Raw genomic sequence first — 72,089 nt, forward strand, 5'->3', positions numbered from 1 at the left:
ACCTGCAAATTATGAAAGCAATGAAAATTCTTTGAATACATGTATGTAACAATAACACAAAACATTATCGAGGAGATACATATGAGGAGGCGCCAGAGTTTATATTAACATAATAAATATTTCAGATTTTATAGAATAAAAAATCTTGTGCTTCAATGTAACAAATATGCAGCACGCCATGTTGCAAAACAAATAATTAGTGCTAGAATTAATGGGTAATTATTTTTTTTTCTTAGTATTCTTCTTTCAATAGACTTTAGTTCAACAATACTCAGAAGTTCTTTATCATGAGCAATAAAACAAATACAAAGGATACATTAAATTTTATACTGTTTTTATTATTTTATTAACATGAATTATTATCAATGAGACGAAGAGGACGAAATAAACTAAAAATAAATTCGCTTTGGAATTTTCCAATTAAAGTTAATTATGTTAAAATACTTTAAGATATCTTATATCGCAAACTTGACTATCTCTTTACAAACTCCAATACAAATTGCGATAATCTTGAATCATTGTATTATCATTACCAGAACGTGATGAATATTTAATTACAAAAATATAAATTGGTAACACACGATAGTAATCGAATTATTCACATGAATGATGTATAATACAACGTCCGTTATCATTAACACTAAAATATCCGATAATGTGAGTTCCTGAATGAATAATCTCAATGTAATCTAGTAATTGACTTCTACATCTTCGTACGCTCAATTACCTATGGAAATTGTCAAGTACCATAAAAGATCCATCCATTTAATTTAATCTCATAGGGTAGCTTCGAAAAGAGTGACACGTGAAAGGCAGGAGTTTGCAATTTGGACTGGCCTTGCATACCTTCCAACAAGTCATATCGTTCTATATTGCATATTAAAACAGTTTAGTCTTTCTCTTGGATTCTACCGGAAGCCTCTGCACCACCCGCAATGTTTCCGCTCTAAATCGCATTCGTATCTGGCAGCTAAGAGGTTGAAATAATTCAGTACATTCTCTCTGATATGATTTTGAATTGAAAAAATTGTCTCCTTTCATTTACGTAAATAAAGTTTTATTTATTAGTTTAGAGTAGAAAAAAATTCTATTTAATAATTTGGAATAAAATTTATCTTGCAAATAGAACTGTACATAAAAGTATAATTATTTATAATGTAAACAATATATGAGTACTTGTATAATTTTCCTTGCATTATTATTATACAAAATATTTCTATAATGAATATTCTATTTCGATTTTTGCCCTGTATGTAACTGTACCCCAGACAATTTTTTATGAATCACTCCGTATATGATTACATCATATGGAGAACCTTCTCCTGAAAGAAGACACATTCTCCATGAAATTTAATATCAACTTGGAAATAACTGACCTATTTGAATAAGCTTTCTCATAATATAAATTTAGCAACAATGTATTGACTAACTTTACACGTACAGGCACTAAAGATGCATAAAATATGTATTTCCATCGAAACAAAAATTATGTCTAAAAATACTTTATTTATGCTTTCCATTAATGTTGCGTTTATGAAAATATAAAATTCAACATGTATAGAAATACATACTTAACACTTAATAAATACTTTAATAAATACAATAGTTTCTACCAATTTTCTACAAAATTACATTTTACTGTAAAGATAACTGCATTAGTAAATTTAAATTAGTAAATTTCCATACCTTTCTATAAAATTCCATAATCTTATACCTTACTATCACGCCTATCCCACAAAATCCATCAAATAAAGTAAATTTAATAATAAAATCGTACAGTGATAAATATAGCTTGATCCCTAATAAGTTAAACAGCTTTCTGAAGGCGAAGGTGGTGCCCTGGCGCCAATTGTACAGATCAACTGACACAATTCAGCCAGTTAAAAGAGGCCGAAAGGAATCAGCGCACTTGCTTTTTCCTCGGTGGACACACGAAATTGACCGGCCAATCTCCCTTTCACCGGTTGGCATTGAGAACGCGGCATACAGACAGGTCATCGGTAAAATGAAGTCGCGCGAAAGAGTATGTAATCTGGGTCGTTGGCGGGCAATTATTGTGATTCTTAATCGCGAGGTGCACGCCCGCTGGAAGTCGAGCTTTAAATTGCAACGAATGGAATCTTTCGACGAACCTTGAAAACGCAATTTTATTATTCCTGGGAAGAGAAGACACAGCGGGTCATTTCTGCCTTTCTTACCAACACGTAATACGATTACGGGTTATTATAATTCATACGAGGGATGTGGATGGGTTACTCAGAGATTTACGTGGGAATTGTGATTGAGGTCGATCATTGTTCGAGAATAGCGATTACGGGGCAATTTAGAAAAATAGACGTTGATGTATTGAAGTTAATTGTTTCATGCTAATTCTTAATATTGCTGCCTTTCTACAAATGAATTTCATTTTCAATTACACTTTGAAACGAGTTAAGCATATTGTAAAACTTATATAGGGTATGATATAGTATTTATTATAAAGATTCACGTGGTATTTTATGATTTCGATTTATATTATTGCTTTGTATTCATTAATTAAGCGGTTAGATATATATGCTTACGTAAGTACTTATACGTATTGAAGATTCATGGCTTTTATATAAAAGAAAGTTAATCTATATAAATTGTCCGTTTATTCCAAATTGGGAGTTCTTAATTATTTTCAGACGATAGTACGAAATGATATGAGGAATTTAAGAATGTGACTACGTTTAATTTCTATAACGTTCGCTCTGTTGTTGATTGTGGACAATATATTCGAGAAGAAAAGATGTTCTATTTATCACAACATAAAACTATTCATCGCAACGAAATATAAAAGGAAGAGACTCTTTGAACATCTTATTCAAAAAACGAAATTATGACAGTTATCGCAAAAGAGATTGCATCATTAAAAAAAAAGTAAAACATATTACCTACTTAAAACGTTACATAAACTGGCGAGAAGAAATTAACAAGGTGAAATTCGACAATCGCTATATAAAGGAAATTATATAAAAATGATTACTCTCATTAAACTATCATTATACAGTCTACATATTCATTACATCCTTTCCATTTACAGTGAATCCAAAAAGTACTTGCACATTCAATGAATCATCTTTTGTTTAAGGAAGTCTCAGTTCTTAAAATTAAAATTACATTAGTGTACTCAATTACTCAAAGTGTTATTAAAACACTTTTAAGCTTTAACAAACCTGATATATCTATATCCAATTAATCAGTACACATATGCCAAAGCAAAAGCAACGGATATAAGAAAATATTTCTCCAACCTCCTCTATATATTTAAATGCATAACAAATGCATGGAGAAAAAAAGTTATTATTCTCACGCAATTAATGTAAAACGAATTTGCTTTTAAAAATTCACAATAGCTCGCCTTTAGTTCTTACGATAGTCTGCGTTACATTTTAGATTAGCAACGAGGATTCGTACGACTTTCTAGCAACAACGATAAACAAATTAATTTTCACGAGAGGCTTAAACACCAGAAACTTAATTATTGGAAATTATACGTTCGGGAGAAATTACGGAAGCGAGTCGTCAGGTATACAAAATATATCGATCAACCGCAAATCTAACGAGCAGCGTGCCAATAGAAAGTTACAAAACGCCGATCGACCGCTAATTTTACGGCGGAAACCAAGGCGGTCAGTTGCGCATTTCGCAAAAGTCAAGTGAAAACGACGAGTATCAAGCTCGGTATTAAAAGCCGAGCTTTGTCTTGCCGAATCGCGATTTGACCTTGCGTTCGGTCAGTTTCAAGGTGACAACCGACAGAACCGATGCTCTCTTTTTCCCTTTCCCTTATCAATGTCGCGAAAATTTTTACTCCAAGGAATTCCAAAAATACCAGGATCCTTTTGCACCAATATAATGTGAGAACTATATGTAATGAAATAATTTAGTAAATTATGTACAGTTTTACGAAATTTTTATTGGATCTAATTAGGTTCCATTTCTTTATATCAATTCATGAAAATATAAAACATGAACATCGTAGTAAATAAGAAATAATAGTGAATTTGCGTATCATTTGTAAAGTTTTAGAAAACAAACGCGTACGATACAATATAATAAAAAAAGGTATGCTTCTTTCTCTTACATGGGCAATTTTTGTATTATTAGATTATTATTATTTATTTTATTTATTATTATTTATTATTATTATATTTATTATTATTATTTATTATTATATTATTATTATTTATTATTAGATTATTATTATTTATTATCTTCAAATCCTCTATTTCTCAGTAGCCGATAACTAGGTTAAAGACACGTTCTACACATCTTTACTCGACCAAGTTTACCATCGCATCGTTATTACTGGAGAAGCAACACGTGCGCTTTGACACGTGATGTTAGCTATCGAATTGATTATATGAACGTTACTTCATTGGCGTAATTATTCTTACAAGATCGAAAGTATCGTTACAGGCAGTACTATAATTAAGGATTAAACGCGTGCTAGCTAGTTGATTCTGTCTCATTTCATTCCATAAATGTATAACTAGTCTACGATCCACGATCAAGCACAGTCTCTTATTCGCTATTAGCCAAAACGATGTCATAATCATTTAACCGATTATATAAATTACGGAAAATCGTTAAAAATTTATAAAATTAATACATCAATCAAAGTAATCATAAAATGAGGAACCATTAAAACGGTAAAGCAATAGATAGTAAATAGAATGAACTATTACGAGAATAGATGCTATGTTTTAGTGAGATTTTATTTTAGCTCTGTAACAATGTAGTCTGAATGTAATTCAGTAAATCATCAAATGTAGCAGATACCTATCATAAAATTCACATCTTAAATGTCATCTTGCGTAACATAATTGTTAATACCTATTTCGTATAAAAATTGGAAACGTCTACTTTTTGTATCTAATACTTGTTTTCATTTTATTCGCTGTCAAAGGATTAACATTCTGTTATTTTTAGGGTATTGTAAAAATTAAGTATTGCGCTATATAGTCTACGAATTTTGTGTAAATTTTTCATACGATTATCGCTTTAAACTCTATTATTTAACGCTTCTCTTGCGTTTCAACGCCTCAAATAATAGATTTCCAAATTGACATCAAGTCATTACGTTAATGAATGAAAACTCTTAATTTAACAATCGCGATGTTTAAATATATTTTCTAATTTCCAGAGACTTCCATTGGTTAATTGTAAGTCATTATAAAGCGACAACTGACTAGGCAACACTGCTTCTAACGGTAGTGCTTGAATGACATTTGAACTTTGAAATTTTTTCACTTAAAGAAAGCTGAAGGATAAATAATTATTGTCTTCAGTGAATTACATGCTAAGTATATATACGTAAGAGACAATATATTTACCACTACTATTCTATTCCATTCTTAAACAGTTCTAAATTATGTAGTGTGTGCTTAAAATATAATACCCAACTATACTATATCATTAAAAGAACAAATAAATCAATAAGAAATTTAAAAATAAATAATAATTAAATCTACTTTAAGATATTCTTTATATCAAAGTTACTTAAACCGTAAGTAAAAAGTTGTATACAAAAGAACGGCACCTCTTAAATAAAGAGCTGTTAAACTATAATTTCATTCTATGCATTCCTTTTTATGGAAAATCCGTATCAAATACGAAATTTTTAATATATTGTATAAAATAATTAGTAAGCTGCAGATATTTATGCAAATTCATATTTTAATATCATAGTGCATGCGTAACTGGAATTACAGGACTCAGAGAGTTAACGAACCAACATAGACAAAATTTCAAATTTCTCGCGGTGAAATATTTTTCACCCAGTATCGGAAAAATCCAGAATATATAGAAACATGAATAAATTTTGGTACCGGTATTCATGGTAAAAGTGCATTCGTTAAATTATTTCATTCAGTAGCTATAGGTATAATTTCTGTAGCGTGACCTCGATATCTACATCGCCACTTTTACATAATAATTTCACCTTAGAAACCCGCAGCTGAACAACTTCGTGTGTCGAATATTACTTTTGTGTTATTATTAATATCATATCGGAAGAAGGATTACAAACTTTGAAACTGCAATCGCATTATAAGATATTCATACCGGATATCCGTAAAATGTGTCGCAAACTAATACATATATTCATGCGTGAATAGCGACACATAATAAATTGTAGAAAGTTGGTTCACTAGAATTTAAAATAATTGCATTATAAATACTGTATTAAAATATTTATTAATACTAACCATTTATTAATCTAAAGCAAAAATATCGTTGAATGTGAAGTGCTCATAAGTAAAAAACCTCTGCTCAACTTCAAAATATAATATTTAAGTGATAAATATTTAATAAAAGGCTACAAATGATTATATAATACAAATTTCTATGCGTATTAACTATAAGATATATATCGTACTAATACAACAGAAAACTTACAGAATCAAGCAAACATTCTACGTTCTTATATCAACTTCCATTAAAATAAAAAGTTCCCGAATTTCGTGACTATATCGCGACGAAATACGCAGATTCCTAAAATTCCATTCTCGTAGAATTGTGAACTTAATTCATCGACAAACCATCGATAAACACCTTGAGCGTTTGAGACACTAAATTCGAAGTAGATATACCGATATCAGCCGTAATAAGACACATACGGTGACCGATCGTGCAGGAATCAGGCATACAGTGAAAGGTTTGAGACAGACAATAAAAATTGTTGAACGCTAGATCGGTAGTCCAATCGAGAACTTAAGAATGATTTTCAAGAGTGACGAGAAACCAGAACAACCTGCCGGGCAACGTGTCCCGTATACGAGTTACTGCAACGGTAATATAAGAGGACACTGGGACAAATTGGATCCATTCTCTCGCTCGAAAACCCGACGTCTAAACAGTCCTTGCCGCTTCTTATCTATGAACACCGACGCACCAAATAATTACAAGCTCCAATTAATTACTATGGTAGGCAGAAAACTGCGGACAGATAGATCCTTGCAAAAGTGAAATTTGAAGAGTCGCGTTAATTTTACAGAATTATAATTAATATTGAACACAAGAGCGTAACAAGTAAAAGAAAACAGTACATGAAATAAACACTATTTTACATAATATAGTTATGCAATACTAGTTAGAATCTTTAAAAATATTACATTCGGTACATAAAGCGAACAATGTTAAGAAAGCTTTCCCTCCTCCCTGTATATGATCAAATACTCAATTTTGACAAACTGAAGAACAATTCGAAAAAGTATCAGAAACCATAACCTCTACATGCTGTTGCTTTCCTTGACAAACATTATAATTCATAATGAGTAATAAAAAAATCTCAATTAATCAGTCTTCCTAAATGCAGAAAAATATGGAGAGACAGCGGAATGCAGTCCTTATTTAGCCGTATATAAAATACATATACGTGGCGTCAAAGTTGTTGATCGGTCCACGTTGCGATCGATTTTCCAGATTCTCGAGAACCGGGGCTAGTCTGGTGGGGAATATTTAGGGGATATAAGGTGCTGTAACGAGACAAGGCGGCCGTATATACAGGAGTCGAATAGATAGTGAAAGTCCCCCAGAGCTAACAGGAGTATAGAGGGCAAGAGGGGGGTAGGAACGGGGGACCCCAGTAAGGTATATGAGGGCCTCAGTTCGAGCAACCGCTGGTACTCTAGCCTCGCTGCCTACTTACATTCACACACACTAACACACCAACCACCTGGAACACAATGCGCACGGTCGCGACGGTACGTATTTAGTGCGTCACCATCGTCATCGTTTCTCGTTAACGAACCCTTCGAGGGCCAAGATTTTGACAAAGTTTCTTCTAAATCGCGTGCTCTCTACCGGTCATTGTAAATCATCGGCATCATCGTGACTATCGTTCGTCGCTTTATCATCTGCAAAAATTTCAATCTCGCGTGTGATGTGATCGTTTTTCATCGTGACGGAACTGTGCTTGTGATTTGTGCATTACTAGTGCACCGCGGCTGGATCTCGTAAAACCTTGACTCGTTAAAGCAGACAGAATAATTCGGCGACGTCTGGCAAGAGTTTGATAGATGTAGGGGATAGCTTATAGACCAGACACGTTGCTCGGCGGTTTCGTAAGGCGAGCGAAAGATAAATGTTAGTTCCGAGCAATCACTCGATCCAGACCTTTATGTGTGATCGACGTTCCGAACACGGGAGAAATCTGGTCGCCTCATGGTCGTAATTCGCGTAATTCGACGGAGATCGTTATTCGCTCGTAAAAATATCGCGTACCCGTTACAATTACCATTACGCAACTAATAGTCACCAACGACGTACAACCGCGTTACTACATTATAATTCGGAAGTACCTTTCGAGCGTTTTCCGCGCTACTCGAAAAATTATGAGAGCGTACGCGGGCGGTATCGATATTTTTTTGTCGCCTACTCGCTCGAAGAAAGACATTATATAATGAGCTACGCCGAACAGGAATACGAACAGTATGCGTGACGATAGTAAGCGTTTCTCGTTCGTGACCATTCGGGCAGAACTGCAGGAAGTGCGTTACGCAGATGGAAGCGGTAAAACTCGGCGAATGGCGTGTAATTTACGATGATCGATTTACCAATCGTGTACATCTCCACGGGGAGGAATAAATACAGGCAAAACACTCGCATTTATTGCTTGTCGCGCTCGCCTTCCGCCGATACAACAGCGATCAAGACTTTTACCGTGTATAACGAGTCGACGTCAAGAATCCGGTATCCTTCGAATGCGGTTATCTACTCGATGGTGGTGTAATAAAGTCACGTCTGGCGGTTAAGGTTCTGGTAACCCGGAGGGTCATGCATCACTGCATTTAGACCTTTCTGCGAACAATTACGGTTTATGAAGTCTCAGATTAACAGCTCTGTAATACTTTTCAGGATACTGACCGCATGAAGATTAAGTTTACGGTGGTATCGGCGTTGCTCGCTAGACACATCTCGACTATGCAATCATAAATTATGCGAAACACGAATTGCAAGCAAAAAACATTGGAAAATATTTCTATTACAGAATCTTTTTTAATAGACCATAGTTATCGATCGAATATCGTGCTGGTTAGACTGATTCGTTGAAACGAAAAGCGATTGTGTTATGGAGCAATTTACAATACTTGTGTAACAACATTTTTCCGCGAAATATAACCATATTCTAGGACGGAAAGTAATAGCGGAAGTAGTAGATGTTTCGATAATTGCAGTAATGATCTTTATGATCTACTTACGAGATACGAGTGATCGATTGGAAAGGCACGATTAAGAACGACGACGCCAATAATTTACTAACACTGTGTATATCTTTCGCATGTATTCTGTCATAAAACCACGGAATATTAAATAATCGAATAAAAATGAATTATATCGTAACGTTGCATTCTACAATCAATTACATCTTCGCACTACTTTCGATCAAACACAGCTTTTTACTTCTTCCAGGTACTATTACTGGTAGCTGCCATACTAGTTGTATCGGCTCAGCAATACCAGCAACCAGATGCCAACTACGTAGACGAATACTCAGCATACGAGTCTCCAAGACCGACTCATCCGACTCCCCGAAGTTATGCCGCTAATTCGGCGCCAAATCGGCAATCGGCTGGCCCCACAACCCCGAAACCAACCCCGGTGGCCATCCTGAAGCAGATCAACAGGCACAACGAGGACGGCTCGTATACGTACGGGTTCGAAGGCGCGGATGGGTCTTTTAAGATCGAGACGAAACTACCAACCGGAGAAGTGAAGGGTAAATACGGATTCGTCGATGACACCGGCAAAGTACGTGTAGTCGAATATGGAGCGAATCAATACGGTTTCCAACCCGCTGGCGAGGGTATCACGGTCGCACCACCGACTCTGGTCGACGACACTACCAGTAAGGAAGCTCTGCAAGCACAAAACTACCAAGAGGAGTACCAACAACCGGCTGCCAGACCTGCGCCACTTCGAGCAGTCGCGCCTGCGCCAGCACCTCGCCCTGCACCCCTTCAACAGATTCAATACGGACAGCCAGCTTACCAACAGCCCCAAACTCACACCGAAGCCGTCTATTCACCGCAACTGGCGCCCAGACAGCAGCCAAGTCTTCCGAAACCGCCAATTTTCACGCCTGCTGCTCCTCAATCTCCCCTCACTAAACAAACCACTCTCCTTCAACCTGAAGAACCAGCGCCGCCATCTCAATTGTATAATCAGGGACCAGCCCAGTTTGGCCCTGCTCCTGTTCAAGAACACCGTTCCCAGCCACAACCTCGTAGCCAAAGCGGCGGCATCCTTGATCAATTAGCTAGGGATTATGCTTTGCCACAGGGCGTCGCACCACCGTTGCACGACATCAGCTTCGGTTATTACTAGATCCTCTAGTCCCTCCCGTGTTCGTCAGGGTGGTTCCCGTGCGTTTTGATCTGTCCGTATTGTCTGAAGACGCGATGCTTCGATGGCGCACCCTTTTCGCCGTGATCGCGGCGTGGCCCATCGGTGACGATGGGTGGCACTGTGATTCGTACGTCGCGCGTCGATTATTACCGAAGAGAATATCGAGAATTTAAGGCACATTGCAATTGCAGCGAGGAAATTGAATCGAAATCGATAATTTGATTATTGTTTCTATTTTCTTCATTGATATCTTTTTTCTTTTTGTAAAATAAGAGAATAAGGTGAAGGTTCTTGAGTTTTTCTTCGGTAATAAACAAATCGTTGTCATGGCTGCCTACCGAGTCGAACTTTTGTTTCTTTCGATGAAGGTACGAATCCATTCTTGCCATTGGAATCAAATGTGATAAGCATGTTTGATGAAACGTGCAGTGGAAATGTAAAGAATGATCTCTAAGTATTTGTTCAGAATAATTATTAGTAACGAAACCTATATCGAATGGAATCATTTTATCTCTTTTTTAAACTTTATTTCTCCAATCAGGATCTTCTAAGGAGAGATTTCGAAAGGTCAAGGATTCTTTCATTTCCGTATCGCGAATAGACTTTTCACGTAAAACCCTGTCAAAATCATTAACCCTGTGTGTAAGGAAGGTTGTAAAAATGTTGTAAATAAAAATTCCACATTCCACGGTAGGCTTCCGTGCTGGTTTTAGTCTTAGAGAACGCAGCTTGCACACGCGTCATAAGTGTACCGTTACAATTTCATTTCAAGGAGACCCTCACTTTGTCAAGCTGTGTCTTCGAGTTCGCGTCTCACGGGACTGCACAATAAAATTCAGCACGCTTACTATTATATTATATTTTAATTATATTATTATAAGGTAAATTAGATTGGAATAAATCGCGAGGACAACTCAACACTTTTTATAATCGTAACTCTGATATACCGCCCTTCAATGAAAATTCGAAGTATTTTCACCCACGACTCATTATATAATTTACACAAGTTGAAGGTAAATGTTTCGTTTTAATTTTGTTAATGATTGTAATGGAGATAGTAGAGGCGAAAGAAATATTAATAAACGTTTCCAACTTAGATCGAATGAAAACTATACCCTTCAACTTTCTAATTGTTCCTGTTTCTCCATCAGTCAAACTCGCATAACCAGTCGCAACAAACGACCTTTCAGATTATTCCTTCCATGATAAAAATAAGAGAAGGTAACCGGCAAGCTTGAACTGTATCAAGTTTGTACCGGAACTTCGCCAATTGGAATTTTAGTTACGAAATTTATACATCGACCTTCACGTTTCTTCGACATAAAGGACGGTCGGTTCGCTTGAACTATACCTATACATAATAATAGCATAGTACGATATATACATATATTACGACAGGTAGTAAAATAAAAGCGGATCTGGTGATTGTATTTGTAGAGCAGCAATTGCGTGAGAACGAGTGTGAAAGTGATGTATAAGTCAAATTTACCTCGTTCCAGGAATTAATTCTTAAATCGTGGCAGAAAATAATCGTAGAAAATAACAGCACTCACGCAATTTACGCTTTCAGTTTTTTCAACTTATATCACTTTTCTTTTCAGGTATTTCTTTCTGTATTATTTCTATATTTTTCTTTCTTTATTAATACGAAGCAAGAAATGAAGTTTACCAATGTTATAAATAATTTCCAAAATAATTCCCAAAATGTGTTTAATATCACAACCAGGGGAAAATACTAGCGTAATCAAAATTTATATAGATAAAATTTTAATATTTTGACCGTACGTAAGCATGTGATAATTTTAGAAAATTTTTAATTGGTGTAGAACACGTATATACTCTATTATCAAGAACTGGTCGAAACTCAAAGAAACTGCAGTTCAATGTATTTAAATTCCATTCATTTTTTCAAAATGTTGTATTAATTTCTTATTAATGCAAAGATAGATGTAAAATCCAATAATTTTATTGCGCGTCGACAAAAAATAGAAATATACAATATTTTGAACGAAGTAAAGCAAATTTGAATATAGATTATACCTGAAACTTAATTTTTTTCAATTTCTTTGGTTTTTTCAAATTTGAACATAAAATACACTATTTAACGTACTGTAATGAGATTAAGGAAAAAAATTTATATTTCTATCATTCATCAAGATTCCAGTTACCATCGGATCATTGGTAATCATTCTACACGATCAAGCTGGCAGCCTGCAGTTATGGCAACCAGCATTACGTTTCTGCAAGGCGAGTATTCACTCGCGTCGACTCGTTGCTATCTTTCCGCGATTGTAAAATGACGAAATTCGCGCAAACCAAAGAATAGAATTTGTAGTTACTTTTTCACAAGACGCACAAGCTTAAAAGTAATATGAAGTTCTATTTTATCTGTCGGATCTCTACCACCGAAATTCGTACGTTCCCAGACGCGTCCTTTTGTTGCAATTTACTAGTTTTCTACGGTACAACGACATTTCCTTTGATGTCTCAACACCGGTTATTCTTTGAACTACTCAAGAAATACGCGTATACATTAATTCACGGAGTTTAACTCGATGAAAGAGCGACCCATTCAAAAGATTTCGAAGAAAAATATGATCCCATTGTATTTTTTTAGAAGCATGAATATTCATTTCTGTTGCAACAAGTATCATTGTAAGGTACATTTAACGTGTTACGTATTGTCTGACATATTTTTAGAAGCTACATAGTTTCAAATTTTACATTCGTACTTTTTTTTAAAAAAAGAGAAGGAAACTTGTGTTTCCTTTCCAATTTTCTGTAACGATTATACTCAAGAAGATGATAATAATAGGATTAATCGATTGATTTTATTTATTTTAAATTTTAGCAAGTATTGCTATTTATTAGTAGGTTCATATCACAGACATTGAGAAGTTATTTATACGAATTATATAGTATTAATATTATTGAATGTATAATATGCTACTGAAATCATAATATATGTAGAGTATTATTCTTTATGATTTATACTATACTGCATACTAATATCTCATATTCGTAACAGGTATCAATGTCAAGAAAACAGGAATGTATATCTCTAAAATCACAAAAACACGTATCCTGTACACTTTCTTTCCTATACAGTTCGAAGTCGAAGATTGAATGTTCGTGACATATGGAAAAAGCAATTTTATAATTCTGCCTTATATTTATTACGTGACGGTGCATGTATATACAATATATACGTTACATATATGGACTTACCAATCGTGACGACAGTCCATCCTTAAATTCTTCCTTTAATTGTTCTGGCTCCTCTAATCGAATCACCTTGGACAATCCTGTAATAGATACGTAACGTTACAAATAACATGTCGCAGAAACAATGCATAACATCGAATTAAACGCGTCAGAGAGGTTTACAAAAGGAAGAATTAGTATGAACATAGCGTTAAGAGTTACAGGACAAATTACAGACAATGGCGTTGGCAACGTGCCAAACGATCATGTCATGATGCACTTCGAGGTGAGGATTACTCCATGTGCATTGACCTTCTTCTGTGTGCAACGAGGTTACAGCTATCACGTTCGCGACACAGGTGTAACGTTGTATGAAGATTCGTAGCTTGCATCATCGTGTATAATAATACCCACCTACACGTCGAGTCACTGACTTTGGGCCCTGTAGAAAGCTATCATTATCAAAAATATTATGCATGAGCTTCCTTCCGCGTTCCTCGCCACTGTTGAACGTTTAACTGGCTATTGCACTGGAATTTTGACAATGACGAATGAGGATCGCGGAACGACTGGCTGGCGAAGTTACGTGACGGCATTGTGGCTCGTTAACCGAGGGAAACTGTATCGACCGGTGATACGAGAAATACGTAGCTGGGCCGATGTTCGTTATCGTCTAAGCGAGTCACGCAAAATGTGCCCGTGGGTTTCAACATTGCAGCCCATAGTTACAAGAACCCGCCTCCTACTTTGCCGGAATTTATCGTCATCGTTGAAATCGTCGATTGGTTGATGCAAGCTTTCGTGACCCGGCGTTGACTAGAGTTTCACATAAATAAGTGACAACACGCTATAGCGGCTTACATGTTTAACAAACATTCATCTATGACAGCAATAGCGAGTATATGAATGATCAAGTAGAGAGCAGGAACTTCTTTTAGTAATTGTACGTGCCGTGCTTTTGTTAAATGGTTTTGGTTACTTTCTTCGTATCGATCATTTAGTAAACGAAGTACAAGATGAGCTCTATCAATGAGAAGTATCGTTTTATGTGATTTGATGACTGATTATTTAAATTAGTAGGTCGCTATATTGATTATAAATGTTCATTCAGTCTTCTTGTATAATTTTCCATTGTAATTATATCTATATTAAAATAGAATTAACATAAAAGATACCACGTTTCTAATTGTTTCCTTTTAAATCAATTTAATGAGTCATTGATATAATTAGTGCCAAAAGAAAATATACGATTTCGATACGAGAGAAATTTCAGATAAGGATTAACGTACCTACAGTTTTTAGCGTTCAGTAATTAACAAAACTACTGTACTTTTTAAGAATAATTGCATACATCAAAAACAACGTTTGGAATTTTTATATAATGCTGGAAGAAACAAAGATAAGGAAACAAAGATATCGTATGAAATTGTAAATCGACTCTTACAACTGTGAACGCGAAAACAGTCTCGTGAAAAGAACTTTCCCCTTGGAAAGTTCTAAGACGGTCAGCTGAGTAACTGCTAAATCGGTTTATCGTCATGTAAGAAAATATTGCTATGTACATATAGATCATAATCGTATATATGTTCGTGTGTATAATATGACGAGATGATTAAAATAATATGTGTGAAAATGGATAAGAGGCGATATTAATTTTGTTTTTACTAATTTCATAAACTTCGCTAATAATGTCAGAAAATTGACATAAGTCTTATACTCGATTCTTATTCACTTTAAGTATCCACTATTACTTAAAAAAATTTACTTTATAAATGGAAATGAAGAATACATGAGCGTTTATGAATAACAGGATATTAAATTCTTAGTTGTTTGAAGCTGTAATACTTACTAGTATCTGAGTATTAATTAGTCGGAGTAATTACTCAAACATTAAACATTTAACGTATGTTTATCAAATTGTAGACCAAATGAAAATGCAGCTTATAACGAATTAAGTATATTCACTTTCTCAAACATTAAGAAAAACTATTTGATCCGAGAAATTAAACACTGATCATCTACTATAAAGCGATTCATTGGTAAAATTTCCTTTATCTTTTTCACCAATGAAAGCTAAAATAAAGGAGAAATTTCTTCATAAATACTTTATCGCATAATGATATAGATAATAGATTATATGATTAGACATCAAGATTGTTTTAATTATTAGATCTCTATAACTGTATCCTCTGAATGAAATAAAAATAATACCACATTATATAATAAAATGTATTGCTTAAACTTATAATATCAAATAGATTTAAATTCAACAAAAAAGAGGTTTCTCCTTATCTCTGGGCAAATATCTTTGTCCTCACATATTTCATAATTTTTGGATACTGCTTTTCTAACAAAACGTAACTCTTATATTTCACTTAAATTTTAACTGCCTCTTTCTAAAGGCTACAACACAGGTAAATTACAACATGAATTAAAATAAATTTCACATTCCTTTTCAATAACTATATCTGATAAAATAATCAAGTAATACATAGCTACGGTAACTATGCAATTCCAGTTGTACAAACCACTCTATGAAGTACATACAAGTTATAGTAACATTGGTAATGAACCCGACTAGAGACGAGTCTTGTTTGAATGGTAAATTGCAATCCTGTTGCGAAGGACGACGTAAACAAGCCTTCCTTCTGTGCATTCATTCGCCTGATGTTTCCATTGATGATACAGAAAGCGAGCTCGATCGTCGAGTGATCCCGGTAATGAAAGTAGGTAAGTGCATTTTCTTCCAAGAAACCGGCTCTGGATCAGTTATAAATCATAACCGATAAAGCAGATTGCTCCCGTTTATTGATTTCATTCCTCTTTACCACGTTCTACATTAAACATCGCAGTAACATCGTCACGAAGCTCACAAGTGTTTCATTTACTTTCTACATTAATAGAATATTTAATATGATTTCAATAGTTCCTTTCCTATTTTCTGAAAGTAAAAACCTATTTTGATTCATCATGGTTATTATAATTTCTCTGGAATTTAGACATACATACATGCTGGCAATTACGATAATTTTTCTCTATAAATTTTCTGTAGATTTTTATCAACCCTAATAGCCTAAAATAACATTTGAGTTCCTTTAATTATCAATTTTAATTACTACTTCCTTTAATTGTTACACATCACAAAGATCATAAACGCGGCATTAAAGAGTTTATAAGCAGAAAATATCGCTTCCTATGTAACTCCATTTATAATCAGAAACGATATACATACATACTATCGTCCTGCATATCACGGAGACATTGCCTCATCGGCATTAAAATTAAACTGTAATTTTTCACATCAACTCGAATACGATGTAACGTCGATCTTGCACACTCAAAAATAATTTATCGTTAATCTTCAAATAATATTCAAAATATACTCTAATTTTAATAATTCTACCGGTATTTCGTCCATAATATCTGCTTTGAACTTCTAAAATCCATTTAAATTCACTAGAATTAAAATTTAAAATACCGTTCCTCGCACCTGTTCATTTAAAAGCAATTCAATATCAAATAGCTTTCGAAATATGCTCTACTTTTCAAAATCGCGCATAAATTCGCCAAATTGATAGACTAATAATTCTCACATTATTTCGTCCATAATATGAGCGAAAGTACGGGCAGATCTCTGAATGCTTCAAACGGCGCACGTGTTCCGCATGCGGCGCGAGGAATAGGAACATCAATTACAACGACTCTCCCAAATTAAGATGCAGCAATTTAAAGGCGTTTTAGATTTTGCCAATGATCGTACCACGCGATAGATATTCCTCGGCGCTTTCTTTGGATAAATACATTATAGCTATTTATGCGAGGAGAGCATCCGTCGCGATTAAAATAAAATTAATTAACATTTGGAAGCTGTCGAACGCGCAACTTCCCTTTTTCTAACAAATATATGGTTAACAGTTTGCTATACTATCCGAAAATGATTTTATAATTGCACTGAGTATATATATATAATTCGGTCAATTGCGTTAGGATGATAAATGCGTGTAGCATTTCAAGCGATTTGTGACATAAGTTTCGTAATATGCCAGAATTTCTTAGAAATATATATATTATAAAATAAGAAATAATTTGATATTAAAATTATATTATCAATATTGATACATTCTGATTTTAAAAGTATAAGAACTATTAGAAAACACGACATATTCTTAGGATATATGCAAAACAGAAATTTGCTCGAATTATGAGAAATGTTATTAGAACACAATTTATTTCTTTTAATTAATCAGATACTATTACTCATGTTTCAATAATTTCTCATATAGCCGATAATTAAATTGTAACCAAAGTGTACATTTTAAAACTTGCTTGTTAGATTTCTTATCAATCAGGACTTTTATTAATACTTTAATTGTGTGTAATACTTACGCAACGAGATATTTACTTAGATGCGCCTAATCATTAAAAACATGTAATTACTAACACAGGATAAGCATATTATTTGCAAATAATATAAGCTTAACAAGATAACGTTACGCTATTAATCGTCTTGTCACCCAAGTGCTGTAGCTTTTACAAAAAATCGCCGGCTTAGCTAGAACTGAAAAAGCGGCCTACATGAAAGCATACATCCCGGCAAACACAGAAGATCATTATCGATTCGCGTTTATAAAACACTCTTCTCGATCGGCGCGACTTGCTCGCACGACCTATATTTTGCTGAGGCGGACGCGTTTCGCGCCCGCGCGTGTCCACGCACGTTCACATAATGCAACGTTACGTTCACGTACTCCCATACAATTTGGCAATGTCAGGCCCCGTGGCGTTGTGGTTTGGCAATGGCCATGCCGTCGCCCGGCCTCTGGAGAATCTAATTTGCGGCTGTTTCACGCCGTTGTCCAAGAGGACGCGGTTACTAGCCGTGCAAGCCCCCACTATAAGCAAAACCGTTCGTATAGGTTATAAAGGACCGAGCTCCGTACTATACGACTGCACTCTCTCAGTGAAACTCTCGTAGGATCGTTCCTCGACTACTTGTACCCTCCTCGTTTGCGACGCGTGCACCATGAGGATTATATCTTTGGTATGTACATACAACGACTTACATAGTTTCTCTGCTATCTCTTCATCTCTTACTACCGCGAGCTTTGACACGGGGTTGCCTCCGATGTACTGGCTCGATACGTGTCCCAGTGGTGTTTCATTGACAGTGTACATCGACTTGATCAACTGGGCGTGTGACACATTGCTGGTACATACCTTGCGCGTTGATCAAGGTAACTAGTTGGTCTTTTCTTACGGTGAAACAAACGTAGGATATGAATGAAATTGTTTGTATTTAACTTGCGTATGACTAGACTTCTTCCTGATACGTCTTAAAATAATCTCATTTTCTTCTTTGACCTGAGATCTGCATTGAATGTGTTCATTGAAGCTTCGTATCATTAGCTATTTCTCGATAAATGGCTACCAACCAACTCTAAGGAATATTAGGTAGAGTGAACAGTGGCGTGAATGTTGCATAATATAATAAAATTAGCTACTTTCCAATTTATCATTTGAAAGGATGTGTATAGATCGGTTAAAAGGGATGTATTCTTATCCTGAAGAATGCGGTTAACATAACTTGTTCTGAAGATAATATTCAAGAGATACAATTGTTTAGATGGAGTTTTCTTTTAGAGTTTCACGTTACACCAACTTCTGAGTCATTACGGGCGGTTTTGGTTTAATTGGCTTTTGTCAATTTGTTCTGTCAATTAGATTCTGCAAAAAAGGTCTCTTTTAGATAGTTAATGATCGTTTCTATCTAATCCATGTAGAGATCTAGAAGCTGATATCTTTTACATTCGTATAAAAGGTGTATAATCGTAATTTTTTAATTGTTTTGATAGATAGATGATTTTGTTTGCTTCAGAATCTGTTCATGTATTTGATTTTTAACAATTATAATCGTTTTGTGTAGTGTGCAAATATAATGAATTTTCTCGTATATAATTTTTAACAATTTTTGTATTTGTGATTATCATAGTACAACTAACAGTGAAAAATTTCAAGGTCTCTAGAAATAGTAGAAGAAATCACAATCAAGTGTGTGCTACGTGTGTGTATTTTGAAAAATAATTAGTTTAGTCACATTCTGACAACGTAACCTTTGATGCTGTTACGTTGGCCACTGATTTCAATGCCGCCGTCGTGTTTGCTCTAAATTTGTAGTGTTAGTTTCTGTCAAAAGTTACGCAACAGAATGTGCTTCGAATACTTTCGACAGACTTTCGCCCCCATGTAAGGAGTACCGTTGAGTGATCAATGCATTAGAGAACAAGTGATTGCGATATTACGATTACTCTTCTCAAAATTGGCGTGTACTGAAAGGAAGAAGACTAATTGCAATCTGATACGAAACTGATCATTGCCGATGGATATATTACCACGTGAACGTACGATTTTGTTGAGAAATTGCTATGTATTATTTGTAACATCGCTTTTAATTACTTTGTTTTAACCTTTTACTTTATTTTCTTTACATTCCGTTTTATTACATATCTTCTTTAATTTCACAAATTTTGGGAAAATTATTACTCAGTAATTCTGTTTCTTTAAATATAAATATAAACATGTTGACTAAAAGTGATTCGTTTGAATATCGTTAAATCGATTATTTGATATTCCTGAATTATAAATTACGTATTGGGTTTTCTATCATTATCATATTATACTTTCTCGGTTCACAGAATAATTAAGATTCATAGAATTTTTATAGAATGAAAAATGCCTGAACTTTTCTCACAGTGGTTGCAGACAGTCATGTACCGGAGAATAATCTATGTTACAATATACTTTGGCGAAACAATAATAAATTAAAGACCTCGTAGGAACAAGTACATGTTCCTCGTACTTATGTATTTACACGTGATACATGCAGGTTATTTTTTCTTCAAAGGAAACCTCGCTTTTCACACCTATTTCAATTTCACCTAGGTACTTCATGAAATTACCCTCATTATACCTGACTGTTTCTTGCGTTATTATCACTCGTCATTTCACGTAGTTATGAACTCAATTGAAAAGAATTCGCAACTCTAAATAGGTTGAAACATGCTATCCTTCGAAATCAAAAAACTTCATTAATATTTCTATGACACGAAGGAAAGAAAAATGATGATTATATTCGCTTCACCTTTTACAGATGACTTTAATCATTCATTAGTCATTCTTTTTCTATCTAATATGACAGAACGTCGTGTACACAGAGCAAAGATAATATTACAAGATTGTAAAGTTTCTTTCATTCGTGCGTTACTATTTATAGAAAATTAATTGTAATTAAGGAAAGCGCTTTTCTTATATAGGAAGAGAAGAGTTCCTTCTTTCTTCGTTCCTGTGAGAACTTCCATCAACTCTGGTTTCCAATCGTGAACCTCTTCCGTGCGATCGAACAATTAATTGTACGAAAAATCAGTGTAAAACACTTTCCAATTTCACCTTCTTTTCTCCGTAACGTTTCTTCGAACGAGAAGAAATATTATTGCTTGAAATTCATTTCTGGTATTCGGTCTTCATATACGATTACTTTTGCGTTGGGAAAAATGTTAGTATCGTATACTTATTTAAATACTTATAGATGATCTTATTATGCGTAAACTGATTAATTATAGACAAATTTATTTATTGTTTACTGACTAAATTCTATGTATTACAATTATAGGCTATTAGAATATGCTGTTGCATTCTAAATACTTAACATGTAACTTGAACTACTCCTACTAGAATTTCCAGATTTGTGATTAATTTGTTTACAAGGTTATTTTATTACCAAAAACGGAACACTAATTTTTTCACACACTTCCAACTTACGTGAAGTTGTTAGAAACAGTATTAAAGAAAACAAGAGACTAACTGATCCAAGATCAGCTGTCTGCCAGACTGCCGAGTTTTATTATAGCTACTTTCACCAATTTAGCGTCGAACCTGTCATTTTACAAATTTTTTCGTTACTAAACTACTATTTAATCTCATTGTCGTGAATCTAATCAGTATCTTTAAGTACCACTTCACCAACAATAATACAAGCAAATGGAACAAAGCACACAGTTATGAACTAACAATTATTATAAAGTAAACCGTTGCGTACAAGCATCTTGGAGAATCTAAATAAAATCACTTTGTGTTTGTACTTTGAATATCATTAGTTTTACGAACACCTAATTTTATACATAATAATACTAATTTAGAACTAAGAAGTATATGTTTTAGGCGAATTCTACGAACAAAATATTCGTATTTATTTGCTTGCCAAATCTAGTATTTTATGAGTGCCTGCTATATTTAATATACTCCTACTATGCTAATATTTTATGAGAATTCGATTCTTAATTGCAACTAAATAGTATATAGCATGGTACAGATTTCTGTGAAGCGATTTTTAAAATATAGGACGTCAAATCGTTTAAATGTCAGATTCACTTTAGATCACGATATACTATCCATGCTTTTTGTCTTCAATGTAGCTACAGTATCGCTATTGTTTAATAGATTGATTTCTACGGTGAAAACCTATCGATACGCTTTTCACTTTCGTTTTACTCAGTTTGGCCGATCATAAATAACAGTAGACGTGCGCGATCGAAATAAGCTGGCTGTTACAAGTTATAAATATTTCATGCACTCTTTTTACTCAGCTTCTGGGAAATTTAATTCTTTATCATCGTCAAATCGATAGCACCATATATGTATACGTACAATATTATTATGGATCACGCGAAGGAACACATATATTCTAAACTTTTACTCATTTTGTGCTTTAATTCCTACTTTAAGGGATTATATAAACCTCGTTAAAACTTCAAAGATCGCTATCCCGTGTGAACTGATTTTCGAGATTAATCATCTATTGCATCTTTAGCGAACCGAACATATAATCATAACTATAAATCATGGAAGCATGTTACCATAAGAGTGAAACTTCTTGTTTTCTATTCCACGATTATAAAATACTACCAGTGACTTTCTACCAAATAATATAAGAATATGAACTTTCTGCATAATTTTCTTCAATTTCTTTTAAACACGTGTAAAATATTTAAGAAAGATTTTTCATGTAGATCAGTTCAGTAAGTAGGTGGGATAAAATTTTCACTCTAGCCGCAACGAAATTCCTTAAATCGCTACTGCAATAATACGAAGTGTAGTTCTATTATACATCATTAGCAAAACTGATAAACTTAGCGCCAGTTGAATAAGAATAATTACCGAAGCGTTCGAACCATGAAATTTCTAAAGATACATAAAATCCACGTGACAGAGAACATTTTTCACGCTTAAAACCTATGCGCCTCTGCAATTTTATAATTACCGCTTTACGAAAGCCACTCGCAACAGAAATTTACATTCTAGAACATTTTTTATGATACAGCTACACAGTTTTTCCTTGTGAAAGAGGAAGGTAATTAAAAACCACTGAAAAAGCTAGGCTCCCATTTTCAGCAAAACGTCCAATTACATCGCACCGCAATATTCCCATAAATTTGCACAACTTCACGGTAATTAATAATCGATCTCTACACTTTATACACGTCCACCATCGAAAGCATTCTTATTATAGATTCTCATTAACATAAGAAGACATAACGAAACGAAAGTCAGCACGAACGAAACACCACCCTGAGACTACATCATCGTTCGCGAAGGAAACGCGCGTGTCATAACAGCCATCCATCGATTTTGAGCCACTGTTGTCTCTCCCGTCACACCAAGACCTAGATTTGGTTCCGTAGAAACCGATGACGGAGAAACTGGCCATCGATAAATTGCGAAAGCGAGGCTAATACGTACAAATACAGGGGTAAATCTCGGTTGCTTTCCTCGGATATAAACAGTCATCAGCGTTGGCTGCTCGCTCTCTACGACTCACGACACGAATTCTTCCTTCGAACAACTGGCAAAAGCGTCGTCTTGTCCGCTGCAAATCGGTCGTTGTTAAAGGCCGGTTTACGATCGTTTTTCTCGTTGCACAACAGGAAAGAAAATAACCGTTGATCTAATGAAATTCTACAATTAGATTAGTAACATTTGTTACCTATGTTGTTGTCCCTAGTCAAATGTCCTATTTAGCATCTGTTCGTTTTTCAAGATCGTAGCTGATGACAGTACTCGAACATTTATCAGAAAAGAATTCTTATGAATATATTACGTGTGTTATACGAAACTTTTTGAAATTGTATTGGAACTGAAACGTGACGTATGGCAAACGATTGATCTCAAAACACCAAAAGCATGACGTTCATCAATTATCGTGGAAGATTAAAATCTCGCATTCTACATTAATAAAATTTCAAGCAAATCCAGAAATGTATGTAGCAATTAAAAAATATTTATTGCTAGTATATAAATAAAGTTAATTAAAAAGTCAGTATACAATATGAATAGTGGCTTACTACATATAACGAATAGTCGACCATTCAAATATGTTTAGTGATTTTTGCAAAGTATATACTTGTGATAAATATCTTTAAATTGTACGAATATAATCATCATAGTCAGGTCTCATTATAATGCTAGAAAAATTTCAAAATGTATATCACACGTTCTACAAGTGCTGCCTTTCTTTTGAATAGCTGTATATATAATAATTATATAAGCTGTTATGAAATAATGACTAAATATCTTAAATTGAACGAGGAAAGACAGAAATGGTAGAAAGAAAATGATAAAACTTTAGTTTTCTTCAGTTTCGAAATGGTCAAGTAAGGAGGACACTACGATCAACTCTCGTAGACACGATTCAGGCTAATTCGTTGGTGTTTAATGAAATTAGGGAAGAACACCGATGAATAACCTAAAAGTTCAACAAAATAGGACAAATAAATAATGTTGAAAGTTTGGTGGATGTCGGGAAGCTGTAAGACGATGGCAAGCGCCGGTGTATCGGTGTGACGCGAAACGGAGACGGTAACAGTTTCCAGTAAACGGTATTTTAGCACAGACTTTCCCGTTTTTGTACGCCTTCGCAGGAACAGGCTCATTAGACAGCCAGACCGAAGAAAAAGTGAGAGCGAAAATATTTCAGTGCAGGAAGAATCGGCTGTTCGAAAAGTATCACACCGAAGCTCGCAGGAACTTTGGTTCATTATATATGGCACGATGTATTCATAAGAAACGTATGGCGATAACAAATTCCCTTAATTAACAGTCTAACCGTAAACTTTCTCAATCTTGCGTCTAGCCATCAAACTTCGACCAGACTCGTGGTTTAATTAGGCGTTAAATGAAGTACATCTAACTCCCCCGAAACTTTCACGAATTTGGCTGCAAAAATCGCTGAGGGTTATCAGAACGAAAATTATTAATTGTTAGAGGTGTTTTATTAGGCTATGAAATTATGAGTGATTCGAAAATAGTATTACGAAAGCGTGAAAGAGCGATAAATAGCGTTATTATCTTTTTGGATAAGAATTAAATTCGATTAAATTAAGAGAACACAGTAGATAACGTGAGTGTTCTTAACAAGAACGAAATAATGAAAATGTGTGAAATAAAAGTTTATTTAACGTTATTAAGGGCTAACATCGCGTTAACGCAATATTTCATTTACGACATTTTTCCAATAATTTATATTATTGAATTGTATGTTTTAACGTTGTAATTATAAATCTCTTCTTGGAAATTTTATGAAAAATTCGATCGTTTCATCTTTAACGATTTAATAATCACGACCTGATAAGTTACACTATTTATATTTTTTAAATAATCTTCTGTTTATACAACTCTTCATTGCTTAATCCTTAATGGGCTGGATGTACGTTATATTCGTTATAATCTTTTACGATTTCCTGCGGTCTTGATAGGTTTTTAATTCCATCTTCGTAACACGATGTTCACAAATCATATGTTTTTAACAAACGCGTAAAAACGTGTCTGAACTCTGATATTTGCTACTATTTTCAATATCATGAGTCGTAAAACTGATTAAGCTTACACCATTCTCCTTTCAAATCAGGATACAAGCTTTCCTTTGGCATCGAAACTTCTGTAAACTTTTTTACTGTCATAAAGATACGCATCGCCAGTTACCAGTGAATCGACGTCGAAGCCGGAGAACTGACTCACGAGAAATTTTTGACACGTCTTACCGGTGGTGAAATGTGAGAAACGAAATGCAAAATGAAGTGTGGGAAACTGTGAAAGAGTGAAATTGTATCCAAGGCAAGGGTTAAACGTAGTCATGCTTCGTTGATTCGTAACGCGCCTATACAAAGTGCCCGTGCAACGGGCGCTATCTAATTTTCCAGTGCTTCCTTAATCGATGCTAGATAGGAATTTTTCTCCAATTATAGCACATTTCTCCTCACATTCTTGTGTATCAACCGTGTGAAAAAATAACAAAACAGGCAACTCGTACAGTGTTTTACTCCATTTTCACATTTGTTTTATTTTTATCAACGTACATTGCAATCTTACGTTTACTTTTCTTTCTGAGATCTCATGAGAAAGGAATTAACCTGTTCTTCGATCTCTCCCTTAATCCCAATTATACTTGCATTTAGATACTTTACATAATACGTTACATTTAACAAACCTGAGCATATTTGAAATTACGTTAGGTATTTGAAATATTATTTCAAATGACATGTTATTTTCTTTCTCAAATTATCTCAAATTATCTCCAAGATAGAGTCTGGTTTTTGTTCCCGCCCTTCTCTTTGCAGTTCATACTATAGAGAGTATAGACTATTGCTTCTTTTTGTTGCATCAGTTTCACGATTATTTCTTTCGCCAAACTTGAAATAATTTAAAACATGCATCGAGATTATCGATACTTTCAAACAACAGTATCGAAAAGAACGATATGAGATGAATATGAATTTCAAATAGAATTTGCCCAGGTCTGATTTCTAAGTGTACATTTGTTATTCCACTATCTACCCAATAATCTGTGACAAGTTTACGACGCTATAGAAAATCCTAACATCTGCTCAGCGAATCTCAATTCCTACGATATTCTTCTAATGAATCCTATGTAGTGAGTACACTGTAATATTTCTAATTTAACGCATGTATCTCATGATTGTTCAATTTTGCCCACTAAGCCTCCAATTAAATCAGAAATCGTACTTGGGAAACAAATCAAACGAGTACTACGTTCGTTAAAGCTTCCCTATTGTATAATATATAATACATAGTATAACGGCGCCAGTGAAAGGTCCACAATACTAAAACAGCATAATGAGAACGACGATGATTAACAATAACTAATCAACGCGGCTTTTCAATACGCTATTCGCTTTCCAATGGTTAAACGAAGGAAAAAGCGAGTGGCAGAATAATTCTGTGGACGACACAGTTCATAAGACAAGGGCATAGCAGTGTTGCATACCAATGGCTGCGTTCTCAACGCCCATACGAAACGAGTCACGTTCACTCTCACTGTTCCACTCGAGACCATATTTAGAGTCTAAACGTTTTTTCTCTGCGCATTTTACTTTGCCCTGCCTTCGTTCTCTGCCAGGGAACGTTCGCCTCTTTTGCACTTTCGAATATTCGCATCGACGCGAATAATTCGCCGTACGCAGCATTCGACTAACGTTCGCGAAACCTTTCACATCTTCCTTATTTCCGGCGGATACGTTTTGCCGGGAAACAGGATGACTACGCGTGTCATCTTGCATCCTCTTTCGCGTCGAAGACAGCCGTACGAGAGCCGTCGGACGCACGGATCTTGAGAAATCTGCACGGCCTATTCACCTGTCGCTTCTTTCTTAACTTCTTTGGCAGCTATTTGAATACGTCCGAACAACTCGTGTGTGACAACCACGAGTGTCATGCTAATTTTAACGATAACAAGAAGCGTATTTGGCTTGTTGTGATATCGGCTGAAGCGACTCACATTTTTCTAATTTTGGTAGAGATTTTGGGATATGAAAATGATAGATATCATGCGAAGGGAAAAAAGCGAAGAGAAATTTTAACAAGAGAAATGTGATGTTGCCTACTTTGCAGAATTGTTTCAGTAATACTAAATGTAGGAAACTATGTTCTGAAGAGTCATTCGCATTAAATTGGTGAAGACTTGAAAGTTTTCATTCATTGATTTCAAACATTGAAACGTTTCTCAGTGTAGTGTTTCTCTCATCTCGAGAGAAATTAATATTACACGGAAGTATAAATGTTATTCATGCCTCAGAACCAGAACGAAACCTTGAAGCATAGCCTTTGACTCATCTAAGCATCTAACACAGCATCATAGTCATCGCAGTTGCATCAGACCGTTATTCAATTATATCAGCGGGTTATTTATTCCTTTCATTATTAGATAGATTTAATCACTTGAAGTAGGCAACACAGAAAGTAACACTGTAGTGAATTCGTTTTTAAAAACACTTTACGAGATTATTATTCGTTATTTTGCTTAATCGTCTGTTAGCGTACATAAACATAATGACTATTTAACAATGATTCAGTGCGTTCCAAGTACATGAGAAGAAACTGGATCAGCAAGGTCGAATTCTATGCTCACTCGCGCATTAATTTTCCTTTGAGAGGTAAAAGGATATGGAAATCCTATTACCATTAATAAATATTCGTACACGGAAACGTGTATAAACGTTTAAAATAAAAATTGATTCAGGGCATAATCATTAAACATTGTAATGCTGTGCATTTTTTTTACTGGACTATATGTTATTCATAAACGCAATTTCTTGAATTTATTTCGTTTTTTGCATATAACTATTTGCTAAAATGACTCCATACAAGAAACACTGAATACTTCCTTTGTCTTGACAAATTTTGGCAAATTCTAGCGAATTTCGACAAATTTTAGCGAATTCTAACAAACTTTAACAAATTGCAACAAATTGTGTGGAATTCTAAAGAACTTCAGTAAATCCCTGAGAATTCTGATAAAGTCTATTAAAGTTAAAAATTTTGTAAATTCTAGAGGATTCTGTAAAATTCAACTAAATTCTAAAATCTTCGAATCTTTTAACGAAAAACGTTGACTTTGTCTCCTTCTCTGATTCCAACATTTCCCACATTTATTTATATCCACAAACGTCTTATTACCTTCATTGCCTTGTTATTACCTTATTAATAAACCTTATAATTTATCCACTTTCCTCGAACGCTTCTATCATTCGTTACCAATTTCCATTACGATTAACACGATTCTGACATAACCCAGCGACCATTCACCACATCAGTCGGCTAATTAGAACACGCCAGCAGGTAGTAGATTAATCTAAAAACGAATCATCGATCGTGTGCCCAGCTTCCGCTACGGAAATACGGGTGAAGAAAGTGTGCTCGAGACATTTTAACTACTTCCTCCTTAGAAACGCAATATAATCAAAAGCAAGGCTCCGCTGGCTGGATCCAGATCAGATACGCGTTACGTATACTGCTAGTCACTACGTTGCATACTAGATATATTTAGAGACTCAGTATGACGAAGAATGCAATTCTGAAAATGTGACCGGTTAACAGATTTTTTTTTCTAAAAGCAACGGCTTACCTTCACCGTGAAAGCGACCATTCCTTGGTACCGCCGTCTACGTCATTGTCAACCTGTTGTTTCAGAATTGATGCCTAAGATTATCACGATACTATCGATCCAGGAAATGATAATCGCGAAGGTAACATCCTCCACAGATTACAATCACACAATAACGTTATGCCATATTCTACCGTTTCTGTTTGATGTACGATGGAACAATGTCTTTTTCTTCAATTAATTCGCTGAATATTCTTCGAAGATTTCCTTAGTTACGTTCATACTGTTTAGAAGATTCTAAAATTAATTAATTTTATCGAAGTCATATCATTTTCGATATTAATTAAAAATGATACTTTCTCTTTTCAAGACGAAAATGAAAGCGTACCATTTTTTAAAATACTAACAAGTAGTATTCTATACTAATGAATAGTGCTAATAAGAGAAAGTATCGTACAATTGTATAGAAACATTGCAATCACTTCTTACTTTATTTATATCATTCTTCTCTTTATTAATTTCAATAAATCCATTATCCATATAATGAAACGCGAGAAACAATACACTACTGAGCATATTTTTATGGAGTAAAACATAGACCAATCGATGCTGCAGAGATAACTGCAAAAAAAACACAAGACCTATTATTTTCTATTTTGTAATTAATAAAATAATATCCTTTTTCTGTAATATATTTTGTATTTGTATAGAAATATTTATGTTTAAAAACTCTTCATGTCACTATCAGAAATAGAATTAAGTTATACTTCAACCGAAGAGATTTGGCAGTTCATTGTACTTGTATCAGATTATCATCTTATTATCAGATTATGTGTCTCGATCTTAGTTCTTGATTCTCCAAGGAAATACGGACATCTCTTGATTCCTAGGCGCGTACTTTAACAACAATGATACAAGAAGAAAGTGTGTAATATTCCGAACAATATATCTTTCGTCTTATGCTGCAAAGCGGGTGGTACAAAAATAAATTGAAGCGATTGCAGTAAATAAGAACACTGCTTCCAGCTACTACCTTCCTCAAGGAACTAACTTTTACTTTCGAAAGAGTAGTTTAGAACCGATCGATCTAACCAATACCACATTCTTTCTCTTTCTGTACGTCCATTGGTAGAAATCAAGACAACCCTAACTATACCAACACCTCTGACAGCAACATTAAACTTGGAATTTTCATGAAATTGTAAGATGGATTTCATAAAACATGAAACACAAATTTATCTTCTCTTAAAACCAACAAACCTTTTCTCATTTTTTTCAAGAGAACAATATTACGTTTCATTATTCGTTACTTCGAAGGAAAAGTGACGTACAAATTGAGATATAATCATTGAACACTTATAGATCACTGGCTATGCAAATGTAAATACTTTTGAATCATTCAACGATTAGAAATCGGCCGACTTGAGACGATAGACTATGCACGTTGAGTGACGTTTTCTATTGCGAGTGGTAAACAACCGACGAATACATTCTATCTAATGCCTTGTCGACTAGTAGTGAATGAAATCATCGTGCAACTAATTAAATCATTTACTTGATGACGTTAGATAATTCCTAGTAGCTGAGATATATGTAGTTCGACGACTGTCGTTCGACTATCGAAACACAATGTTTCCACGACTTTATCCTTGTCTGTTCAGACTACGATAGAACGAAATCGTAAACGCAGTCAGAAGTTTGAATTAATACTAATTTCGGGTGTGATTATCAGCAAAATGACAGAAATATGAACAGAGACTTGAAACCTCAATCTGTTGCGGTCCTGGAACATTTATGTTCCAATTTTACTCTTATTTTATCAAACAACGTGTAATGTTTTAACAAGATTTGTAATGTTTCAGAAAGGTATACATGAAACTGAAACGACAAATCTTGTATATCAATTTGAATATTTTCACATTTTGTTCACACTTGAGATTCTTTTTCAACGTTAGACAAGACACAAAAGATAATAAACCTATTTTGCAAGTATCATTTTAGGAACATTATAAACATATCTGAATTAATTTATCCGGATTATACGTCGTTTTATGTTTTACGTTTTCTCATGTTTTCTTATGTTTTCTTATGTGACCTCATGTTTTCTTCTCTTTTCTCGTGTTTTCTCAATTCCTTTCCACTTTTTCGTATATGGCAACCTTGGCATTTCCTTCAAACTATTGCGAAACCCAAGAATTTCATTCCTCCAAGCGATCGCAACGATCTTTCCTTCTATTAACATCATTTTGTCTCATATCTTCATATCTTAAGAGACGACAGCTAACCGGCAAACTACAGATATCTACGTTGTAGCTTAGCTATAACGTTCGCTTTCGTAGGAGTATTTTAAAATAAGACAGGTTTACGCGAAGGTAATGCTGTTCTTCCTTTCTCTGGAAAGTCAGAGCTAGGGGGCTCAGACAAGGCGTGGTAGACCAGGACCAATTGCCTCCAACCAGACCGACCGAATGTGTTCGTACCTCTCACTGTATGTGACTGGCATGTTCTAGCGCTGATTATATAGAGGCCTGCCTCCGCGTCACGATTTTCCAGACCAGATACAGAGTCATTAGACTATACACTAGTATTCGCTAGCGTACACCCTGTCAGTGAGCGAGGCCACAAGATACAGCCAGCTTCAATCTTGATAATAACGATGACGTATCGAGCTCTCCTGATTTCATGTGACTTTAATCAAGTCCTGACCGATGATTAACTCGATAATGAAAACGATCGATGAAAAATTAGGTCATCCTTGGCTATTTAGCTTCATATTCCAACAGCCTTTCTCTCTAATTTTCTAGCTTCGATCGTTTCTGTTTCGACGTAAACGTTTCAATATGGAGTTGCTTAGTTCCAGGGTATTGACATTTTTTGAAGTTTCTTGAACTTTTTGTGCGGATAATATATTATTTAGAGATTTGAAGGGAAATTAAAAAGAGAGATTAGAAACACATTAGAATAATTTTCTAATTATCGTACGTTACTTAAATAAATAATTGTAATTTTAATGGATAATTAATCTTGTCTGAATGATGTATTGACCATAAGTTTCTGAATACTTTAGTGAATTTATGATAATCGTACGTGAGTTTTATCAATATGTAGAAATTTATAATTTTTTATGGAATTATAAATTTGATTTATTACGAAGCATGGCTGTTACAATTAATATCTGCATTCATAATTCATAATTCATTCCTAATTAGTCATACAATTAGCAGGCGATTCAATATACATAAATACGATTTGATAAATGATTCCATACTTTCAGATTTCAGCTCCACATATTTCTCTCTTTTTTTCAGTTTGAGTGTTATATTCCGTAGAACTAGTATATTATCATGTTTAACTCAAAAAAATTCACCTCAAAGAACTAAGTGGACTACTTATCAAGAACTTTAAGGTTTAGCTTCACGAGCATGTATCATTTATTAGACCTATATTAGACATATATGTCATCTATATAAGATTTTCTTTTAAAAAAGCGTTCTACGTTTAGTGGAGCGAGAGATCTCAACAGTAAGTGTTTCCTAAGAGTAGGTACTTCTAAATTGATTCTTGGAAAAGTATAGATCCTTTTACAATATAATCGCCGCCTTCCGACAAATTACAGCGAGAAAATTTAATTCGCGTTAGTCTATTTGTGATTTGTGAACTGTAATTAACTATCCTACAAGAGGAAAATGGTCGTGGGAAATTATAGTCTTTGACGAAGGAAAAGTGAAATGCATTGTATCAACTTTTAATAAAACTTGCTTATGTGTTTCATGTATATTTGTTCAAAAATAGCACATAGGACGGAAATTTCAATCAAACCATGGAAAGATAAGCACATAAATCTTTTCTTATAGTAACATACACGTATATCATTGAATGTATTATTAAATTATTGAAAACTTGTAATAATAATTTAGATATTTTATTATAAATGAAATGAAATACGCTTGGTGCCTTAATATAAATTAATACAAATTAATTCAAGAATAATTTTAAGTTATTATTATCATTACTCTTGGATTTCAATAATTTGTAAAACATTTTTTTTATATCTTGCTACAAATGTATTTTTATTTTATAATATACTATGTGCTATTTTCTAGTTGGCTAGCTTGTTAAGAAACAGTCAGCTTAAAGCAGAATTTACTGTTGTAAAAGAAAGCATAGGTCTGAAAAAGATAACGAATAATTTTCTGTCATTTGAATAGAATCGAAACACCATTTATCACGTTGACGTACTATTTCATATCTTAATTTCACCTTAAATTCCTAAATTTATGTTTGTTTCAACATCGTTATTGAGAAATCTTAATTCACACATCACCATCGCTCTTTCAAGCTTATCTTTTGTATTCAACTTTTTCTCTCACACATGACCTTTCATACACGCGACACACACACACATTTACCCCACAATATATGCACCGTCCAAATCAAAGTATTCTTAAATACCATTGCCACAAAATTATCGTGCAACCGCAAATTCTGCGTTACATAAAAGTCTCTTTGCTCCATAACCAGGTCCGTGACCAAGCAGAGCTTCACCAGATCAGTCGAAGGTAACCTTCGATTTTCTCCCTGACGCGATCTTGCGAAAGACACGATTTATCACACGTGTACATCGACTGTGTGGATTTGGTTTGGTGGGGAGCACGTTCGCAGGGTTTATGAACGCAAGGAAAGAATAACCGCATTTTATCACGGGTCGACTGGAAATTAATCGGCGCACGCCCAAGAGAGCATGGTGCATACCGTATCGTTCGAAAGTCCCGTAACGACGTACCTCCCTGTCTCAAGGACGAGCTGTGTGCCAACTGCGTCTCGAATATTCCTTCGGTCGCTGGATCACCGCCGATCACCGAGTCATCGACACCGATGTTATCGTCGTCGTTGTCGTTGTCGTTGTCGTTGTCGTCGTTGTCGTTGTCGTTGTTCTCGTCGTCGTCGTCGTTGTTGTCGTTGTCCTTGTCGTTGTCGTTGTCGTTGTCGTTGTCGTTGTCGTCGTCGTTGTCGTTGTCGTCGTCGTTGTCGTTGTTGTTGTTGTTGTTGTTGTCGTCGTCGACACGCAATTCCATCCTGTTCAAATGTTTCGAGAAATGTCCGATATTTCACTGTCTCTATTCTTGTTAGTTTGTTTAAATCGCCGATATTCGATAGTAAAATTTTACTAGGTCACGTTCGAACGGACAAGGTTCCAGTAATTTCATGCTGCAATAATTTTGTGGTTGTGTGTTCTGAACCTTAACTGCAGGAAAGTGAAAATAGGACGATTTCGTTGATCCGAAGAAAGGATCTGTGTCGTTCGATTTGCTTGAACTTCACTCTGTTTTGTCCTCTATATTTTGTTTTGTGCGATGCTGGAGTTAAAAAAGGAAATGACGTGGACTCGTAGCTAGATGGAATTTGAAAGTTTGAGAGAAGAATGAGACCGAGATCACTTGAAAATTTTGTAGATAATGTGATACTAGAATATCAGATTATGATGAAGAATTGTTTTAAAAATGTTGAAGTATTAAAGATTACATGATGATATTATCTGATATTTGCTTGAAGAAAAAGATATTAAAGAAGAAACGTAAAATGTTGAAATGATGATAACGAAAAACAATGAAGTGTTTGATAAAACTATAATGATTTTACTATAAAATACTATTTGCAAACTTAATTTTATTTAAACTACAAAATTACTCAACGAAGTTACCTAACTCTGCATTAGAATGTACAACATGCGTAAGAGTAACTACAATACGGAATAGTGCAATAAATATCGCTAGATTGTTAAGCAAATTGCCTGGTTGCCTTCGTGCAAGCGTAATTAATAACTTGTAGCGTCACGAAACAAGATGAAATAGCAAACGTTCAAGTTAACAAAGAAACAACTTTCTTTCGAGTGTGTTATCTGAAAAACGTAACCTTCCTGGTATGCATAAATATCAAAGGAGATAATTAAACCGGCATCACTTTCTATGAGCTCCACGAAGGCGTGTAACGCGTTTTTATGCAAGAATTTTCTCTTATGTCGGTTCTACACCGGTTCTACATACCGCAACATGCCAAAACAAGGCATCGCGTAATTTTATACGCTGATACGTTTCTACGTAATGGAAACTTGATACGTAGAACACGTACATATTAGAAATCCGTGCTCTATGTTTAATAAAACATAATCACACATAAAATATACACATCAATAGTTAATGTTGGTTTCTTAATTTAATATGTCGTTCCGATTATGATCGTTCGAAATTTAGCTACATTGTATACAGATGCTTGTTGTATGATTAACGTTCGTAGAAAATAATAAATAACAATAAAAATGCATTCTAGTGGGAAATTACTTTTAAAGAGAAAATTATATACCGCTGTGATAGAAAGGATAAAACAAGAAGAGAGAAAAGACGTTGGATTTGATACGATAATTAAAAACGATAGAAATTCTAGTTACGGGCGTTGTGAAGTCTATGTAACCATTGAAAGTGATAGTTGAAACGACAACACTTCCTGTAGATGATCGTGCAGCAGTTTCAACGTAGAAATTGAGTTCAAGCAAACAGAGTGTAATTATCATAACAAGGAGAGACATGGTGGTAATGTAAACAAGTATAGCGTTTACAAAATGCCGCGTGTAAAAAGTTCGTGGTTTCCTGTCGAAATGATGATTGGTCAGTTTTTCTACTAATATTATTCAATCGATGCTTAGTTTAAAAAGCTATGAAAAAGGGGCACTCGAATGTTATCTTTCGTAATTTTCTGAAGAAAAGAAAGAATTCAAAAAGAAATCAATGTATTTTATATCCAATCGTATTCCAAGATTAAAGCATTAATTTTTATAACTCTTCGACTTGAAGCTTATTCATTAATCAATAGTTGAAATGAAATTCCTTTTCACAAATCATCATTGAAAAATGCATATTAAAAAGGCACCTTCATTTCACGTATTTAAAAAAAATACGATTTTAGAAATACACCTGTGAAACCCTATATCTAAACTTAAAAAATTATTTTTGTTGATGTTATGTATGTTTGAAAGACGAGACAAGATTGTTTAAACGATTTTCTCAAAAGCATGTTTTTTGACATGACTTCTACGATATCTTAAGATCTACTTGATCCATTAACTGCTTTATGTGCATTCTTAGTATATATATCATACTAAGAATTAATTCAATTATTAGAATTAATTCAAATGTGTAACTTCAGACTGACGCCACCTTATCGATCATTACCTTTTTTCTTTCATTCTACTACTGGCTATTGCCAAATTCACTGATAAAAAATCTTTTTTTTTTATTTCTCTTATTTGGATCAGCAGAATAACTGGAACCATGATATCCATGACAGCTAATCGATGTGGAATGAAATATATCTGACAAACTGATCACCTTCTTTGGCGGATACAATTTAATTAATGCGCCACCCGTTGAGAGGCGAAGCCCGCTGCTATAGCATCTAAAAGAGAATGTCGCGAAAATCGCCGTAGGTTAGGCGCATTTCGTGTACAAGCGAACGAGCGTTTAAAAGTGACAGTGGTGTATCGAGCGTTTCCTGTGGGTCGTCGCGAGGCGTGGTGCGGCTGTTTTGTGCGAGCATTTGCTCTCGGTTCGGTTCAAGGAGATCCAGAAGCGATGGTGTAGCGAAACAGAGGCGAGTTACGACGCTCTGAATCTGAATCTCTCACGGTAACCACGCTGCGCTGCTATAATCCTGCCTCGCCCCGTATTCGGGTCAACCGAGTAGTAAAAATTACGTAACACGTATGAGCTGGGGCGGTTCCCACCGAGTGGTTCTACCGGAAGTCGAGACCACGTCTTGTCATAAGGACGTACGGTCAGCTCAACGCGCATGGGAAATCCTCCTCATAATAGGAAAATTCTCTCGATGATGAATCAGTTACGGGTGAAAAGTATTACAAGGAAAGCGAACCACGTATCGGTAGACGACATGGAAATGAGAATGCAGAAACGTGACGGGAAGAGAATCGAGATTATTATTAGTTTCCCTCGAGGGGATTAGCAATTTATCCTGGTCGTTTTGTGTTTCGTCAGCGTTCCAAATTCTTTCAAACAAGTATTTTGTGTCGTAGAAATCGTTTGACGGAACGTTTCAAGGCTTTCTTATTTTATTACGCCTTTAGCATCGCAATGACGCGATTGCAGAGTTTTTATTGTTTGAAACATGTTTCTCGTTTTGGTATTTTAATTGCAATATTACGAATGTCTGTGGGAAAATGTTAAACGCGTATTTTAAAGACTTGTAAAGTAATACGATCACTTTGCTCCAAACCTTTCCTGTTTTTATTCAAGAAAACTAGTTGTTGATTTAGGTATTCATAATCGTCCAGTTACCACACACCTGTTACAGAAATGTCTGAAATTATTAATACCAATATACTGGTCATTGCATTTAAAAACCATTCATCCGATACAAGTTTTAAGTGTTTCAAAATACCTTGTGGTAAAATAAATATGAATACGTGTACCTTTTTCTGGATAGTCGCATTAATTTTATTCATGCTTTTACTGCACTGTGCCCATAGAATGAGCGGTTATTCGCTTATATTTTTAAATCTACTGTCTTTGTAGATATCTTTGCCCACGTTTCCATCTCTCAACCCGCCTCCGACAACGTGTTTTACGAACCGCTATCTGCTTTCTTGAATTACTGTATAGCGAATGCAAGACAACGTTATGCAATAAATCAAAGCTTTCCATATTTTACAAGAACGTGATTTCTCACGAGCAGAAACGCCTGAAATTCTGTCGAATCTGTTTCCTACCGATCGCGTCGACCCAAATCAACTATCGCTGTTTCTATATCATTATGGACACGATGTTTCCGCACAATTGAGTATGTCAAAGAAATTGACCTTAATGTACGCACATAATAAGCTTTTACAGAAGATATAAAGAAATTCATTACATGTCACACGCACGTTCATCGTATAAAAGTTACACAGAAGGTATTATACCTAATTTGGGTATTAGTGAATTATCTTCTAGTGATCTATAATCTTCAAACTATCTTTATTGCATGTAATAAGATTCTTTGATAGTATAATATAATGACGAAGAATTCAGAATCAACCATTTCGAAAATTATTACCTCTATATCATCATGATTTTTCGCATTTCTGCTATCAAATATAAAAAAAAAGGTACATATTTTCAACTTCTTACAAGAAACAAACATCATTAACTCTGTTATATATGATGAAATTTAAGATATAAAATTTATAGTACCAGATATATTAGATAGCTTGTTCGAGTCTCCTTCGAGCTACACTATGATAAAGTTAAAAATCTGTTGAACAACAAACTAGAAACGTTTTCTGAATTTTTGAGAGTCTAGAATATTAAACAAAATTAAGATAAACGAAACGGAATTTTAAGAATACTACGAAGGCTTAAATATCAACGTTGACAACTTATGATAAAATACAGGCAAAGAATCAGTAAAAATAGACACCCGTGAAACAACATTTCCATTTTAAATCGTCCAGCAATGAAGGAAACTAAAAGGGAGTAAAGAGAATTTTCCAGTGAAAACGATCAGCATATGAAATTCCAACGTCCACGAACGATTCCACTACTTTCCATAATAAAGCAACGTTTCTGTATATTCTACCTCATAATACGGTAAATCGCGTGGACGAATGGTAATTCCATATACCATAACATTGCATGGAGCTCGCCATAGTACTTTTCTTCCTGGGCTGCTCGGCACATGGCAAATGGTTCGGTAACGTCGGGCTGGTTCGAGCGAGCGATAAGGAATTTTGCTGCACATACCATTCGCGCGTACTCGAGTTCACCGATCCGCGAAACTCACTCTCTCTTCGCCATCTTCTGCTTCCTATTGACTATAAACCGTACCCCGATGCAGATCCGGTTTCGTGCTTGGAAACTAGAATAACGGCCTGGTCTGCCGACATTCTAATCCAACAATTTTGATTACGACTAGCGTGACGTGATAAAAGTTTTCCTCCTCTACCGCGATCAAATCCTGCATTTGCTTCTAGCGGCCTGTCTGCTGTATAACGTCCCTTTCTACTTGTCGTCTTATACTACTTAGAAACGTCTTTTCGTAACGCGTATCTATTAGAGTAATTGCCGACTGGAACAGAGACGATTATATTAATAGACTGATAGCGTGTTGCTTACAACGAATGAGTATGATATTACGTGCGCTGTTTTAATGGTAATTAGAAAAATTATGATCAAGCGAAGATTTGTATGCGTTCGCAAAATGAAAATACCTAAGTGAGATTCGTGGCAGAAAGAGGTTTGATTTATAAGTGGTTTGCAAACATTTCTGATAAAAAGAGATATTAACGATATCCTGATCTCTAAGACTGTTGTAATAATATTAAATTATAACATATGACATGCCTGTTTGAATATCTCAGTTTCTTTACCAAAATTGTGTTAAGAAGATTAAAATAAATTTAAAATCATGTTTGCCTGCAGTATAGTTTGCATAATAACTGAACGTCGATCTATGCCTTTTTGCTTCGTGCATTTTTTGGGATTTGAAATAGTGTTGAAAATTCTTCAAAACTTTCTTTGCGACATTACGCAAGGAATTCGATTCGTCAATATCTTTTGCACATTAAAAGAATTTCATATATCTCATAGTTATTGTAGTTTAGTTATTATTACTTTAAAGTTATAAATGAGACAGTATACATAACGATTACACTAACTAATGTAATTTGGATTTCCAGGTAATCCCATTATGCTTTCTGCTGCTAATAGAAGCAAAGCGAGTGGAGATCCGGCCTCGTATTGCAGAACCGCAAGTTTATTATGAAGAAGACGACAGTCAGGCGGCTGAAGACGATTATAACCCAGCAGTCTACCAACCACGTACTCGTGCCCTTCCTTCGCCACGTTCGAAGGACGCTCTGCACTCATCCAAGCCACCACCAGTCCAGACCATTCGCAATTACAACAAGGTCAACGACGACGGATCTTTCACTTTCGGCTACGAGGCAGCCGATGGTTCGTTCAAGGAGGAAACTCGTGGAACCGATTGCGTAGTGCGCGGTAAATACGGTTACATCGATCCTGATGGTAATAAAAGAGAGTTCACCTACGTATCCGGCAATCCTTGCGATCCAAATGCACCAAAGGATGACGAAGACGATCTTGCCGACAAGCAAGAAGAAGACGATATCTCTGGACCAGCTAACTATCCATCCGTGAGGCCAATACCAAGACCAGTATCATCGAGGCCAGCATATCAACAACCTACCACGCGAGCACCCACGACGATCTTTCAAACGCAATATCAATTAGACGACGATGCTAGTCAAGAGTTGGGCGATGAAGACCTCGTTAAGCCATCGCAGTTAAGACCAAATGCTTACAGAACGGCTCAACAGCCGACCTACGTTCAAGTCACACCGTCGACAGCTCTTTACGAGCCATCGCCCACGGCCAGTCCTGCTCTCTACAGATTAGCTTCCTCGACGACCCAATATCAGAGCACAGCATCGCCCATTCTCCGTGCCCAGCCTACAGTATCATCGACAGCGTATCAAACCCTCGAAACGACGACTCGCCGCCCAGTCGCCCGTCACCCAAAGCCGCAATCGGTCGCAATCACTCCCCGACCCCACGTTGCACAAGTCGCTGCCCAATATGTGTCCCCTAGTAGCACCGAGCGTCCAGCATTAGCGTACACCCGTCCCTCGGCCGTCACTGTATCGCCTAATCTGCGCAGCACGACCGCATCTAGCACATCTCACCTTGACTTTGCCGCCGAGCTCGAGCGTTACGTGAACACCGTCGGCGTAGCCAGCCCTAAGCCCGTTCAACCATCGTCCCAACCATCGAAAGTAAAATTAGCCGGTCAATCGCCGATCACCGCCTCCGCCGCCGACCCCATCTACCAGTCGGAGCTCGTTTACGATCCCGCTACCGGTCAGTACAATACCCAACTTTATCAAACGCTACCCCAAACCGTGGGTGACTTCACCCTAAGTCACAAACTCCAACCGTTCGTAGCCCAGCCCCAGTCCTACCTTGGACTCCAGCAGCTGCAGCAGCTTCAGCCCCAGCAGCCCCAGCGTCAGTCCCCGCTTTATAAGCAACCGGCAACCCAGTCGGCTCAATCCGCCCCCGCAGCAGCTATCAGCCAACCCCAGGAAGTGCTGTACAGGAAGCAGCAAGCCCAACTGCTGCAACAATCACAGCAGCTCTACGCTCAACAACAAAGACGTCAGCAACAGCAGCAACAACAGCAACAACAACAACAATCCGCTCAGTCGCATAGGCTTCAGCTGCTCGAGTCTCAGACGCAACCACAGTCGTTCTACTACGTCGCCCCTGCGAGGTCCTCCAGCGCTGCCAGTGCACCTCTCTCCGTAGGTCAGCTCGATCACTATCTTCGGGCCTCTCGTTACTGATTCCATCTAGCCTGCGAGTCTTTTTTTTAAATTCTTTATAGGGTACCCATTCTCAACTTTTTATACTATCCGATTACGTGTTCGGACCACCCGCGGCACTTTAATAACGAGATGGTCCTGTCAGTGGGCCTGGCGCGTGCGTATCCGGGATTTAATCGATCGTGCACGATACCCAATGTTTCGTTCAAGGTTATCGAGGGGCAATCACGACTTTTTTTACGACGTAGCAATTGATCGAATAATCTGGTTTGTTTTTATGCGTAGGATATTGTAGGTTGTGTGTAGAAATTATTACTTACGTCGTGTTTTACTTTTTATTACTAGTTGAGTTGTGGCAATTTCTTTTCTTATTACGACCTTGATGATTTATTAACTTTCACTGAAATCTTTTGCTATAATATTTGGTGCATACATTGTATAATTTTAGGATTTTTTAATGTATAGGAATGATTGAGTATATTGAATATTTATTAATATTCATCACTGACAAGAGAATTTATCGTCCTTTTAAATAATTTATATTAATGCTTTGTGGCGTTCAGAATGTAGCGAAATTTGAAAACATTATTTATTTATTTCTAACACAGTAATTGCAATTATATAATGTATGTATACTAAATTTTGCTAAATTCACTATGCTTCTGAAACGAAAGAATTCTGTACAAAAAGTAGCACGTGCATAAAACACGAGTGTCAAAGCTCTTCTCGCGCTAGACGTTAACGGCGAAATAACAGAATTTTTACATAAACGCACAACATTGACGATATCGACCAAGGTACTTCGCTGAACATCGACATTACCCTGAGACTCAATCTGTGATAGAACTAGTATTCAAAATTAACATATAACATTCTAACATTCCGTACACGGAGACCTTACAATTTTACTCTCGTTCTAACTTGCACAAAACAATTTTCCAATTCTGGTTACTCAAAATTTGTTTATTTCATAACGATGCAAATTCTAACAACCCAAGCAGATAATGACTAACATTACATACAACATCGATAGTAAATATCAATTTAACGATAATTTGTTATTCTAATAGCAAAATTTCTGCAAAGATATCAAACCAATTTCGAGATCAACATCGGAAGTACTTTTTCGTAGTCTAGAACGACTATCTTTAGAGAGTGAAAGTCAATGACCTGACGCAATACTCACGCACACTAAACACATTACCATAGTAATTTCTCGCCGCCGCGCCGTGCCGCGTCAATTCGTACGGTAACATGCTACACCGCACAGATTCCAGACGTCGTGACCAGAATTATTCATCGTGTGCACACGATCATTTTGAATAGAATTCCGACCTACGTACTCGCTGATTTCATTATAGAACACCGATCTGTATGATCGAACCGGATAAACATTTGCTGTCGTAATAACGGCGCTAAGTTTAATCACTTAGAGACAGCGTTTCCCAGGGAAATGACTCATAGGAAATACGTAAAAAGTCGACGATGAATTAATTACAAAATCAAACTAAACCGCGATTTATTGATCACGTGTCATTATTTATACCAGAGGAAAAAATTGTTCTTTTTTTCTTTATATTTTCGATATGAATCGAATTGGCATTTGATGTATGTACCTGAGATATTAATTTATAAAAAGTATTACAGTAGGAATATTTTATTTGAACTGAAATTCTCTAATATAGTACGAACTTGTCAAAATATGGGTAGTTTATTTACACAACGAACAAAAATTTGGAATCACTAGGTGTCACGTAGAATTTGAGAATTTAAAACAAACCTAAAATTTTAGTACTTTGAACATGTTTTCAGTTAAGGATTGATCAAAGTAGAGAGAGAATATTTATCGATATGTGTAATACTAATTTCAAATGCATATCAGAATTACAACTGGGAAAGTAGCTCCAAGCTTTTGATCGTACGTAAATGGAATTCGTATAATAAGAGTTCGTGTTGAAATAAGTAGTTTCAGTCAAGCGTTCGGTCAATTAAATAAGTGAAGTTCTATTGTAGTACAAACTAATTTGACTAAAATTGACTACGTTTAAAAACCAGTGTTAACTTAATACTCTTAATTAAGCTACGGATATTTATGCATTTACGAAAGATTTTAGTATGCAAAACTATACAGAATGTATATAATATACCAAATTATACAAAATATATAAAAGTATAATATTTAAAATACAAGACAAATCTTTCTGTACCTACATTTACGTTCTATTCATAAAGATACGAATTTGCATAAACATCCGCAGGCCTATTCGAAGATTACGTATAACGTCAGTGTTCTATCCGCGTTTCTATAAAATTCCAAATTCTCGTCCGACTTTCACCCTGTTCATCATACTATTTCCGTCAGCACCTGCAGTTAGCGGCATTCAATTCCTAAAATATTGGAATTCAATTTGATTACGAGCGAGATCAGCTACATATCAGGAACAAAATCATCGTTTTGCAATGATTATGGCAAATTTTGCAAGCGTGCCCGGACTGAGAGATTAATCCGGTGCCTTCTATGGAGAACTGTAGCATACTTTCATTGGCGTGGCTCGCCGCACAGAGACATTCTACTCGGACTGAACGAACTTTCTATTTGCATTCCCTGTCGTAAGTGTGAGAATCGATTCAAATCTAACGCGTCCTACGACTTGATTCCGTGGAAAGCTATGCGCACGTATGCCCGTGGAAACACGTGGTGCGATCGTAGATCGAGAGGCGTGGATTGGCGTGGATCACGTGAAAACGTTTCACACGCATCGAAAGGTTCAACTCGATGCATATATTGGTAACACTTGGCACTTTTACGAATTACTTTCTCCGGTACGCGACGCCAGGTCGACGATTGTCAAGTTCGTTATATTTATCGTATCTATTTATTAGCGGTAAGCTTGAACAAAGAGTAAGTAAAAACGGAGGAAGAGGATTTTATAGTTGGGCACTCGAGCAGGAAATAGCGGTGTGCGTTACAAAAGAATAGCATATTTCACTTGTCTTACTAAAAGTAACATAGCATCCAAGAAAAAGAGCACATTTCATCTTTTGTTACAAATAGTAGGATATTTAGATTTTCCCAAGAGAAACTAATACATTGTATTGTTAACTAAATGTGTTGGTTTTTGTGGCAAATGGCTTTTTATCGCTACAAGGAAAATATGCTACCTTTTTTTTTTTAAATCACATTAGTTTTCCTAGTGGATGATATAATACGATTCCTTCTTTTCGTAGCAAAATGTAGAAATGTGCTTCTCTTGCCGAAAAAAATATGATGCTTTGAGTCACATTAATATCGAACGTATTCTTTTTCATAAGACAAATGAAATGTGTTAGTCTTCGTAATGTACATCGATAGGCTGTAAGGGTAGGGCAGTTCAGGAAAATGAACACAGATCTAGCATAATTACGTAACATAACGGTGTACTTCTAGCTTTTTCTTGTTGGTGGTACCGTGCAGAAGTGTCAATATGCACTTCCTTACTCACATTGTAAATATTTTTTCTCGTTAGCATTAATATAACTAGCGGCTACTTAGTGATTTATCCGATTCAGTACTACTAGGTCGGTAGGGAACACGCCCCACGTACGTTTATAGTTGTTTTTATATTTGTAAACGTGATCGAAAGAAAAATGTATCGTAACAAAAAAATTATTGTGCCTTTTCATTTCTTTTTTCTTTGAATACCTGTGTAGCGATTAACAGTTAAGTTTCACGTACTAAACAGACATAGGAACGAAAGTAAAAGTACTACAAGAAATCGTAAGTATGATAAACGTTCGATACACGACATCTTCCGCGATTTTTTGCGCCTGTGCATACGATTGCACAATTTTTGATACGCTCTGTAACTTCCATGTAAATCAGTTGGCAGTCGAGATTTTAAATGTATGTTATTCATACAATTCCATTATATTCTAACTTTCCCTTTCCGAAATTTTCAGTAAACTTGCGATTGATAAATACTGATTAATATCATTGCGTAACAGTTAGCGTCGCGTGTACGCTGTTCATCTCTTTTATATGCTTTCTTAATTGAATTCTTAATAATTGCTTTTTACGAAAATTACTATTTAATAATTATCCATCTATCGATATATTTCGACCTATTTCAGCACAAAAGTATCTCAGTACATAATCTGACCATTCAGATTTTGCTCGTTACAATTTCTAATTGAATAATAATAATTAAATACAATTTTTTAACAACTAGCTTAATAACTTATTGAAGAGTATAAAAAACTATAAAAGAAAACTATAGTCTAGAAGAAGTCTAGAAGACTATAAAAATTTGACATTGTCAAAATAAATCCATAGATACCAGAGAGGATTATATTTACTATCATTTAGTAGAGGATTTAGTAATAGAACTAATGATAAAAATTAACTTTTCATATGAATAATCTTTCTTATTCCCTAAGGATTAAATTTTACTTCAGTGAAAATGGACATGAAATCCTTCTAGATAAAACACAGTACAATGTCTTTGCTTGAGTACACTAAATTACACTGATAACTTGTCGAGAAATAAGAAATGAAGTTACACGTGTATTTAGCACTCGTATCTCGCATAGGTAAATGTAATTGCTGTGAGTTTGCTAATGAGTTTGCTACTGACAGCAGGTTATTTTCTATTGGTGTTTTACAGTGGTTAAACGCACGCGTAAGGCTCTTCCGTAAAAAGAAATTAGAAAAATAAGGAAGCCAGCGTCTTTTTGATGTGTAAGCATCATTACATCATCAGAGATGTGTGCTGTCCGATTGCTACGTTTTCACTGATCTACTCATAAATAGCACGTGCACAACCTTTTCGAAATGGGAATTGGATCGATCAAAATCTTGAGAGGTGAAACGAAATGATGCAATACATAGTTATCGATACAATTGCGTGCCTAAATAGTATTATTCAAAGTATAAATTGCCATAAATTCTATTTTAGCGGTAGGCAAGGCAGTTTACGCAATAGATCTGATGTTTACACGTGATCGATAGTCTTTAAAATACATAAAAATGAATTTAATTTCTGTTAGGCAGGTATAAACAAACCTTTTATGTGATTTGCAAGCTTGATAATCAATATAGACACGGTACAAGACAACGAAGACAGACTAGAAGAACCGAACAATAATCAGGAAATAGCAATCCAACGGTAGGGAACGTGTACCTCTTTGTAGATAAATTCGCTTTTGCGGTAAAAGTTGAATGCAACTACTTCAGTGAAAGTGATTGAAAATGAAAGGATCTGGTTAAAGTATTAAATCAAACTGCTCCAAGTTTATATACGGCAAGTAGTTGGTAACAATACTGTTTTCCAAGTTAAATTCTGAAATACAATTGCGAAAGTCGATTGAATGATTTATATACGAGCCAAAATTGTGAAACTTTGCAAGTGATAAATATTTCTTCCAGATTATCGTGAAAGAATCGTGTAGGTAAATTGAATTCAATGGCCTCCTTTTACAGTGACACTTTAAAAAATTAATATAAATTTAAAGAAACATAATTCTCTAGTAGAATTTTAATACGATAGTAATATATGTAATAGGAAAGTTGACATATTTTGATTATGTTATCTAGTGAACGTAACAAATAATTATTTAAATTATATTATATATATATTCTATTGTCGTTATATATTACTATTTCAATTTACCTTTTTATTTGTAATACTCTAATTTTCAAATACAAAAACTTCAAATACATACGTGCGATTAAAACCACACATTAAAGATTTTACAACTACCGCACCCGCAACGTGTTAGGAAAAGTTGCATACTAACTTTATAGAGCACTGTTTTACCGGTGGAAGATTAACGAAACAATTAAATTGTTTCCTACTTTCTGCACTGACGACGCTTTCAGGTTTCAATCACAAACGAGATTCAATTTTCTAAGGTAGAAAATGTAAAAATGATAAATCATACTTCACAAATGAACTTTTCAATACACAGAATCATAAACAAATATACATTAGAACTTAACATCTGTTTCTATTTGATACAAACATATAAAAAGACATATATGAATGACATATGTCTATTTAGCATATTTATTTTTCTTAGATCACAAATATGTGTAATTTTATCGTTAAAATGCAGAAAAAATAATAGTAAGTAAGCATAGTCATTGATCAAATATTCATAAATATCAATATTTAGTAATGATGACGATAAGTTAATTATGAACATTTAAACTCGATTTGAAGAATATAAATGTATCAATGAAATGTAATTTATGTAATGATTCATGTAAATTTTAAACAATATTAAACATATTATCTGCGCGTTATGCTTACTTATGGTTTAAAATGTATAAATTGAACTCACCATTATAATGCCAAACATTTACAAAGTTAATGTAGTGACGCACGCAACGATTTGTGAGAAACACGACGAAGGAACACGACGAAATCTGTGAACCTGGTAACAAAAACACAGATTAGATTGTTTAAAAATAATGAGTACTTTCAAATGTTTGTTGCAACACAAAGAATTTTCTTTCGCTTATCATTTTCCATTTTCACTAAAGTAATTAATAATTTCATAAGGAAATGCATAAAACTATGCGAGTTCACATACTGTTGTATGATTGTTTGATTATTTATCTATAATCTACGCCTCGTAAATTTCATGCAACTCTAACCTAAGAATAGTGAAAGATATAAAATCAAAGAAGTTACATGCACAAAGTATTTACTTACTTTCAATTAGACTCAATGTAATTCACCTACGCACTTTTAATCCTTTTTAATCACTTAAAACACTGAATTATTTATACCGGCATTTACGACGGACGCCATTCAAAGCAAATTCGAATACGACTACTGGAACATACTACGCACAACCAAGTTTACTATTCGAGATATATCGAACGTAGTAGCGCGGGACTTTGTGTATATTCAAATACATATAATTCAAATATAGAAGTAATTAATTGTAAAGTATCAACTAGATTTGCAATGAAAATAGTATTTATTCATGTATAACGAATAAAAATGAGAATAAAGCATCGAGTTAATTAATATTGTCATTAATTTTATATTCATACAAAAGTGATATTTGAAAAAATTTCGCGCATATAATTTAATACTTTGAAATTTAAATAAATTCCGAAAAAATTCAGAACTTAAGATTTGCAGTTAAGATAGACCAAAATTTAGATTAAAATTAAATCAAAAGATGCACTGTGCTTCTTTTTTATTTGTAGTATTTCAAATCGACAAAAATTTAAGAATATTTTCTATACTTGTTTTTTTAAATATTTAAATAAAATATTTAAATAAAAAAATATTTAAATATTTAAATAAAATAATATTTCTATAACGATAATCCAATAATGATAGAATTATATGATAGAATATTTTCACCGTTATTCATTATTACCATACATATTAAACATATCTTGTACACACATGTCTTGTATGCACATCAACTCACTATAAATCATTCATTATGCTTTCAATACCTATAACAGATAAAAAAGTAATGAATGCTCGCAAACAGTAAAGAGATATAGAGCTTTATCACGCGACACAAGACAAACTTGTAAAGACACACAGTATCTCAAGCAACTTCTTCCGTTCCATTTAGACTCGACCTAAGAACGATGCCCATTTCCTTCTCGATTGTCTGACAGAGGTTTTAAAATACAACTTGACATAATTCAGCGTTACAAGTGTTGTTGGCGTTAATATATATTTCCGTCAATCATATATTAGACGTGCCGTTAGTAACGTTCTTGATTCTAAAGAGTCATTACGTACAGTATATCACAATTAAAAAGATATTTTGGAAGATAATTTACGATGATTTAAAGTAAAAAGAAATTTTACTTTTATTACATATACATGCCAATGTTCGCAGTAATAGGATCATATAAGGTCAAGCTTCTCTAATATATTCAGTAAATCGCACTGGGCAAGAATATTAAATGCAACATAATTCTGATTCAAATTATTGAAAAATTATTTGGGAACTTAGATATATTGCAGATACTAAGAATATATATATGTTATTATTCATACAAAATATTTAATCATACAAAATAAAACTATAAATTTATATATTTGAAACGAAAATATATTATACTTACGTTTTGTAGAAAATATTTTTTATCTTATTTATTAAATATTTTATAAATTTATATATATATAACATATAGTTCTTAAACTCACGTACCTATACATGTGTATACATACAGCACTTACACAAGATTTTATCTTTCTCTCATAAAATGAAAATAGCTCACATTACCAGCTAGTAGTCCTTTTAAGTCTAAACGGTAATATAACATAGTCAAGGTATTACATGTCATCAATGAGTCATTACTTATGTACTCAATATTCTATTGCGAATGATAAAATATGTATCTAGGGTGAGATATTACTTCACCTATATTTATTGGCTGTAATTGTAATTTGTTTATCCGAGAAATTATAAAGTTAATCTAAAATAAACAATCATTTTCTTCATAAATAAATTACATAATTATAATTTCATTCAAATACATATAGACCTAACAATTTTTCTTCTATCATTCTCAAAATTTCCGTATCTTTAATTTGCGAAATGCAAATTATTTCCATGTTAAAAGGATTCTTATTCATTATCATTGTTTCATAAGTTTCCTATAAGAAATTACTCTAATTATCACCTACGTGAATAAAAGACGGTAGAATTTGAAATACATTTTCAGTATTACGAAACACTAAAAACAGAATACCATTGTTCAGTTCTTAGAGTAAGAATGTCAGTTGTTTCACAGGTAATGATGTAGGCGTGTCCACAAAACATACTCACGGCAATGTGCGGTCTGTGGTTGCGTTACAATTAACACTGTACTCTAACTTCTTCCGGAAAGTTAGATTGCATGTCTTTAAGTGTATCTCGATTCAGATTCTCCCACTCCTGACATTTAAAGTGACCGTGCTGTAATTAACACGATCAACGAAATTTCGTAACAAGTACTGTACTTTTATATAACGTCATACTGGCATTAACCCTGGTACAATTTCGAGTTCTAGTTAGTACACAATAGACGTAAAAGGAAAATTCTGACAAGCTCGTTAACATTTTTACAACTGCTTGAATTTATTTTCTAATGTTTTCGATTACGGAATATTAATTATATTGATATCAATATCAAACACAAATTTTCCAGCAACTTAAAACTAACTGTTTAACAGCATTTTTAGAATGTTCTAAAACTCACATCAATTATTACCAAATAAGTATTATACAAAATAATCAAGAAATATCGCTCCGTATCAGAAAACATACATGTTACTCCGTAACAGAAAAAGATAATGTAACAATGGTGCATCTTATATGAAACTTAAATGTAATATTGCTTCATGTGATCAGAATCGAATCTTCGCATTCTCAGCAATCAGAAAGGGAGATCAAAGATTTCATAGGCATGGGCATTTCATAGGCATTGCGAGAAAGGATTAATATCTCCATGTAAAAGGAAGACAAAAAGTGAAACTGAAGCGTCATTTCCTCCATTAGCAATTAAACAAAAACAAAGATGAATATCCTAGCAAGTGAAATGGAAATGCAGAATTGACAAGAGTAAAAATTTCGCTCCGAGGACGAAAGGGTACCGAACAATTAATATTTTTGCAAGTAACAGTACATTACGCGTAAATATGTGTACTTACAGACATCAGAATCGCAAATGCGAAGTTGAGCAATGCAACTATCTTAAAATTCCGAATAACAATGACTCGGAACTACGACGGGGAAAATACAATGACAATCTGCGAGAGACTGAACAACAAGGGGCCAAGATGGAGATATACAACCGATAGGTCCACGATGTGGCATATCAAGGTGGCATCAAAAAAGAAAAGAGACTCTGTACGAAACTTGGAGGAAATTGCATGATGTAATAATTGTCCTGTGGGAGTGTCTAGAATAGAATTCGAATACCACAATACGAGTGTTGCACACTATGGGAACTATTGTTACAGATTTTACAGTCTACTGCTGTTCTTGCTTGGCCGCGAACTCCCACGTGGCTTTCACTCATGTCCCCGCGATTCCAAAAGTTCTTCGCGTTCTATTCTGTCGTCGCCGTTTCCTTTTCGTCTCTGTACCACCACCTGCTAGGAAACTTCCGCTCTTTCTCGTTGACGGTTTACGTGCACTTTCATCGTGATCGACACGAACCTACGAGTTTTTGTTTCATTCTTCTTTTCCTCCGAAGATTTATTATTTCCTAGGAAAATTTCTGTTACATTACGTATAATTAATATAGAAAGAGATTCCTGAATAAGGCGTATAATGTATTTTTTAGTTAAGTGATCGAATTAGTAGAAAATCAGTAGAATTATCATGAATTTTTTATTTATTTTATAAATATAAAAAGGAGCAAGCCTCCTGAGAGCCACTATAACTATCAATTGAGATATAGCTACGTTGTTTGCCCCTTTTTCTAATTTTTAGTTTTTATTTCCCAATTAGATATTTTAATATCTCATTCAAACGTATTTCGTTTGATTTTATGATTGAAAAACTTTTTGAAAAAAAAGTTATAGGTCTATGATAAATATATATATGTTAAGTGTATTTTTTATGTATGTAAGTATTAAGTGTATTTTTTACCCAAAAAGTACCTCAGTTAAAATAATTTGAGATGAATGATAAAGAAGGAGATTCACTGAAATGTTATTAATAATATTTGTAGATTTTATGAATGATATATTTTTACAAGGTGAGCAGTAGAGAAGTTTAGGTGGAGTTATGTACGATGAACATAATTGCGTCTGAAAACTTATAAGCCATTCTTGTAGAGACATTTATAATGATTTAAGCTACATTTATTGCTACGAGATATTGGACGTTAGTTTACAAAGTGAAAGAGCACAGAGAAGTGGAAGGTATGGAGAAAATAGATTTAAACTGTGTGAACAAATATAAGCTCTGTCTATAAGTTAATTGAATGTAAAACATGGGAAATTAAAATAGGTAATAAATTGTAAATCGTAAAATGTAATTTGGCGTTGAAATATTTTTTAAAGAAAAAAGTAGATTTTAAGATCACTAGAATGTTATTTCTAATTTTATGTTAATTGTAACCCTATATTTAATACTGAAATTAAATTTACAAATTCCTATTGTTCTTATCGTATTTTACCAACATCTATAGTAAAATTAGCCTTACCGATCGTTATGTTTTTTTTTTTTGCCAAAACATCCCGAAAGTGTGCTTTTGTTATTAATAATTAATAAAGAAATAATTTTCTTCGTAGCCAGAAGATTCAATCGTGAAGAGATTGAACTTCCAATTCTTAATCTCCAATTAAATAGAGCTACATATAAAAGTAAGAGCCCAATGCCAAGTGAATGAAAGTTACGTAATTTCCAATTCCGAAGTCAAGAATGCTCGATTAGCGCGGGTGATTCAATATTACACCTTTCCGTAACAAACGTTTAGGGGTCATCAAGGTTGAATGCGTTGCTAGAGAGCAGTCTATGGTGAAAAGGGTGGTGGTTGTATACTGTGCCACTCTATATATAACGGCAGTCGGCACCCCACACGATATTAAGAACGTTCACCGCATCTGCGGTAACATGGTTTCCAGTTACAAGGTACTTACTCCTCGAAACACTCACGACTTGCCGATCAGTGTGGCAACGTGTTCACTATATCGGGCTATCGATTGATTATTATCGAACAATTACCAACGCTAATTACAAATCAGCGAAATTTAATTACGATGCGAAACCCTGGATATATTATTCATTGTGGATTCTCGGTGATTGTGAATATCGCAGTGCATCGTTTCACTATCTAGTGCACAGTTTTCATAGTTCGTCGCAAGTGACATCTCTTTAAATAAATCTCATTTATAGCGTTTGCATTCAGTGAAAAGTGTTCTGGTGTGAATTCATTGTTTATCTAGTTCAACTTCGCGACTTTATGATTTCATTTTTATCTATCCTGAATTACTAGAATGCAGACGGTTAGGCCAATTTACAGTTGCTTTTATGCAAATTTATGAACACAACTAAGGAGATAGGAACTAAATAAAAATTTGTTCTTTGGTGGATATTTCATATATTTTTGTATCTTATATGCAATCTGTGTATTTTTACATTTTTCATTATTTTACAAATGCATAGACATCCGCAGTCTGCTTTAGAAATTTAAAAATTCTATGAAATAGATGATCTCGGATTATAATGACGTATTTGAAATTGCACGACAAGTAATTGAGACAATACCTGCTGCTGTGCATAAAACAATTAGAACTCTTTAATTGTACTTAAGTATAATCTAATGCTTCTAATAAATCGTCAATTTTTAATATTTTTTAATATCAGAATATATTTATTTCTCACACATAACAATATGCGCTTCGGTTTGAAATAAGTTAATAGTGAATACGTTAATATAAAATATTCAACTAATTAATCATCTTTAACTCTCTGCCTGTAGAGATCATCACCTCCTGCCGTTAAGATGACGCCATTTCTGATGGCAATTTTCTGTCTGGCTACCGCAGGCTGCTCGAACGTCACGGATCAGCAAACATCTGAGACACATCACGATCAACAGGTAGCGATCTTGAAACAGATCAGAAAAGTGAATGAAGACGGTTCTTACACGTATGGTTACGAAGCAGGTGACGGATCCTTCAAGGTAAGATGTATGTAATAGCTATTGCACCGTTTAATGCGAAAGGCATGTAATGGGCGTTCTGCGTTCTTAATACTTGTACAAACAATTTATCGTTGTATGTTACGCGTCCCGTATCTTAAGTACTTTACTGGAAAGAAGATATAGCGTTTACACAAGCAAATTATTATACATCGTTAAATTTTCAATACGAATAGCATTTATTTTCTAATTGCCGGACGTAAAGAATATAGTTTCTTTGAATAATTTCAATACTTTATTTATAGGATTCTCTTGAAACATTGGTAATGCAGTAAATAAAATAGGTTAGATGTATTAAACAGAAAACTTGAAAATGCATGATGTACATTGATAATCGGAAGTAATGCTAATTATTTTATATTATACTATGATATTTAAAAAAAGGGAGAAATCTAGTTATAATAGAACAAATATAAAAAAAATCAAATAATATAATATAATATTCGAAAATTCTTTTTAACTTTTACTTGTAAAATATTTCCAAAAAAACTTCAATCAACGGTAATTTTTCTGAACGCAAGAAATTATTGTCAGGTCGAGAGTCGTGACGTTCTAGGCAACATCAAGGGTACGTTCGGTTTCGTCGACGCGGACGGCGAAATAAAAAGGGTGTCGTACTCTTCCTCTAACGGAACAGGATTTAAAGCAACCACCGTGTCGCCATTGCAGGAACACGTGTCCGTCGTACAGAGCATTCCGCGTATAAATCGCACCACCACAACCAAGAAGCCAAGCGTCGTTTATCCTTCGTCTACCGAGGCGTCCACAAAATCATCGGTGGTTCAGTCGATACCGCGAAATAGGAAAACAACGACGACCTCAACAACTACAACTACAACCACTACGGAACAACCGAAGACTATATTTGGCCATTATTTAAAAGGAACCGGAAAAAGTAGACCGCGTTTCGTGATCAATGGCCAACAAAGGCCATTGGTAATAGAAGAAGAAATCACAGAGGACGAAGATTCGCAGATAAATCGACCAAGTACAGAGGACAAGACTTCCACGTATAGAAAAATCATTTTCGCTAAACGACCGGTCGAGCAAAATCTTCGACCGATCTCTGACGACTTCGTAGAAAAGGAAGACGATGGTAAAGTAACGAGTGGAAATAATTTAAGAAGACAGTTGCAAGAAGAGACTACGAAACCTAACTCGATCGTAGAAGGCAGTAGCGACGACCATTCCGACGTTTATGGCGGATCTTTGTCCACGACTCGACCTTTGTTCACCACAAGTACGCCACCAAGGGTTCTGCAACGCGTTTCACCTAATCGAATCGACAGACCAAAAGTTTACGTTAATCGGGAGAACCTTGCGCCATCGAGGTTCGAAAACGTAAACGTAAAATACGATAATACCAGAGTTTACGAAGCTGAGACGAAGGCGCCTCAAGAGGAACGTACTCAGCCTCAACCGGTTTTGATTCGAGGCCCAGCGCGAGTGCCCGAAAACCGCGAATATCTACGACAAAGTACCGAACCTATATTTGTTAGACAACAGCCTGAACAATTTCTACGTGAACTACCAGGAGGAAGAATCCTAGTTCCTTCTCAACAGAACATCGAAGAAGACCCCGCTTACAGACCACTTTCTATCAACAGGATTTTATTACGCCCTCTTCCGAGCCAACAGCCGCTTTACTCGACAACCACGGATGCAAATATTCATTACCTGACGGAGAATCCTCTTCCAGAGCAAGAGGAAGAGCCGAGAGTCGCTATGGCTCCAGGATACATGCGTCCAAGACCTTTTCCACGGCCTGTAATCTTTCAAGAACCTGAACCAAGACCCAGGCCCGTTTTGAGACCTGTTGCGCCTGCGATCACTCACCCAATGGATGAAAGAGAGTACCAAACGACTCCTGAATATTCTTACAGAGGCAGTACCATCGCTCTACCTCCAGAACCTCCAAATCCAATTAATACACCTCTAAGCAGACGCGACTTCCAATTATTGTTAAGAAGATTGCTCGTCAGTCAGTACGGCGTCCAAGCTCTTTCTTATCCGAAAAGCTACCTAGAAGACGCCTTGTACGATCAACAGCCGTATCCTTCTTATCAGCCAGGCTATCAATCTACCGCACCACGACCGGATATCGGTTACGATCAGCAAATTCCTCTTCAATATGGAGATCGTGTGCCTGTTAGACGGCCTGTGTATACCAGGGCTTTGAATCCTGTTTATCAACCTCAACAGTACGAGGATTACAGCGATGGAAGATACACAAAGAGGGTCTATAGGCAAAAGTTCTACACGCAAGAAGTAGCTGATGACGGAGAGGAAATATTGCCTGCTCCTATCAGAGAAGCTTTGTTGTTAAGGATGTTGCAGCTGGCAATTAACGCCGAAAGACCTCCTATGGTTTCTTCCCCGGTTATGACGACCACGACGCCAGCTTCGAGGTACAGAAAGACTGGACCAGTTAGGAGTGTACAGATCATCACTGACGAAGATGAGGAAGAGAAAGAGGCGATGAAGAAGAAAATGTAACGGTTAAATACTTTTGATAACTTTCTAAAGTTTATTTCTTTGACGCGATGGAATGATAATTAGGCTGCGGATATCATGTAAATTCATATTTTTATGAGCGCATTTGAAGAAATGGAATCTATGCAGACATTTGTTTCGTCTACTAAATATTAGAATCAGTATACTATCTTGAATGTCTTATGCATTATTTGCACATTACTGTTTCTTCTGTATATTCTGAAATTTCCCACGAATGCATCAAAAATCCACAGTCTAATGGTAATAGTAGAGATAAAATCAAAAGAAGTTTAAATTTATAGTACACTTATGGTACAAGAGAAATAGTATTAAAGAATTCTGTAGAACTTTCTACATACTCGATTCGTTCTCAAACTTATTGCTAGTACTCTATTTATGTTCTTTTTATGAAATGATATTTCAGACCCGTTCCGATTCAATAGGAGAAGCGTGACAAGTTGCAAGGTTACCACTTCCTCGCCAATTAATCTTCCTTTCTCGAATGAACGGTCAATAATTTTGAAGCAAGAGTGGTTACAGTCTTAATTACAATAGCTACGACAGAACTGGGTGGGAGATCATCGTTTTTTTTAATGAAGAGCTCTGTACAAAAGAGCGTGAGAATAAAGGAAAAACAACGTCGATAGGCACAATACTGGCGACACAGTTTTCACGGAACAAACTGGAATCGTCAGCGAAACGAATCGACTTCTCGGAAAGGGAAATGTCCCACGTGTGTTCGTCCAATGATTTTCCGCACGACAACTTTCAACTATCTCGCAACGCTCATTTCCTTTCGAGTCGGATCGTCGCTACTTTTAAGTCGCCTCGGCACTAATGCAATTAGACGAACGTATATATGGTCAGCCCGATACACTCGACGATTACGTTGATCTTGCATATACTTGCATTATACTCACTACATTTCACCCTGTGTGTCACGTTGAATTATAGCATAGACCTTCCAAAGACGAACAGGTAGCATTACCAGCAGAGCACTGAGCAGGAAGTATTCTAATTTAGCTCAATGGTGATTGCGTACGTTCGATATCACTGTGAGTGTAAATTTATTAGATATAGATTACAAGATTTTGGGAGTTTATTAGTAACGCTACAGATTTATATTCGATATCGTGTATGATATTTAAAAAGTTTTCCCTTTTATTCAGACAAAGAAAATATTCTAGCTTTTAATTTATCTCCTGGAAGTTCGTTGCTTTGCTTTTTATCAAATTATCATTTTTGACTATTGTCTACAATGCTCTTCTTTAATTTCATTAAAAAATTGTATTGTAGTTTCGATGTCTATCTACGGATAAGCGAGGGGTACGCGAATAAACAGATGTAAATAACAATACTAGTTCCATGTTTGCTTGAAAGTGTACCAATTGAAGAAAATGACGTGAAACTCATGGTGCATGTTTTTTACTTAAAAATTTAAGTTATCAATGATTCAGTGATCAATAACGCTTCAAAATATATAAATTCAATAAATTGTAATACTTGTACATACTACTATATGAACTAGAATAGTACTTATAAAACATAAAATGATCTATTGGGATACAAGTAATATTAAATTATTAATAAATCAAAATAATGAACATTCTCTTCAATATTAGAATTCATTTTAACAATATTGACCATAATATTGAACGTACAGGAATCACCAAACAGTATCATCCTTTAGCCTTCGTATTGTAAATATAATGTTATACAAAGCTAGTGTAATATACGTATCGAAATAAAACGAGTTAGATGGTAGATGGAATGGTGTGAGAATTCATTTCACAAGCCTCTGAGAGCCAGCGCACCAGGAAAGAATAATAACGTGTCTACCTGTTGGTAATTAGCATCACGGATTGCGACACTTTGCTGTCGGATACGAGAACTAGTATTTGTTAGACGGTCGCATTGCTGGTACGATGGCCACACGACGGGGGTGTACATCATGGGATTTTACACGTAGTTTCCACGTACTCTGTACTCTCTTGCTTCTTACTAAATCTCCGGATGGAGACATGTTACAGCTCCGGGAAAGTTTCAGTGTATGGAAAAAATTCCTCTCTAGAAGTTGATGAAATGATCTCCGTTTAGGGTAAGAGTGGCAGCAAAAGTTCGATCTTCTAAAAGGAATATCGTGTGGTAAATTGCGATATAATATGAAAATTGCAAAGGGGTTTATTAATTTTATAACAATGATTTTTGCTACAAATATTTGTAAACAAGTGAATCTTTTAAAACGAGTGAGATTGTCATTTTATCGCAGTTATCTGCAGAAAAATAAAGGTATTTAAAAATCTGTTAGAAATTAAATAAAATATTTAATAAAATTATTAATATTCTTACGATGCATACTAAAAATCAAATTAGTAATAAGCAAAATTTTTAATATTTTCATAGAGAAACACGTTGGCGAATAGTATCGTTTCTGAGATGAATACTAGATATGAAATTAGACATCGAGATAAACCAATAATTAGATTTAAAAAATTAAGAATTTTGTGATTACCATAAAATTACTGAAACTGAACGTTTCATGAGTCTTTCCTTTACTTTTCAAGCATGCCTTCTCTTTAACAACACTTTCTCGTTTAAGACAAAAATGTAATTTCCAGTTATAGTCATACATATAATTTCATTTACTATGTATAAAAGTGTTATTGACGTTTGAATTCAATTTCTACAACTACCACTTTTAATACTTTTATTAAAACAATAATAACACATTACGATTGGAAGCAACTTTCGACTTATTAACAATCATTACTTTGGCATTGAAAAGCACGAACACACGTACATCAAAGACTTTCTTCGTTACAGAGATATTCTTAACAAACGTACCCATGCATGAACTCGGAAAAGTTTCACTTCATTACTCTCGAACTTACGTTCGCGGGCATTCGACAAATATCGTAAAATTGTTACAGCTATGATTACAATAACGGGACATTTATTCAGAAATAGAACGGAAACGAATAGTTTAGCAGTGTGTAATAGAGGAAAGAATTTTTTTCATGCGGCTGCAGGCAACCTTTCGATTTTTCTGCGGCGTGGCAACCGGATGCACACGTGAAAGGTTGTCGTTAAGAGACAGAAATATTCGCCAACTGGACGGTGTTCCTATGCTTTGTAAGCTGCAACTTCCGGTATCCTGTGAACAGTGCCAATAGCGCGTGTACGGTTTAACACAGATCACGTAGGAACAGCTCGTTTCTTAAAACCGTCTAATTAGACCGACCGTTCCTTTCATCGACTTTCCTCTTCACTGGTGATGGAAAGTTGCAATGGATAGGGTAGTTCATTGTCTTGCCATGCATGTATATACGATACACAGATGTCTGCACGATCAGCAAAGGAATACGGGACAAAGAAGAAGAAAGGAGAATTCGCAGCGATCAGATACGATCTTGATAAGTCCTCGAGTTCAGCTAACAATCGTGTAATAAAATATCAAGAGAGAGTGTACGAGCCATATTCTACGAAGGATTTTACTTTTGACGTTTTACGTACATACTAGAATTTATCGCAGTAATGTAAAAACAAATCACAGAAACGAAAAGTCAAATACAGTTAATTGAAAAGATATCTGTGAATTGTGTGATTTGTTCAATATTAAAGCATCGTGGAAATGTGATATCTGAAATTTGTTTTCTATTAAGTTTCTTTCTAAGATCCATAAGATTTTGTAATTTGTATTGAACGATTAAATACTATGTTAGAATAAAATATTAATATATGAATTTTTTAAAATATCAAAGTAATCGATAAAGTAGTGCCAAGTTGTTTACGAATAGTTAAATAAATTAAGAACAAACAATGTGACGTAACATTTATTAAATATTCAATTTAATATAATAGTCCTAAGTGACTTACTTAGAGTTATCAAATTGTGTGTGACGCACACACAAAAACATCTACAAAACTTATTTTAACAATAGAGAAACTTAATGAATTAATAATGTGATTTATCTTGAAAACATTAATTATTATTCGTAAAAATAAATCAAAATCGAGTCTACTAAAAATTTTAACGTCAGAATAACGTTAATAAGATCATTAAGATCAGTATCTTAAATAGGGGAATGAAGATACAAGAACTATAAAATAAAAAGGAACATAATATACAATATTTTCCCAATAAAATAATTTACAATTGAACTGTCATTAATGGTAAATTATATTCCTATTTCATCAAACGTTACAAATCTTAATAACATTAATCCATAATTCCAAGTAACTTAAAAAATATACAACTTGTTTACATGCTATATACAATTCTTAGTAACATTTATCTTAAAATTACTAATAGTTGTTCAACATTTTGTACAAGTTTACAAGCTGCAATCAAGAAAGGTCCTTAGGTACGGACGTAAAACACTTAAAAATACTAAATAAATATCAAATTCTCCATACATGACCGTGAATATAGCATGCCAACCGGCATAATTTCTTAATTATAATTTTCCTAATTAATTATAAATTCAAATTATAGAACATCATTGTAATCGGCATAACTTTTTTACTTATAGGTCTCTTAATCCACTGTATCATTTCTCTTAAGAATCAGTTAAACCATGCTCACACTTGCATGGACTGAAACTGTCCAAACTGTTTTATGTATCCGTTGTAACGAGTTATAATAAAAAATACCATATACTTTCAGACGAATAAATTATGTCACAGACCTCGGTATCAATAAAAAATGTAGTTCGGAGAAATAATAACATCTAATCTCTATATAAAATGTTCTCTTTCATGGTGTTTACATCGGAGCTTTGATTCAAAACCCAAGAGACCAGCCGTACTCTTGAAACATTCGCTGTTCAAGGGTTGAGAAATGATCTGGTTAACAAATTAACTAGATGACAGGGAAACTTTCGAGTGGACTGAGGCAGAACGAGGCACGTTTTTCGCGCTTTCGGTGTCCTCCTCAAGTGGATAAGGACTGAAAGGCTCGGTCTGCACAGCAACATCCTCGTAATCAAGTTCCAAAGCGTCTTGCTCGTAAATTGCATCGTGACTTCGCGGCCGAGCTACAGAAGGAATCCACGGTTGTGGCACGCCTTTTCCAAGTGCTAAGAAAACCGCAGCAGTTGTTAACAGAACGACGGAAGCGACACCGAAGACCAGCCGCCACGAACCAGCGATCTGAAATAAAAATTTTGTTGTTCATTATAGGAGAACTGTAAAATATGCCAGTAAGTGGTCAACTATTACTGATTTATAGTTGAAAGAAAGTGAAGTGTAACAGAATTTTAATTGTTGGATATTTTCTAAGTGACAGTTAATAAGTCGTAAGGAAGTATGAGGAAGTTAGAATTCGGAGATCGTTAAAATTATTAGTACGATTACACGAACGAATGTAAAAGACTTAATGTTTCCTGTGATGTTCCTCTTATGGTTAGAGATATCGTTAAACGTTTATATTTATGGCAAGACACTGACGTTAAAATAGAAATTAAAGTGTCTGCAGAGAAGTTACATTTAATTGAAATATCTACTTGGGTGTATTATATTTATTCTAATTTCTGATAATTGTAAAAATGCCTTAAGACAAACGTATGCTATTTCATCGAAAGACACATGAAATTACTTTATTAAGACTCGATAGAAAAATTAAAATTTAGATGATCGATGCTTTTTTTAAATGGGATGATATATATCTTTTCTTGCAGAGATTAAAACAAAAAATTAAACTTGCAGAGCCATGAAGGGCCTGAGTGACAAAGTAATTGGCAGCCAACAGTCCTGCTGCGCCTAGAGTCGAGCACAATGCACATGCAGCCGCTGCGCAAGCTGGAGATTCTACAGGTGCAAGATCTGCTATAGCTGCTAAAGCACCTGCTGGTGCAGTTCCAGAGACAAGAAGAGCAGCTATGCCTAACCAAGCTGCCCCTAATGCTTGACAACCGGCATAACCAGCGACAAAAAGTAGGGCAGCGGGAATAAAATGAGCTGTAATCAAATTACAAATTAAGTTACTCCATTTAATAGATCTCCTTCTTGATAGGATAAAGTACACAATTTGATAGAATTAAAAAATATCGCCATAAACTTTTCTTTTTAATGAGATACATACCGGTATATACGACCAACTTTCTAGCTGTTGTTGTCGAAACTATTTTTGATTCGCGAACGTGATCTACAAGAAGACCGCATGTTAACGCAGCCATGAAATGACCAATGTGTGGTAACGTTGTTAGAACAGAATCCTGGAACCATTGAAAGTTAATTAAAAGTTTCCAAAGATTAATTTTTAGTATTAATAATTTATCTGCACAAACTATACGAGTATTATTAGGATTTAATTTATATTTTCTTTATACGGTTTCTAACATGTACCTCTAACATGTAAGTAAATAAATAAATCAAACTATTTATTAAAAATAAGGCAATTTTTTGTTGTTCGTAATCGTTTTAAAAAAATTTTATACTTCTTCTTGATACAATAAAATGGAAGTCACAAAAAAGTATATCAGGATTGATGGAAAAAGCAATGAACTAAAATACAAAAATCAAAATATTTAACTCATTACCAAGTACAACTATATATAATAATAATAAGATAGATAATATGTATAAGATTAATAAATATAAGATAGAATACTTACATTAGCTGTTGAGAATCCATAAATAAGTTTTAGATACTTTGTCATACCAAGGGCAAGCGTTGCATCGCCCCATTGATTTCCCATTGTTGCTACAGCAGATGCCCAAACGGGAACTGATCGTAGTAATTTTCCCCATGGTATCACAGCAGCCTATTTTATTATTAATTTTATATTTTAGTCCATTATCATTTTTCATTTTCTTTACTACTTCATCATTAAATGATTTAATTACAATTCAGTAACATTCTATAATCTAGAACCAGTTTTTATATAAACAACTGATTGTATATAGAATATATGTGTCTATATGTAAAATCAATTTCTTATTATTCAAATTTTAAATATTTTTTGTTGGGAATTAAATTACAAAGGCAAACAATATGTGTTCCTGTATAAATTTCTTATAAATAATTTGTTATAAGTAGAAATGTGTCACACAAAAACTTTTATCTCTTTAATAAAACAGGATAATCATGTTAATTATGTTAATAAAACTGAAATCATTTGTACTTGCTGTTAAGCGAGTTTTGGCAGTAAAAAGACTCATAAAAATAACGACGCGGTATATTCAATATTTAGCACGGAAATAATTAACTTTATGTGACGCCTCATTAATCTTTTAAAACAATGGTATTGCGATTGCACCATTGTAATATCGCATAATTCATAGAACATTAGCCTTTCTCTGTATGGTTCATGTCGTAATAATGACCTGAATAAAGGATTGCCAAAACCAGTGGAAGAAATTTCATGTACATTAGGTTATACAATAACGATGATAAGAAAAAAAATTTAACATAGGAAGAAACCCCAAATGTCATTAATCAAACAAGAATTTTATCTCTTTGCGGTTGCATGTCAAGGGGGATTAAAAATTTATGCCATTTCATTCTTTCAATTTTAGCACACAAGACAGTTCTATATAAAAATTTCATGTAATACTAGTGTGTATTATGTTAGAAATACAGATATACTATTGGTTATAAAAATATGAAACAATTTAATAAATATTACGAATTTTCAAATGAAGCTTGGTGAATATAAGATTAAATATCATTCGAAATACAGATGATTATATATAGAAGGAGAAAATTGTACAGCTTGTATTATTAATCTAAAATAAATGAATTTTATAGTTAGTAAAATTTTTTAAAAGCGACAATGATCTTACATTTGTATCGTGCTGATAAGATTTCGGAGAATCTTTGACAAATCGACCAAAAGCGAAGTACCAACACAGAGCAATGCAAACGAGACCATAACAAAGTGAATCTCGGCCAAGACATCGAACAACAGCTGTACCTAACCATCCTGTGAGACAGTATCCAACGCTGACCGCTGTTGAATAATTTATTATTACATCTCTTAATCATTCTTTCTTCATTTTTCATTAATATCTTCAATCAAATTATTGTTCACATATTGGTAGTACAACATTAAAAATTTACCAGCGTAGCAACTGAAGTACCAACTTCTGTGAGTGCTCTTAAACCAGGTCATAGCAAGCATGTGAGCAGCAGGCATAGTTGCCCCCTATAAATGAGGAATGATGTAATAATTTCTATGACGTATTGAATAATATCATTGTTCCATCAGTGACGCTTGTATTTTCCAGATATATAACTTTAAAATTATCGTATTAATGCTACGTAATTATTTAGAAAATGCTAAAAACAATAGAAGGAAAGAAAGTATTGAATGTTAATATTCCTTTCAAAAAATATTTAACTATTCCTAAAATGATACGATATTGTTATCAGTCTTTACGGAGAATTTAGTTAGTTAATAAAGTTAATATATAGAAATAGAATAATTAACGTTATACAGACAATTTTAATATAAAGAATTTATAAATTGTAATCTTTAATTCGTAATTACTGGAATTCAAAAATTCTACTTCTATTAATCATAAACGAATCGAATATATGGTAAAGTAACAAGCTTTTAATGAAATTCCAAAACATATTTTTCTAAAATTGACAATTCATAATTTTATCGTGCTCCTTAAAGTAATATGTACTATGGTATTTAATTCTTACTGTGCATAATCCCTGAAAGAGACGAAGTGCTACGTGAGACGGACCCCTCCATGCAGCTGGTACCAATAAAGACGCCAGACAAGCACTAAGAACTGCACGCGAAAACACCATAGATGGGCCTGATCTGCCCCATACTAAACACCCCCCTAAAATTGGACCAGCCACTTGACCCCATAGGAACGCTTCCCTCATTATGGATTCTGCACGTTCTTCCGGTGGTAACTAAAAATATAATTGTAATTTCCTATGAATGCACAAATTTTCGTAATTTACTTACAATATTCGTTTGACAGATTTCAGAAACATTCAGAGCATATACATTTTTAATATCATGTCGTATTTACCTCCATGAGTATAACTTCAAAGTCTTCGGTACGATTACGACTACTGATGTTGACCAGCATCTCGCAATGCCACGATGTGTCGATGATGGCATGATTGTCTTTCTGATTGGCGAGCAATGCGACCGAAGAACTCACTTCCACTGAACCACAAAGTGCAAATCCTACTGCAACGAGCGCAGCAACGATGTGTCGCGCTCGTACAGCCGCTAATTATTAATATAATTATTAACATAAATATTAAACAATAATATTAATATTTCATCCATTCCATGTATAGAATTATCATTAGCAATTATCCAAAGGTATTATATTTGCAGATATTTATATAAAGTTCTGCACAATGGGTGTTATATACAGATTTGATTTGTTCGAAAAATTTTTGTTTTTAAATTAATATTTGAACTTTTTGTTATCGTACTATCAGGCGACAATGGGCAAGCAATTCTTATGTGCATTGTATACATACATTATCGGCGACACTATACATCATCTTTAATAGAATATTGTTTGATTTTGATAAGATGATTAAACAGTAGATTTCGTAGTTTCTACCTTTAATTCAAAGTTAAGGAAATATCCCAATTGCATATATTACGATATGTAGATATATATTTACTAATATTGGTCACAAATATCTTGAAGATTATGTTATAATAAATCCATACATACAGGATGTCCCAATATTGATGGTATAACTGGAGGGAGTGATTTTACATGAGAAAATAAGTCGAGAATAAGCAATAAATTTTTTTCATTGGAGACTTTGTTTTTGAGAAAATCAACTTTAAATTGCCTCCGAGTACGCGTGCACTTGATTATGTGTGGTTAAATGGATCTCCAGACACTTTGTATACGATGAACTTAATGAACGAAATAAAAAGGTATAATAAACATTTAATCTTTTTCTGCTCCAATGTGTTATGTTATTTACCGATCAAATTGGATATCAAAACATTTATTTCTGTAGTAACAAATATTTTAAACTTATTGTGTTATGTTAAACAACGTTCATTACTATTAAAGAAAGGTATCACGTGCGACGTAACTGCACAAGATGGTAATGCAACGTAATTGCACGAAATAATAATGCTACGTAACTGCACGAAATAGAAACACAATGTAACTGCACAAAATAATAACGCAAGGTACTCTCAATCGCTTGCTTATCTTATTATACTGCTTGTTTTACTAAAAATATGTTGCTTGTTTCATATTTAGTTGAACGAACCTCGAACTTCTTTTGCGGCTTGTTTTATTTGAACACTGCTTTGTTTCACCAGTTGCACGCTACCTCTTTTGACGAAGTCTGCCATTTCACAAAACTCGAAAGGAGCAAAATCAACGACTACATACTACTTTTATCATTCCTTCTACTCCTATTATCTCTTTCCTATCCCCGCGCAGTATAAGAGACCTCGACTTTGGTTTCCTCTAAACGTAGCACAAATAATGATATTTAAAATAACTTGGCGATAAGAAAATTTTTATTCATTTCCCATCTTCATCTATTCCTTACACGATTTATTTTATGGCATGTTTGCTTTCGCGTAATGGTAACGTTACAAAGTAGTTTTAAAGTAGAGTAGGAAATTCTGGGTATATACATTGAGCAAGGAAGGGGAATTAATTATATAATAACAATTGTGCTACGGTTGATAAGCTATCGTGTTATTCATCCTATCGTCTGTGATACATACTGATAAGTTTCTAAATCTCAATCAGACAGGTGATAAGTGGCAATTACCAAAATTTTACAAAACCAATCTATAGATTGTAGATTATACAATACAATGTTTATATCGATTTTACTACTTGTATGCAACTTGATTAGGTATATATCGGTATCGTCTTTTAGTATCTTTATAAGGTAGACGCTTAATACATTCAAACGTAACACCAGTTCTACCCCATAACAAATATATTTATCGTTTAGTTGGTTAGTGATTTGTTACAGTAATTTGAAATTTATCGAAGCGTAGAATTACCGATCGAATCATTCAGGCGCGAAACGAATAAATAAAAATATCCACGTGGAAGAAGAATTTTCTCTCACCTTTCATTTCCAGCGCCGCATGTCTCAACTGAACGCTTCCACGTTTAAGACGAACGAGCGCTGCCATACTTATCACACGTATCGATGTACAGCTGGAGTTTTCATTACGCGACACAGACTTAAATGATACAGACTTAAGCACATTTTATGGTGAAGCACGCCAATTTTTCACTGACACCTCTTTGCACGGTGATACGGGGTCAATCGGATAGTCGCGAGTTGCACGAACTATACTGGCCATCTGGGAGTACGAGTGAATGAACATCTCCGTTAACGAGACTTGATACAATAAGTACCTATGCCAGGACAGCCTTGAAACACCGTTTGAGGCCTGCCTCGTGATATTTTGCCGACCGTGCCACAAAACGATATCACACACGTATTTCATACATGATAACAGACTGATTCCAAACATCAGATTTAGTTCGCTTTATCAGGACTCTGCGAAATATTAAATAACGCTGGAATTCCTGATTGTTTTGTTTTTCATGATAACACATCCAAGCAATACCTTTTGTTATTACGATCTTATTTTTGGATTGAACGATTTGCTTGTGAAATTAAGAAAAATGCTATAATTTCAATATCATCGTTGAAATATACTGGTGCTGATTCTCTTTTTTCTTATAAGTAGACTGCAGATTTCTATGCAATTTCGTAGTTTTATGAGTACTACAATAGTAAAAGAATGGGACCAAAAGGACAAATTTTGCTTCATCCCTTAGATATTATCATGAGTATTATCTTTTGGTTATTTCATATATTTTTGGATATTTTGGATATAAACAAACATTTCCTATAAATGTTACTATAAGTGACTTATTTATAAGTATACTGAGAAGAAATGAATCATTTAATGTACATACACGTGAAATAGACGGCATATATTGTTGTTACTTTAATTGGTTATTTTAATTATTGATTTTTATAAATTCGAACTGCGATATTTATTCCTAAAATATCTACTTATCTTATAGAAGATTTTATACTGAAAGTTTTTTAATATAAAAAAAGATATAATTATTAGACTACGGATTTTTATGCATTTATTATTTATGATATTCAAAGCACAATGCTTTCTACAATATTTAGTACGTAAAACAATTTCCCACCTCGATTTCATTTTTAATTATGTTCATAAAAATATAAATGTGCATAAGCATCCGCAGTCCTATAATCATTCCCACTTAAGTAAAAAAAAACGTTTGTGATTATAGATTGTTATTTGTTACTTGACCATAGAGAGTTAAACATGGAAAAAATTGTATGACTTTGCCCAAATGGCACCAACCAAAAACAAACATCTGTTTGATAAAAATTTATTTTGTATTTCTGTTTCTATTACTATATGTATTTGTAAATAGCGTTGTACTAGAGTCGTTAAAAAAAATAAGTCGGATACAAATATCTAAACCAACCTTTTTTACTATTTCTACGGTTTAATCTTATCCTCCTGTTATAATATTTACTGCTAGAAAAAAATTACTCGGTCTATAAGCATAAAGAAGAATAAGTATTGTAGAAATTGACCACTGTTAGCGTTGCAATCTCATTCTAGACTGAGTCGATACTGTCGTATGACACACCAAAATGACAAGAGAATCTCGTCTGTGCCCAGATGACGAACAAACTAGAATTTTTGATATATTTATTCTGTCATTTGTTTATAATACAATACGCCACGTATGTACATATATACTTGATTAGCAAAGCTTTCATATTCTAAGCTTGCGATGTTTATTATTTCTAATATGTTATTTCATTTCTAAAACATTATCACTATCAATATCTTTAAAAACACGTTTCCTTTTGCATGTTTTTTTTCAGATACGAAGTAATTTTTTCAATAATCAAAAATAAAACGCATGTTACTTTACCGACCATTGGTTAAGAACACGTACGTCCCAAGTACCCAGCAAAGGACCCCCTCCGGTCCCCATTGGATCTTTTACCAGACCCCAAAAGGTTGCGCGTCAGGTGGTCTTTTTCCCTCTTGTTTTCTCCCCCACCATTCAGCGAGAAACATCGTATCGTACTACCTGCAAGACGATTGGTCAGTTCAGAGACAGGTCAAACGGCAACACATCGGTTAGTTAGTGTTTCTGTCACATTCATCTCTACGTTTGGAAGCGTAGTCGAAGTTGTCGTTGAGATCGCGTTTCGAATTTATCCGAGGTTTGTACCGAGCCACGTGAACGAAACAAGCGCGCGGTTTCGTGTCTTTGAAAGCGTGTGCGAGTGGCGAGGGACGACCGATCGAGGGAACGGTGAATTCCTGCGTGCTTTTAGCCGCGAGCTTTTCAAACAGTGGAAATTATGCGCCGCGGTGACGCGAGTGTACCGGAGTGTTTTGACACGAGCGTGGTGCGGTGATTTCTGTGAAACATCGCGTTCGATGAATGAAGAAGACGCTGTTACGCACGGGAAATAACGCGGGAAGAACGAACGTCGAGGTGAGTGCCACTGTTTTTCTACAACGATCCCGCGAATTTGAGGTTAGGTTAGGGCTGTACGTGACTGTCCCTCATAGATATTACCTTACGGTGGGCTGGAGTGTGCTGCGTATTCGCCCACGAACAATACGCTCCTTTGAAGGGTTCAGGCATCCGAATCCACCCGAGTCGGGGCCTCAAAAATGGTTCTTTTCACTTCTAAACGATGCGTGCCGGCGCATGTCTCTCTTCCTCCCTGGCCCCCCTTTCTAGAATGTGAACCTCTCCGGGATCCTGCTGTGTTTCTACTATAGTTCTCTGCAACAGGTAGTGATGGGCCAATATTTCCGCGCGCGCTCTCCCTCGCAGGTTTGCTTCGTTTCTGTTATCGCGAGACTTCGCGTCACGTTTCTTTCTCCTGATAAATATGTATGAAATTTTTCAAGTACTTCAATCGAATACTTTATCGATCTTTTCGTCGTGTCGATATTCTACGTCTGTAAGATGCTTTGGATGTTGGACGTTCGATCATTCAAAATGTTCTGTGATACATATATATATATACACATATATATCGTCTAATAGAAACTTCTTTTCTTGTTCGTTATTTTTGTCCTTGCTTTTCTAGTTCATTTATCTTTTTCGCATGTAGATCGAATAAAGTTTGTCGGTCTTTAAACTGAAATCAGATTCATATAGAACTATTCAGTCCATTATTTTATCATGTAACTCTGCACGTAGGAGAAACTTTATGTTATTATTCGTTCATTTCTAACGTACATACACCAAACAAGTTTTCGTCTACATATACCAGATGTAGATTCATATCAGATTCACGTCAGATTCACATGGATCTATTTATTCAAATATTTCGTAATACATCTTTTCGTTTCATACAAATTTCATATCTGCATTCATTATTTCATATCTTCTATAAATCAAATGTCCTAGTTCGTATATCTTGTGACATATTTTTCTGCCCAGTGAGAATGTCATATTATACAGGAATATATACATGTGTAATATGTATATAATATTTCATATTTCATTTGGTCGATAGTTTTAATATCCCTGTTCATATAGTTGTATTAAAATCACGTTAATATCAGATTTATATAGCGCCATATTTAATTTTCCATCTAGGGAAGAAATATTTTTAGAAGTTTCGTAATAAGTTCGTTTCTCATGATTTGTATTTTTCTTTCGGAACAGTTCGGTTGGAACGTTTGCATCGCGTATCCCCAGCGTTTTAAATTATTTCGTGCCTGTCGTTGATGCATATTTGTGCTAGACTTTCGAATAATTTAGACTCGTAGGAAATGTCTAGTGACATCCGTCTGAAACGTGCTCCGTAAATATTAAAAGGGGTACCGTTGCATTCATACGTGCTCGATTTTCGGTGTGCAATTTGACCCGCATTACACGTTATGCGCTTTTACGTAACGTGGGTAGATTTTGTAATCGAATGCCTATCACGTCGATATTCCACACTTTGAAAAGAATCCGTTTGGGAATAACACGTGTACGTTCGATCGTGAATAACACGTGTAAATTCATTTACGTTCGAATTGATTTTACAACGATATTTCCACTGTATTTTATTGATAGTTTACTATCATCTCTTAATGTAACGATATTGTAGTGAAAGTGTAGCGATTATTGCACTTATCATTTTTGGAGCATCCTGTACTTCCTTCTCCAAGCGATATCACGGAAATGTACATGAATGAAATAAGATAAGATACACTTGCATCTCTAAAAACCATAGATTAAATTTGTAGAGTGAGAAGAATAAAAATTTCTTTTATGACGATATGAACCTATTATTACTCTGAAGAATTTGTTATAGAAAAATTTTAATTCAACTGTAACTTTTATCGTTGTATCTCTTGAGAGGTTATCGTTAATTTTAAATTATAATTAAAATTTCTTCGCGTTATTACACAATATGAAAATTTTCGTTACTTTTTGTATATACTTATTTGCTCTTCTTTATTGTAGAAATAAATTTTATATTATTACACGTACAGCTCTAACTA

At 34.7% G+C, this 72,089-nt stretch overlaps 5 protein-coding genes across 9 annotated transcripts in view; 4 read left to right on the forward strand and 1 right to left on the reverse strand.

Moving 5' to 3' along the window:
• Positions 1 to 7,577: 7,577 nt before the first annotated feature.
• On the forward strand, positions 7,578 to 10,990 carry LOC100748703 (DNA translocase FtsK). The gene is made up of 2 exons (XM_003492324.4): positions 7,578 to 7,730; positions 9,439 to 10,990. The coding sequence occupies exons 1-2, from the start codon at positions 7,713 to 7,715 to the stop codon at positions 10,351 to 10,353; spliced, it is 933 nt and encodes a 310-aa protein (XP_003492372.1). The 5' UTR covers positions 7,578 to 7,712; the 3' UTR covers positions 10,354 to 10,990.
• Positions 10,991 to 18,508: 7,518 nt separating this feature from the next.
• LOC100740550 (transcription factor SPT20 homolog) lies at positions 18,509 to 45,074 on the forward strand. 2 transcript variants are annotated; one of them, XM_024370229.2, is made up of 3 exons: positions 18,509 to 18,619; positions 39,750 to 40,950; positions 41,035 to 45,074. In XM_024370229.2, the coding sequence occupies exons 1-3, from the start codon at positions 18,602 to 18,604 to the stop codon at positions 41,433 to 41,435; spliced, it is 1,620 nt and encodes a 539-aa protein (XP_024225997.1). In that variant the 5' UTR covers positions 18,509 to 18,601; the 3' UTR covers positions 41,436 to 45,074. The 2 variants fall into 2 exon arrangements, with proteins under 2 accessions (XP_024225997.1, XP_012245442.1); XM_012390019.3 differs by having other exon boundaries at positions 39,750 to 45,074.
• A 7,865-nt stretch (positions 45,075 to 52,939) lies between these two features.
• On the forward strand, positions 52,940 to 59,193 carry LOC100748940. Of its 2 annotated transcripts, none has more exons than XM_012390005.3 (4): positions 52,940 to 53,003; positions 53,854 to 54,057; positions 54,745 to 56,573; positions 56,993 to 59,193. In XM_012390005.3, the coding sequence occupies exons 1-3, from the start codon at positions 52,986 to 52,988 to the stop codon at positions 56,569 to 56,571; spliced, it is 2,049 nt and encodes a 682-aa protein (XP_012245428.1). In that variant the 5' UTR covers positions 52,940 to 52,985; the 3' UTR covers positions 56,572 to 56,573; positions 56,993 to 59,193. The 2 variants fall into 2 exon arrangements, with proteins under 2 accessions (XP_012245428.1, XP_012245427.1); XM_012390004.3 differs by having other exon boundaries at positions 54,610 to 56,573; positions 56,993 to 59,192.
• Positions 59,194 to 60,730: 1,537 nt separating this feature from the next.
• LOC100749061 (sialin) lies at positions 60,731 to 67,906 on the reverse strand. Of its 2 annotated transcripts, none has more exons than XM_012390021.3 (10): positions 67,619 to 67,906; positions 65,566 to 65,771; positions 65,222 to 65,443; positions 64,631 to 64,715; positions 64,354 to 64,520; positions 63,183 to 63,332; positions 62,651 to 62,783; positions 62,273 to 62,526; positions 61,356 to 61,719; positions 60,731 to 61,322 (listed from the first exon to the last, which is right to left on the reverse strand). In XM_012390021.3, the coding sequence occupies exons 1-9, from the start codon at positions 67,683 to 67,685 to the stop codon at positions 61,426 to 61,428; spliced, it is 1,578 nt and encodes a 525-aa protein (XP_012245444.1). In that variant the 5' UTR covers positions 67,686 to 67,906; the 3' UTR covers positions 60,731 to 61,322; positions 61,356 to 61,425. The 2 variants fall into 2 exon arrangements, with proteins under 2 accessions (XP_012245444.1, XP_012245443.1); XM_012390020.3 differs by lacking the exon at positions 67,619 to 67,906 and adding an exon at positions 66,794 to 67,063.
• A 1,773-nt stretch (positions 67,907 to 69,679) lies between these two features.
• The window catches only part of LOC100740788, a 145,660-nt gene continuing 143,250 nt past the window's right edge, over positions 69,680 to 72,089 (forward strand). For both annotated transcript variants that reach the window (XM_012390011.3, XM_033322847.1), the window contains exon 1: positions 69,680 to 70,071. The gene's annotated coding sequence lies outside the window, so the exon portion shown is untranslated. The remainder of the gene's footprint in view (positions 70,072 to 72,089) is intronic.

The sequence above is a fragment of the Bombus impatiens genome, unplaced genomic scaffold (assembly GCF_000188095.3).
Source record: "Bombus impatiens unplaced genomic scaffold, BIMP_2.2 scf_0673, whole genome shotgun sequence".
Lineage (NCBI taxonomy): Eukaryota > Metazoa > Arthropoda > Insecta > Hymenoptera > Apidae > Bombus > Bombus impatiens.

What these genes read in the sequence shown, in the direction of transcription:
- LOC100749061 (XM_012390020.3), bottom strand. Translation starts at nt 66,878, where the DNA reads ATGGCAGACTTCGTCAAAAGAGGTAGCGTGCAACTGGTGAAACAAAGC. An exon ending in AGCCGCAAAAGAAGTTCGAG is followed by an intron (nt 65,772 to 66,793) that starts GTTCGTTCAACT and finishes ATTAATAATTAG; the next exon opens with CGGCTGTACGAGCGCGACAC. An exon ending in GTACTTCAGTTGCTACGCTG is followed by an intron (nt 64,521 to 64,630) that starts GTAAATTTTTAA and finishes ATTATTCAACAG; the next exon opens with CGGTCAGCGTTGGATACTGT.
- LOC100748940 (XM_012390004.3), top strand. An exon ending in CAGGTGACGGATCCTTCAAG is followed by an intron (nt 54,058 to 54,609) that starts GTAAGATGTATG and finishes AATTATTGTCAG; the next exon opens with GTCGAGAGTCGTGACGTTCT.